This window comes from Lathamus discolor, chromosome 23 (assembly GCF_037157495.1).
Source record: "Lathamus discolor isolate bLatDis1 chromosome 23, bLatDis1.hap1, whole genome shotgun sequence".
Classification (NCBI taxonomy): Eukaryota; Metazoa; Chordata; class Aves; order Psittaciformes; family Psittacidae; genus Lathamus; species Lathamus discolor.
Window position 1 is genome coordinate 1,571,451 of NC_088906.1, and position 53,785 is coordinate 1,625,235.

The 53,785-nt window shown below is 57.9% G+C and overlaps 5 protein-coding genes across 6 annotated transcripts in view; all 5 read right to left on the reverse strand.

Annotated features, from left to right (window-relative positions):
* Positions 1-5,792: 5,792 nt before the first annotated feature.
* Positions 5,793-9,531, reverse strand: LOC136003792 (keratin, type II cytoskeletal 6A-like). Its single transcript, XM_065659723.1, has 9 exons — positions 9,022-9,531; positions 7,941-8,155; positions 7,634-7,694; positions 7,424-7,519; positions 7,093-7,257; positions 6,858-6,983; positions 6,452-6,672; positions 6,162-6,196; positions 5,793-6,064 (listed from the first exon to the last, which is right to left on the reverse strand). The coding sequence occupies exons 1-9, from the start codon at positions 9,529-9,531 to the stop codon at positions 5,793-5,795; spliced, it is 1,701 nt and encodes a 566-aa protein (XP_065515795.1).
* Positions 9,532-13,899: 4,368 nt separating this feature from the next.
* LOC136003787 (keratin, type II cytoskeletal 6C-like) lies at positions 13,900-18,078 on the reverse strand. The gene is made up of 9 exons (XM_065659719.1): positions 17,512-18,078; positions 16,576-16,790; positions 16,360-16,420; positions 16,115-16,210; positions 15,816-15,980; positions 15,581-15,706; positions 15,170-15,390; positions 14,859-14,893; positions 13,900-14,778 (listed from the first exon to the last, which is right to left on the reverse strand). The coding sequence occupies exons 1-9, from the start codon at positions 18,076-18,078 to the stop codon at positions 14,441-14,443; spliced, it is 1,824 nt and encodes a 607-aa protein (XP_065515791.1). The 3' UTR covers positions 13,900-14,440.
* Positions 18,079-22,257: 4,179 nt separating this feature from the next.
* LOC136003785 (keratin, type II cytoskeletal 6C-like) lies at positions 22,258-26,942 on the reverse strand. 2 transcript variants are annotated; one of them, XM_065659717.1, is made up of 10 exons: positions 26,334-26,942; positions 25,540-25,754; positions 25,310-25,370; positions 24,976-25,071; positions 24,645-24,809; positions 24,057-24,182; positions 23,636-23,856; positions 23,141-23,233; positions 23,038-23,105; positions 22,258-22,989 (listed from the first exon to the last, which is right to left on the reverse strand). In XM_065659717.1, the coding sequence occupies exons 1-10, from the start codon at positions 26,940-26,942 to the stop codon at positions 22,781-22,783; spliced, it is 1,863 nt and encodes a 620-aa protein (XP_065515789.1). In that variant the 3' UTR covers positions 22,258-22,780. The 2 variants fall into 2 exon arrangements, with proteins under 2 accessions (XP_065515789.1, XP_065515788.1); XM_065659716.1 differs by having other exon boundaries at positions 22,258-23,118; positions 23,199-23,233.
* Positions 26,943-32,476: 5,534 nt separating this feature from the next.
* On the reverse strand, positions 32,477-37,620 carry LOC136003789 (keratin, type II cytoskeletal 4-like). Its single transcript, XM_065659721.1, has 9 exons — positions 37,111-37,620; positions 36,351-36,568; positions 35,416-35,476; positions 35,202-35,297; positions 34,862-35,026; positions 34,621-34,746; positions 33,683-33,903; positions 33,489-33,523; positions 32,477-33,387 (listed from the first exon to the last, which is right to left on the reverse strand). Exons 1-9 carry the CDS (start codon positions 37,618-37,620, stop codon positions 33,107-33,109), a joined length of 1,713 nt encoding a protein of 570 aa, XP_065515793.1. The 3' UTR covers positions 32,477-33,106.
* Positions 37,621-48,891: 11,271 nt separating this feature from the next.
* LOC136003647 (keratin, type II cytoskeletal 8-like) overlaps positions 48,892-53,785 on the reverse strand; it is a 73,360-nt gene continuing 68,466 nt past the window's right edge. The window contains exons 2-5 of the mRNA XM_065659454.1: positions 52,732-52,900; positions 50,643-50,863; positions 49,665-49,720; positions 48,892-49,542 (exon numbers count right to left, since the gene is read on the reverse strand). Coding sequence (XP_065515526.1) covers positions 49,247-49,542; positions 49,665-49,720; positions 50,643-50,863; positions 52,732-52,900 — 742 coding nt within the window. The 3' untranslated portion in view covers positions 48,892-49,246. The remainder of the gene's footprint in view (positions 49,543-49,664; positions 49,721-50,642; positions 50,864-52,731; positions 52,901-53,785) is intronic.

Sequence of the window (53,785 nt, forward strand, 5' to 3'; positions counted from 1 at the left end):
GGAGCTGGAGGTGCACCCGTCCCCAGTGCTCCCATGCATCCAGGTCACCCCTCAGATGTCCTGTTCAGAGACACCTAACATGGGAGCAGCGTGGGGTTTGAGCACTCGCAGAGGAGCAGGGCTGGCACCAAAGAAGGAGAAGGCTGGGGTGAAAGGCGCTTGACTTGGCTCCTTCTTCACAATCAAGGCTGGGGTGAATATTAGCTTGGGTGAAGGGCCCGAATTCCAGCCCTAGATGATGTAAAGATGATGTAAATCCCCAAATGATGTTCTTGGACATAGACTTCTTTGGCCCCCAGGAAGCTAATCAGCAAGATTCACCTTTGCTAGCACAAGGCATCCATGGAGAAGGACAGCAGAACCTCTCATGGTGAATCCAAGGGAAGAGTGGCCAGGATGTGAAGAGGAAAGAAAGGAAGGACTTCAGCATCCAGAGCAGCAGCAAAGCCCATGGAGGAGCCCAGCTCTGCTCCTTCGCTGGGTTTCTTTGGTAGCTTTAGGCACGGTTGTCGATGTGTTTGCTTAAAGCTCTTAGGTCTCTGTTGAGCTTTAAAGCTGCTTCCAAGCCCAGATGGTTGTGGTTGTGGCTGCTTCCAGGAGATGCTGATTCCAGTCTCTCTCTTGAGGTCAGTGGGTTTTCTTGTGAGCTTTGAACTTAGGCAAGTCAAGTTGGAGACGAATGAGCCGGGGGTGTTGCTGTTGCTGTTTGAAGTGTAAATAAGGGACTGAAGGATGCTGATTTCCACATTTAACCTCCCATAACCTCTCTGCACCTCACTTCCATCGCCCTGAACGTATCCTTCAGGACCACGAAGGCTCCAGCTGCTCAGGAGGTGTGTGCCATGTAAAGAGCAGTGTCCAGGATGCAGATGACCTCTCGGGAGACAACGTTCCATCCTCTCAGCAGAGCCTTACCCCTGGCAACAGCAAATGGTCCCTGCTCAACACAGGGACCCGACACAGCTACAGAGTGGGTGAGACTCCTCCATATTTGCACAGTGATCAGCTAAAGGGAAGCAATCTTGGTAGCTCCCGAGGCCCTCCCATAAATAAACATGATTAGTAACAATTAAAACCCCATTACAGCTCTAATTAGAGCCAATAGAATGCCACCCGGATTCATTCCCCAATAAGCTCATAAAATATCGCACCTATTATGTTGCTTTCTGTGTTCTAACGCAAAGAATATTGCACCACTCACACCCCGAACCAGGTTAAGTGATAGACACCTACCTGCTCTCCCTCGCTTCCAGCAGCATCCTGCACATGCAACCTCAACATCCAGGGCTATCTTCACACTCAATGAGTCCTGCTATTCCTGCAGTGCATGGCCAAGCCCCTCTTCGGCTCTCAAAGGGCTCTGCAGAATTCACCCAGGTTTGCTTTCGGCTTTTGAGATCTTTGTGTTCCACCTCAACAAGGCTTGGTGGAACACGGAGTGGCCCGTCAGTGGGACCCAACTGCCCTCTAAGCCACAGGGCATGTGGGTCTTGCGCTAGACCCACACTTGGTGGCTGAGCAGATCCACCACCCCAGCCTGCACCTCACAACCCCACGTTACTCAGACCCAGTGATGGAGGCTCAGTGGTAGAACCAGGAGTGAGACGTCTGCCACCTCGCTGTGAACTCCAATCTCAGCAAGCCAAAACTGATGAGAGGACACAGGCAGGTTCCCAGAGCACCCACCCCCTGGGGCAGGTTTTGTATCAGCACAGATCGTGCCTTTTGCTGTGGAAAACAAGAACTTACAAACCAACAAAACCCACAATAATTCATTACTTTTTATCCTTTATGTCCAAAATGGCAACAGCTCTACCTAGAAACACTGAGGAAGTGTCATCACTCGGTCACACTGAAGCTGTTTCACAAGGAAATTCACTCATTCGAAGCAAAACAGGCCTCTTGCTGCAAATATGGATCTACTGGTCCACAGGAGCAAGCAGCCACCCCAGTGCCAAGTGGAGCAGATGAAAGGCAGCCTTCATGGGCTGCTGTGATCCTCCATTCAAGCGTGAGGCACTCGGGCAATTAATGTTACTGCCTTTTTCATGAGCGCAGCAGATGGGAAAGATAAACTCCGTGTTAGAGCCTGGAAAAACTCCAGGAAAAGCTCCAGGAACTTCTAAAAGCCTGTGGTTTCCTGTGGGATGCAGCCTGCATCCGTGGCCGCCCCGGGTTCAGCGCACTGGAGACCTTCACCCTCTCTGCCATCATCCCAAAGAAGTCCTCAGGGATGCGCGAGGGCTTTGCACCACCTTGGTCTGCCCTTGGGGTCCTTGCTGGGATGAGGAAGGAGGAGATGCCTTCTTGGTGTCTCCCATCCCAATCCATAAACTTGAGAATCAGAAGTGTCATTGTTCAGGCAAGCAAGAGAATGAGGCACTTTGCAGCCTGTTACAAACACCAGAGGAGGAAGTCAGCTGAAAGAATATGCAGGGGAAAAGAAGACCCGCATGAGCGTAACCTTGGAACCATAGAATCCCAGACTGGTTTGGGTTGGAAGGGACCTTAAAGCTCATCCAGTTCCAACCCCCTGCCATGGATCTTCCACTAGACCCATTTGCTCGAAGCCCTCTCCAACCTGGCCTTGAACACTGCCCGGGATGGGGCAATAGCTCAAATAAGAACCGTCATTTCTTCCTCATTTCACTTCAACGGGCAGGCCCCTGTGAGATGGATCTTCTCCACTTCCATGTCTGCATCTGACCAGCACCGGGACTGCACCAGGACAAGGTCCAGGGCTCAGTGCAGCCGGGGTTGATTCACCCACCAGCCTGGCTCTCGCTCCTCCCAGCGCTGCAGCAGAGCCCAGCCAAGCGTTAATCACATTAATCCGGTTGCAATGGGGTGTTATTTATGAGGTCTAATGACTAACCTGGAGCTGTAATAGCAGGTTCCAGGTTGTCTCGTACTTTCACACTGCTTTTCTTCATGAGTAATTTGTGTCCACGTAGCATCTTCAGGTGCTGGTGTCCATGTAAGAGCCCGGCTCGTCAGGTAGATGGTGCTGCTTGCCCTTGTGCCAGCCAAGGCTGGAGGACTCTTCCCACTGCAGACCTCTGGTTGGTGTCCTCCAACCATCACATCCCGGTGGCCACATTCAAACTGACACCATCCAACTGCCACATCCCAATGGCCATGTTCAAACCAGGCCTAATGCAGCTGCCACATCCCAGTGGCCACATCCCAATGGCCACATCCCAATGGCCATGTTCAAACCAGGCCTAATGCAGCTGCCACATCCCAGTGGCCACATCCCAATGGCCACATCCCAATGGCCACATCCCAATGGCCATGTTCAAACCTGGCCTAATGCAGGTGCCACATCCCAATGGCCACATCCCAATGGCTATGTTCAAACCAGGCCTAATGCAGCTGCCACATCCCAGTGGCCACATCCCAATGGCCATGTCTAAACCACCCCAGTCTAACCACCACATCCCAACAGCCATGTTCAAACCAGGCCTAATGCAGCTGCCACATCCCAATGGCCACATCCCAATGGCCATGTCTAAACTACCCCAGTCTAACCACCGCATCCCAACAGCCATGTTCAAACTGCCACATCACAATGCCCATGTTCAAACCATCACATCCCAAAAGCCACATTCAAACCAGCACATCCCAATGGCCATGTTCAAACCACCCCAGTCCAACCACCACATCCCAACAGCCATGTTCAAACCACCCCAGTCCAACCACCACATCCCAATGGCCATGATCAAACCACCCCAGTCCAACCACCACATCCCAATGGCCATGTTCAAACCACCCCAGTCCAACCACCATATCCCAATGGCCATGTTCAAACCATCCCAATCCAACCACCACATCCCAATGGCCATGTTCAAACCACCCCAGTCCAACCACCACATCCCAATGGCCATGTTCAAACCACCCCAGTCCAACCACCATATCCCAATGGCCATGTTCAAACCACCCCAGTCCAACCACCACATCCCAATGGCCACGTTCAAACCACCCCAGTCCAACCACCACATCCCAGTGCCCATGTTCAAACCACCGCATCTGAACTGCGATGTTCAAACCATCACATCCCAACAGCCCCATTCAAACCAATACCAGTCCAGCTGTTGCATCCTAATGGCCATGTTGAAACCACCACATCCCAACAGCCATGTTCAGACTACCCCAGTCCAGCTGCCACAAGGACCTTGTTCAGACCACCGTGTTCAAACCATCACATTCAGACCATCATGAGCAAACTGCTCTCATTCATTGCCACATCCCAACCACAATGTCATAGAATTGTGAAATGGTTTGGGTTGGAAGGGACCTTGAGATCATCCAATTCCAGCTCCCTGCCACGGGCAGGGACCCCTTCCACTGGAGCAGGGTGCTCCGAGCCCCTGTGTCCAACCTGGCCTTGAGCACTGCCAGGGATGAGGCAGCCACAGCTTCTCTGGGCACCCTGTGCCAGCGCCTCAGCACCCTCACAGGGAAGAACTTCTTTATCTCCAGCCTGAGCTTCCCCTGTTCCAGTCTGAACCCATCACCCATCACTCCAGTCCCTGATGCAGGTCCCTCTCCAGCATCCTTGTAGCTCCCTTCAGATACTGGAGTGTCCCCACTGGTGGCCCTGCCTGCCTTGCTTGTGTGGTACCCATCAGCTGAGGGCTGGATACTTCATCCTGCTCCGTGTGGAATGAGCCCAATCCCCTCACCTCATGGCCAGCCCACTGACATCCCATGTCGCCATCCTGTGCCACATTGCTCAGAGCCACGGCTCTCCTGCCCCACAGGGAGATGGGGAGTCTACTGGGGAGGAGCAGGAAGGGGCAGGAGAGCCATCTTCCTCCTCCTCACCTCAGCCGGGCAGTGCATGGTGCTCAGTGATTTGAACCATGGGACAGGGCACCATTGCCATTCCTTATGGTGGAGACACCATCGCCATTCCTTATGGTGGAGACACCATTGCCATTCCTTGTGGTGAAGACACCATCGCCATTCCTTATGGTGGAGACACCATTGCCATTCCTTGTGGTGAAGACACCATGGCCATTCCTTATGGTGAAGGCACCATGGCCATTCCTTATGGTGAAGCGCAAAGGGTGTTTCCCCCCCCCCCCGGGGACCATTAAGTGATGAGACAACACAAAGAGATCTTTTCATCTCTCTGCAGTTTATTGGTAATGAAGAACTCGGAGGAGAGGGGCGCTGGTAGGAAGCAGCCGTGCAGCAGGGTTCACGCAACAGAAGGGCTGCAATAAGGCCATGCATACGTCAGGTGTGAAGAAGAGGGAAAGGGACCTATAAAACACTAAAGCTGCCAAATCACCCCACCAAGGCAAGGTGGACGTCTCAGAGACCTGTTTCTCACCCCCAACTCTGACTATGAGACATTATCACGTTTCTTCTGCTTACATGAGCGCCTGATAGAGCTGAAACAAGCATGTGGGTGACATGCAGGACACGCGCAGGCGCAAGGGGACATTGAAAAAGAGACCTTGAAAAGTGACAGGAAAGAGCCATTTTCGACACGCTCCTCCTCAGCCACAGCAGCAGCCGGGGCGGGGGGGGGCAGCAGCAAGAAGCGCAGCGAGGGATGCTCAGACGGGCGCTGGAACGCACAGGGGAGATCTTGCACCCCTGGAGCTGGTGGGGCTCCGAGAGGAGCTGGGTTCCACTGCAGACCCCCCCTCCTTGGGCAGGGTGACCTCTGAGCTATAAGGGAACAGTTCATTTCGTTGCTGGGCACCGGTGAGGCTGGCAGGGGCTGTGCTGGAGGGAGGGGACGGCGCTGCTCTCCTTGGTGGGACTGAGGGCAGGGCTCAGTATTTTACACCCGAGGATTTGACCGTTGTGGTGGTGACGCATCTCCGCACCGAGGAGGATCCGGCCCCGGGCATGAAGTTGCCACCTCCAGGGTTGCAAATCCTCCCGCTTCCAGAGGAGAAGCCGCTGGTGAGGATGGCTCCCCCCAAGCCACAGTTGCCTCCGATGATGTTGGGTGCTCCAACCACGCACACCCCTCCTCCCAGGCCATTGCTGGGGCCAAAGCCGCAGGGTCTGCCTCCAACCACGGAGCCTTTGCCTACCACAGCTGCAAGACAAGGGCAAGGCTCAGTGAGCATCGAGTGACCCCTCATGAAACCCAGGGAAAAGCCGTTCTGCAGAGGGGAAGGTGGGCAGATACTTACAGACATTGACGTTGGACGGGTTATCGAAACAGAGCCTGTGTAGGGAAAGGAGCACAGGTTGTAAATCTGATCTAATAGACAGCAGCTCAGCCCCATGCAACCTCCAAGTGCTCCTCTTATCTCCTGTTGTATTTAACATAACCAAAACCACTGAGGAACATTCCCTGTGGGGACCTCCTTGCTATTTTAGGCTTAAAAACTTGAGGAAGACCTGGAAGATTCCAAGATTAAATGGGCTCAACCTGTCCCAGGGAATACCTCAGCCAGGACAACAGGACAGGAGCTCTTACCTGTTCTCCTCTCCCTCCAGCAGCTTCCTGTACATGGCAATCTCAACGTCCAGGGCAATCTTGATGTTGAGCAGCTCCTGGTACTCCTTCAGCAAGCGAGCCAGCTCCTCCTTGTCTTTGCTCAGGGCACATTCCAGCTCTTCCAGTTTCCTCCTGGCATCCTTCAGGGCCATCTCACCCCGCTCCTCGGCCTCAGCAATTGCTGATTGCAGCTGATGGTTCTGGGGGAAAGAGAAGCAGTTCTTAAGTGCCCTCCTGCACAGCCTCCATTGGAGAAGCCTCAGGGCACAAACTGGATGGAAACAGGCAGGAGCCATCAATCTGCTCCAAAGGACCTGAATTCCAATGGCTGTTTCCCTCACACGTTCCTCCCTGCTTCACCACGATGATGCTGAGGAGCCCCTACCTGCTTCTTGACGTTCTCAATCTCAGCCCGCAGCCTCTGCACGTTCCTGGTCAGCTCCTGGATCTCAATCTTGGTGTTGCGGAGGCTGTCCCCGTGCCTTCCAGCAGTGTTCTGCAGCTCTTCATACTGATGGCACAGAGCAACCCATCAGTGACACCAAGACCTCAGCTGGTTCCTCTGGTCTACATCCAATAGCAGAGACTCTTCCAGAAGCCTTTACTACATCCCAACTCACCCTGCTCTGGTACCAAGCCTCAGCTTCAGCTCTGCTGTTCTGGGCGATCTGCTCGTACTGGCGCCTGACCTCCTCGATGATGCTGTCCAGGTCCAGGTGCCGGTTGTTGTCCATGGACACCACCACGGACAGGTCCCGGCTGATGGTCTGCATCTGAGCCAGCTCCTACAACCAAGACAGGAGTCAGCCTGAGCGTCTGAGGAGGGCACAGAGGAGCAGCAGCTCCAAGCAGCCTCTGCAGACCAACCTCAAGGGACACCCCATCCCACCCCAGTGTCTTTGCCCACCACATTGCAACTGCAGCGAGCTCATGGGGAGGGAAGGCTCTTACCTCCTCATAGATGCACCTCAGGAAGCTGATTTCATCGGTCAGAGCTCCCACCTTGGCTTCCAACTCTACTTTAGTCATGTAGGCACAGTCCACATCCTAAAGGAAAGATTCACAGAGACAGACATCAGCTTCCTCCCACCCCAGCACCATCCCATTGCTTCCCTCTTCCAACACCTTAGCAGCCTCCTCTACTCTGTCTCTGTTACTCACCTTCTTGAGCACCACGAACTCATTCTCAGCAGCAGTGCGCCTATTGATTTCTTCTTCATACCTATTGAAGAGGACAAGACCATATGAGCAACCTGCTCTAGTGGAAGGTGCCCCTGCCCATGGCAGAGGCTTGAAACTGGATGAGCTTTGGTCCCTTCCAACCCAAACCAGGCTATAAGTCTCTTGGACTCATCTGTCAACCCCCCTTTCCCCTGTCCCATTTCTCCAGAGCTCCTCAGCAAGGGGAAGCCCAAGCTCTGCTCTCCAGGCTGCTTGAGCTCCTTCCTGAGCCTGCCCCGGCACTTACTTGCTCTTGTACTCCTCCACGTACTGCCGCATGCTCTGCAGCTCCGACTCGAGCTGCCCCCTCTGTCCCAGGAGAGACTCCAGCCTCCTCCTCAGGTTCTGGATGTAGTTTTCGAAGATGACATCGAGGTTCTTCCTCGGCCCTGTTGGTCCTTGCTGCTGGAGCAGCTCCCATTTGGTGGCCAGGACCTTGTTCTGTTGCTCCAGGAAGCGGACCTGAAAGCCCACCGAGGGATGTGTGAGATTCATATGGGGAACATCACACAACCCAAACCTCCTCTTGCTGATGTGGGAGACCAAGGGAATCACTTCCCAGATCCCCACTATGACTATGGCTGGTTAAAAACCACTTTCCAAGAGGAAGATTCCTCCTTTCTTTCTCCCTTTTTTTCAACTATCCTTGAATTTCTCCTCTTTTCTCCTTCATTTCTGCTGTACTTTGGTTCTTTGTTGGAACATCACATTCCAGTTTTGCAGTTTTGTCCTTTCCAGTTGCCAATTCTGATCTGGAATTCATTTCCAGAAGCATCAGATCATCGTTTTTACCTTCCAGTGAATGAAATCCCACATTGGGATCTCAAGAGTGGAAAACATTCCTCTTAGCAGATACGAGAGGAATTCGGTATTCACGTCATGCATTTAAACAACTCTGAAGCACATTTGCAGACAGCGTTCTCCCAGTGCAGGAACTCTAAAGAGTACCCAACTGTACTTGAGCTGAAGTAAAGAACAGCCAGGAATGAACTCAAAGCTCTTCCTGACATTCCAAGTCCCTCAAGAAGAACAAACCCTTGAAAAGCACGGACTTAAAGGATAACTGAGTGTATCGCGACCGCTTTTGGCCTCAAAGAGCACAAGAGAAAAGCAAAGCAAGAAGTTGGATCAACCAAACCCAGAGAAAGTCCTTTGGTTTCTCTGTGGATGGAAGGTTATTACATTGCCTTAGGAGGACTCAGTACAAGCACCGCCAGCCCTCCAGAGCTGCCCACACAGAGCTGTGAAGGGCAGTTTTCCCCTCTCCACAGCACAGGAAAGCTCCTCAGAGTCCCCATTCCCAAGCAAACACAGTTCCAGCCTCTCACCTTGTCAATGAAAGAGGCAAACTGATTGTTAAGAGTCTTGATCTGCTCCTTCTCCTGGCACTTCACTTGTTGGATCTGAGGGTCAATGTCAACATGGACCGGCCGCAGGAGGGTTGGGTCAACCTGCACCGGTTGGATGCCTCCAGGGAACCCAGGACCACCTCTCACAGGACCACCAAAGCCACCTATTCCTCCACCAATGATACCTCCTCCAATGCCGCCAAATCCTCCTCCAAAGCCTCCACCAAAGCCACCAATTCTACATCCATATCCACCGCCAAAAGAGCCACCCATGGAAATCCTTCCGTTGCCACCCATGTTATGGAGGCTCCTGCTGCTAAAACCTGCACAACGTCCATTGCCTCCAAATCCCCTGGATGTGGAGAACGAGCTATAGCTGATCCTGCTTCTGCCCCCACATCCTCCAAAGCCACCACCGACGGCAGAGCAAGAGCTGAATCCCCTTTTGCTTCCGCCTCCAAAGCTTCTGCAGATTGACTGCCGAGACATGGCCGGTTCTTCCAAGCGGAGTCGAGGCGAGCAGAAGGACCAAGGGAGCTGTGCTGCTGCGGGATGAGTGCGGAGAGAAGTGCGCACAGTCTTCTCTGGCTCCACAGCTCCAGGCATTCCCTTTTATCTGTTCCTGGAGGTGGGCTGGGTCTGCAAGGGCGTGAAGAGGAAACAAATTTACTGTCTTCATCAGCTTGGTGCGGTTAACAGATTTTTGCCAAATTGTTGACTCCACCCAGAAATACGCTTTGCAATGCAGAAGAGGATAAAAGAGCAAGAGCATTGGAACAGGTCTCAGTGAGTAAGTGGACTCTTATATCTTTATGGCATCAGGAAAACTCTGTTTTACAGGGATGTAGTCATGTTCTTCCCTCCTCCCACCTTCCTACCTGCTCTTAATGATTTTGCAGTTTGTCTGGAGCTGCATCGTTTGCCCTGACGCTTAGTGTCAGACCAGCTTTTTGGTGCAAACCAACCGGGATGAGGCTTTCACAACTCCCCCAAGCACACCCCAAATCTCCTGCTTAAGTGGAAAATTGCCGATGGCTTTCCAAGAGGCAGTTTCCCTGTGCCGAGCAAAACCACCACACATTAACATTTAACAACGGTCAGCATTTCTCTTTTATCCAGAAAGGAGGTGCTTGGTTCCTTTCCTAAGAGCATCAGTTGGGATGGGAGTGCCTGCTTCCAGGGCACGTTCCTGCAGAATGTGTCTCCCAGAGTCTGAGCTACCCAAGTACTGAGACTCGGAGCACCAGAGTGGAATGAGCAGGAGAACCAGGATATCCAAGCTCCTTCCTTGTGCGTTTCTGATGGCCACAGGGATTGCTGAACCTGCAGAGGATGGAAAGGACGCTTCGGGCGCTACACGGGGTAATGATGACTGAAGGCAAACAGCAGAGAACTGCAGGCAGAGGTGGCAGTGGCTTCTTAAAATGATGTCTTTTTACTTGATTTGGTAGGCAAATGATGCAGCTGAGTTCATCATATTGATCAGCTAGGAATAAGGGGCAGCCGTGACACAGAACTCTCAACACTTTCATAAGCAGTAACTGAGTTCTCAAGAGTGGAGCTACTCTTTCCCAAGTGGTAGCAGTTCAGGTGTTGCTGTTTATCATTGCTTTGGGAGGAACGGCATCATTGCCCCCAGCTTCGACCACAGCAGATTTAGGTGGGGTTGGAAGGGTGATGCTTGTATTCACTTCAGCAAACCGGGGGGTTAAAACAGCCGTGGTGGCTTCAAACTACATAAGAACAATGTTGAATCTCGAGCACAAGCGCTGTGGCGCTGAAGTGGGAGGTTTACCTGCAGGGCATCTTGCAGAAATCTTCTGGGTCTCATTAATCAAATAGACGTGATAGATGCAGTCATGAAACTCAACAAAAAAACCCAATATATTCCTAGTGCTTCGTTCCATAAATCATCAACAGAAGTCAAAGGGAAGAGATTTTAAAGCCTTCCACCCGTTTCAGCTCCCCACTCTCATGCCGCCTGTTGGCTTCCAAAGCACGAGACTCATCCGAGTATGAATTTTAACCGTCACATGTTAGACTTTGTGCACCTAAACGCTGCTTGCAAGTATCCCGAGGGGCCACCCAGCAGCCTCAGACACTTCAGAGCCTTTCAACACCAGCCCAGAGAATCACTCCCAAAAGCCACAAGAGGAACAGAAATGCCGTTGGCTTTCACTGAGGCCAAGGCTGCCGAGCACCACAGCCCAGGCACAGCATTGGGGTGGGATAGGGGAGAACGTGACCCTTGGGGGGGCCTCAGGTCATGGTTGACCAAGGGTGACCCTACCCTTGAGGGGGACTCAACTCATGGTTGGCCAAGGGTGAACCTACCCTTGAGGGGGCCTCAGGTCATGGTTGACCAAGGGTGACCCTACCCTTGAGGGGGACTCAACTCATGGCTGACCAAGGGTGAACCTACACATAAGGGGCACACAGACTAAGGGTTATCCAGATGTGTGGCTGCAGCTGGACCATGGGCAGTGATTCCTACAGCAGGGAACTGGGGAACCTTCCCTTCCTAAAGCAGCTGGAATTAGAACAGCGTGCCCAGGGAAGCTGGGGCTGCCCCATCCCTGGCAGTGCTCAAGGCCAGGTTGGACACAGGGGCTTGGAGCAAGCTGCTCCAGTGGAAGGGGTCCCTGCCCGTGGCAGGGGTTGGAACTGGATGAGCTTTAAGGTCCCTTCCAACCCAACCCATTCCATTCTTCTATGATTTTATGGAATGAAGGGGATCTTATATCCCGGTTGCTCTCCAAAGACACAGAGTCAAGTTCTCCAGACCCCTCTGCAGCCCAGTGCACTTGCTCATGGCGAGCACTCCCGGGGAGGCGTGGGGTGTAGGGTAGCTCCGTTTTTGCTCACAATAAACCAGGTCATCTCTTCCCATGGCCTCCCTCCAGATTGCCACACACACGGTAGCTGCCTCTCTCAGCAGGCAGCATGGCTTGGTCGGAACATCCCACATGGAGGCTCCACCACGAAGGGGAAGATCTGTTAAGTCAGCCAAATGCCTGGCTGCTGACCACAGCGAGCACGTACAGATAAGACGCCCAGATTGAGTCACTCTGACGTCTTCAGACGAGATGGGGAGATTACACCAAACCTGGAGTCACTGCAGCCTCCTCCAGGTAAAACTCGACAGACGGCCCGGGCTCTCGCCGTGCCTTCAGATCTCTTTCGCAAGGAGCTGTGCACAGCACAATCATCCCCGCCGCGCAAAGAGTGAGCACTGCAGAAAGCGTGGAGGGAGCCCAAGCCAGGCTGCAGCTTCGGCTCTCACACAGCAAAGAGCTGCAGGCGGCAGAGACGAGGGTGTCGCAATGATTCCTCACAACAATACCTACAACGCCGTGCTTCAGATTATAAAGCGGAGAAGAAACAGAGTCTTAAACTTAAGAACAAAAATAGGTGACTCTTGCCCCAAGCCAAACCCTAAAGTGCTCCTGGCTCAGCCCCAGCTTCTCAAAGGCATCGCCTTCTGTTTCGGCCAAACCCAGGCACGTTCCCAGCTCCAGCCTCTTGTGATGGGCTTCCAAGGGAGGAGAAGTGCCTCTTCCAAGAGGCCTCACACCGTTCCCCAACCGCCTTGCCTGCACCTCTGCTGGGTCTGCAGCTTCCTGACCCGCTGTGGGGCCACCAGCAGCTCCCAGTGGGTGGCTGTGGGGCTCCTGAAGCATCACTGAAAGCGGTTTCTGCCTCTTTGATCTCTTCTTGTGGTGGAGGAGCGGGAGCCCGGCGCAGATCAAACACACCGGCTCTCTTCTCCCGTTCCCCTCCTCGAGCTACACCAGATCCCTCCCACCTGTGAAGAAGAGACACTGGGGGATGAACGGGCCCTTGAGGGAGCTGATGGAAACCCAAGCCCACGCTGTGGGTGAGTCACGTCTGTGGAGCTCTTCATTCCCCTGCTGCTGGTCAGTGAAGGGGAGGGTGAGGTGATGCTTCCCAAGCCTATGGAACCAGATCTGTGCCGCAGCCACAGCCCCTTGTTCACCAGCGGGAGGTGCTTGGCCAACGCTCCTACCCCTGCTCCCAGGCAGCTCCGAACCTGCCCCACCAACACTGACCACAAGACTCCTTCCATTGCCACCTTCCCCTACCACAAAGCGAAGTCCACTCGGAGGCAGGAAACTCAGATGAGCTGACAACAGTGTGTTATTGATCTGATTCCTGCCCCCACCCCGCTGCTGATCTCCATCATCAATCAACGCGTTTGGGTTTCTATTGGTTTTGCCAGCCTGCACTGGCTGCATTCCTGCACCAGTCCCATAACTTTGCGGTGGTGATTCCATCACTGGTTCTTCCCATGCTAAAAGCCTGGAATCCAAGAGGGAGATGGATCAAGCCCCTTTCCCAGAGCAGCAGCAGGGTCTGAACACACCACTCTGGTAGGAGTCGACACGGGGAAAAGGGCCTTGAGGGGATTAGTCTGGATAAAGGCTGATCCCTAAATATTGGCTCATTGCTCCAGTGGGTGTTGGACCCCGCAGTGCTGGAGGTTTCCAGGCACTACAGATGGGGACATCCCCTGTGGAAACGACTACACAGGATTCCAAGGACGCGGCTCTATCAGGACCTGCCCAAACCTTTAACAGCGTCTTTAATTCCCCCACTTTGGGCTCCCATTGCCCTGGCCTGCTCACATTTACTGACGTTGTGTGACCTGAGCACCCGGAACCCACCATTGCAGGTAAGGACTTGTGCTCCCAGGCACTGTAATGACTGACCAGAGTCAAGAGGCATCACTCATGCTTAAACACTTGCCTGGCTCCATTCCCACACCCTCAAAGCACAGCCACGCCGCATTGAACGGAACAACCCAAACCTTCCCAATGCAACGACACAAAAGCGTAGTGAATGTTCTATGCAATTTATTGGGAATGGCAACATCCCGAGGAAGTAGGGCTGATCGCAGACAGGAGAGGAAGGGAGGTGGGGACAGCACATCCCGTTCCATGTCACAAGGCATCGGGAACAAGCTTTGTTCTCCTGCGGAAGAGTCCATGTGTGTGAGAGAGCTGTGACCCGGTCAGCAAGGACAAGGGGAAGGGAAGCCACAGCTTGTCCCGAGGGCTGGTGAATGGAAGCGGTGGATGCACCACATGCAGAAGCACCCGGGGGGCACGGCCACGGAGCAAGAGCAGCAAAGAGGAGCTTTATACACGCTCGCACAGGCAGAGCCCCCGCTCCTCCGGGCCGGGTGCCCAGCGGGGACCTTCCTTTGCCCGGCGCGGGGCTCCCCGCAGGGCCCGGCTGCAGGAGCCGGGTGGCGGTGGCACAGGCGAGGGACACAGTCCGTGTGGCTGCCGGAGCCCGGGGCTGGCTGCGGGGAGGCTGGGCTGCTGCCGGGGGAGCGGGGGAGACGCCGCTTTCCTCTGCCGGCGCGGCGCGGGGCTCAGAACCTCACTGCTGACGACTTGACGGCGGTGGTGGTGACACATCTCCGCACGGAGGACGAGCCCCCCCCGGAGCTGAAGCTGCCCCCGCCGGAGCCGCACATCCTCCCGCTGCCGGAGGAGAAGCCGCCGCCGAGCATCCCTCCTCCCAGCCCGCAGCTGCCGCCGCCGAAGCTGCCTCCGGCGCCGCCTCCCATTCCCATCCCTCCTCCCATTCCCATTCCCCCTCCCAAGCCGCAGCTGCCGCCGCCGAAGCCTCCTCCCATGCCGCTGCCTCCTCCGAAGCCGCCTCCCATTCCTCCTCTGCCGCCGGTGACGGTGGTCCTGCCTACCACGGCTGCAAGGGAAGCGCAGGTTACACGCACGTCCGTCGTATCTCCAAAGGAGGAGGGCAAGCAAAGCAGGGCAGATACTTACAGACGTTGACGTTGGACATGCCGTCGTTGCACAGCCTGTGAGGGAGAACAGGAGCAGTTATTCCGCTGGGAAATGCACGTTTCTTTAGCTGAGGATTTCCCACTTTCTACCAGGTCGATATTCCCGACTTGTCTAAATTTCCCAGTTATTCTTCAAAGCAAGTGAGCAAGTTCGAACTGAGCACTCCCATGAGCAATATGTAGAACATGCTTCAGACTAAGGATTAGAGCACCAGCGGTATGGAATTCACCTTCAGATAAAGGTTTTAACACAGCCAAGGGTTTAGTCAAATGGGCACAAGGGAGAGGTACCTGTTCTCCTCTCCCTCCAGCAGCTTCCTGTACATGGCAATCTCAACGTCCAGGGCAATCTTGATGTTGAGCAGCTCCTGGTACTCCTTCAGCAAGCGAGCCAGCTCCTCCTTGTCTTTGCCCAGGGCAGCTTCCAGCTCTTCCAGTTTCCTCCTGGCATCCTTCAGGGCCATCTCACCCCGCTCCTCGGCCTCAGCAATTGCTGCCTGAAGCTGCTGGTTCTGATTAAGCAAAGAGAGGAGCGGTTTCTCTGTGCCCTCCTGCACACCCTCCACTGGAGAAGCCTCAGGGCACAAACTGGATGGAAACAGGCAGGAGCCATCAATCTGCTCCAAAGGACCTGAATTCCAATGGCTGTTTCCCTCACACGTTCCTCCCTGCTTCACCACGATGATGCTGAGGAGCCCCTACCTGCTTCTTGACGCTCTCAATCTCAGCCCGCAGCCTCTGCACGTTCCTGGTCAGCTCCTGGATCTCAATCTTGGTGTTGCGGAGGCTGTCCCCGTGCCTTCCAGCAGTGTTCTGCAGCTCTTCATACTGATGGCACAGAGCAACCCATCAGTGACACCAAGACCTCAGCTGGTTCCTCTGCTCTGCATCCAATAGCAGAGACTCTTCCAGAAGCCTTGAACTGCTCCCAACTCACCCTGCTCTGGTACCAAGCCTCAGCTTCAGCTCTGCTGCTCTGCGCGATCTGCTCGTACTGGCGCCTGACCTCCTCGATGATGCTGTCCATGTCCAGGTTCCTGCTGTTGTCCATGGACACCACCACGGACAGGTCCCGGCTGATGGTCTGCATCTGAGACAGTTCCTGCAACCAAAACAGGCAGCCCAAGTGACTCTCAAGACCAAATCCTCATGGACACCCAGTCCCACCCCAGTGTCTTTGCCCACCACACACCTTATTGCATCTCCAGCCAGCCCAGGAGATGAGAGAGCTCTTACCTCCTCATAGACGTATCTCAGGAAGTTTATTTCATCGGTCAGAGCTCCCACCTTGGCTTCCAACTCTACTTTAGTCATGTAGGCATTGTCCACATCCTAAAGGAACGACCACACAGGCACACATCAGCTTCATCCCACCCCAGAAGAGCTGTTGACACCAATGCTCCTGTTGGGAGCTATTTATCTTGTTGCTTCCCCCTCCCAACATCTTTGCAGCCTCCTCTCCTGTTGCCCCTGTATCTCACCTTCTTGAGCACCACGAACTCATTCTCAGCAGCAGTGCGCCTGTTGATTTCTTCTTCATATCTGTAGAAGGGGACAGGGCCAGATCAATCTCTTGGGTCAACCACAGAACCCCCCTTTCCCCAGTCCCATTTCTCCAGAGCTCCTCAGCAAGGGGAAGCCCAAGCTCTGCTCTCCAGGCTGCTTGAGCTCCTTCCTGAGCCTGCCCCGGCACTTACTTGCTCTTGTACTCCTCCACGTACTGCCGCATGCTCTGCAGCTCCGACTCGAGCTGCCCCCTCTCTCCCAGGATGGAATCCAGCCTCCTCCTCAGGTTCTGGATGTAGTTTTCGAAGATGACATCGAGATTCTTCCTCGGCCCTGTTGATCCTTGCTGCTGGAGCAGCTCCCATTTGGTGGCCAGGACCTTGTTCTGTTGCTCCAGGAAGCGGACCTGAAAGCCCACCGAGGGATGTGTGAGGAACACCACACAACCCAAACCTCCTGCTGACGCTGGAGGCCGAGGGAATCACTTCCCAAAGCCCCAGTTGTGCCTTATTGACACACTCAGCTCCTAAGGCCATGACAAACGTTACTAAACTCTGAGTCATTCTGAACTCTGGGACAAAATGTTGTTGCGAATGGAAGCATCCCTATTTCCCATAGCATCCATTTGGGCATCGCTGTCATCTCCGACTTGTCAAGAAAACCAGTGCATCTTTGATCTAACTATTCATTTACAGGGAATTTTGCATTTCTTGGGCTCCTTTTTGGAATGAGAACAGTCCAGGAGCGTTGGAAAGGTGCCTGGGACTCTGAAGGTCATAGAATCTGATCCCCGAAAAGAAAGCTTCATCAGAAGGAGAAGCCCAATAATGACAGCTCTTTGGACAACTGAATGTGCGCGGATGACTTTACCCTGAATCACTAGAAATTAGGCTGAAGAGATGACAAGGCAAGAGAATCACACAATGTCCTACAGATGTTCCCTGTCATCCTCTATGAACGTGCAAACCTTGCCCATTGTTCCCTACTCCTTAGTAAGACGTTACTAACAACTCGTTGCTAAGGCCAACTCCAATAAGCCCTTGTTGGGAAGAAACAGCAGATCCATTTCCACACCTGAAGTCGTTCAGAATTCCCACCTCTGACCAAGCCCGGTCCTACGCTCTCACCTTGTCAATGAAGGAGGCAAACTGATTGTTAAGAGTCTTGATCTGCTCCTTCTCCTGGTTTTTCACTTGCTGGATTTGGGGGTCGATCTCAACATGGACCGGCCGCAGGAGGCTTGAGTCAACTTGCACCGGCTGGATGCCTCCAGGAAAGCCAGGGCCACCAAAGCCACCCATTCCTCCACCACCAAAGCCGCCCATTCCTCCACCACCAAAGCCACCCATTCCTCCACCACCCATTCCACCACCAAAGCCACCCATGCCTCCACCAAAGCCACCCATTCCTCCTCCGCAGGGTCCACCAAAGCCACCCATTCTGCCTCCGTATCCTCCACCACCGTAGCAGCCACCCACAGCAATTCTTCTGCTGCCACCCATGTTATGGAGGCTCCTGCTGCTATACCCTCCGCATTGTCCGCCTCCTCCACCTCCCCTGGATGAGGAGTACGAGCTGTAGCTGATCCTGCTTCTGCCACCACCTCCTCCAAAGCCACCACCAACGGCAGAGCAAGAGCTGTAGCCCCTTCTGCTCCCTCCTCCGAAGCTTCTGCAGACAGACTGCCGAGACATGGCCGGCTCTTCCAAGCGGAGTCAAAACCAAGAGGAGCAGAAGATCCAATGGAGCTGTGCTGCTGTGGGATGAGCACAGGGAGAAGTGTGCCCAGTCTTCTCTGGCTCCGCAGCTCCAGGCTTTCCCTTTTATCCGCTCCTGGAGGTGGGCTGGGGCCGCATGGGCGTGAAGGTGGAACCCGATTTATTATGTTCATCAGCACGGGGCTGTTGACAGATTCCCAGTTGAGCTTTGCCATATTTGGGCCTGCCTGGAAACACACCCTGCAATAGAGAAGGGAATAAAAGCACAAGAACATTGGAACCGGTCGCAGTGACTAAGTGGACTCCCCTATCTTTATAACATCTTGACAATCACCTTGTACAATAACGCGCTTCTCTGCAGCCCCTTCTTGGCCTTCCAGCCTTTATTAGTAGCTCCCAATCATTCCAGATACAGATCTTCCCAATCAAAGCTCCATGGAAAGCAGCCGTTTTTGATGACATCCCAGCTATAATATTAGCTTTCACAATTCCTCACACACACCCTAAATCCCCTTTTTATATGTCAAGTTGCCTTTGGCATTTCAGACGTTTCCCAATCGCGAATGGGAACTCATGACACCGAATTTTGAAGAGACTCAGCAGATTCTCCTGCTGCGAAGGGAAAACATCGCCTCGGTCGCACTCGGAATGGGAGTGTCTTCAACCCAGGGATTAAATTCCCTCCACGGGTATTTCCCCAGGTCTATGACAACTCACCAGGACCTCGGATGATGCTGGGGCAGAGCGAACACAACAGCTTGGGTCATTGTGTTCCTTCTCTAAGCTCTTCTAAGTGACAGGGCATGATGACCTGTGCAAGAACAAGGGACATTGGGCAGCTGCTTCAGTGACTGGGGACAGACAGACAAGTCCTTTAGAAGTGATGGTGAACACTTGATGATGAACCCTTGGAGATGGTGAGGGGATCCTGCAGCTCGGATCAGTGTTGTGACCTCTTCTTTACCCGGTTATCTCCAAAGATGAGACAGCAGAAGTGGGAAAACCCGGTGAGAAACAGAGCTGTTACAACTCTAAGGCACAGTATAACCTCTTGATTGCAAATATGGAGTTGGGAAAGGAATGTGTTGTAGAAACGGGTTTCTGGGATGCCTCTGAAATAAAGAAACCTGGTTTCTGATTGCATGTAATTGGTATTTTAAGTAATTGCTCATAAGGTTCCAGATTATGAGAGCAAATAAAAGCTGACAGTGATGGGCATGTTCCGAAGAACTGAGGTTATAGGTGCTGGTTAAAAGGAAACTGGGATCTGTAAATGCTACCTAAAAGGCACCTACAAGGTCTTACCTCTCTGGATCCTGTCAATCAAATATATGTATAGGTTTTCTCTAGATAATACCCAGCACACACAGAGAAAATAGACACTAGAGCCCTTCCAGAGACTTAAAACAGCAATGACCATGGATTTGGAATCATGAAAGCACAGCTTGGTTTGTGTTGGAAGGGACCTCAAAGCTCCTCCAGCTCCAATCCAGCCCCAGGGACCCCTTCCACTGGAGCAGGGTGCTCCGAGCCCCTGTGTCCAACCTGGCCTTGAGCACTGCCAGGGATGGGGCAGCCACAGCTTCTCTGGGCACCCTGTGCCAGCGCCTCAGCACCCTCCCAGGGAAGAGCTTCTGCCTAAGAGCTCAGCTCAGTCTCCCCTTGGGCAGGTTATGAGTGAAATACCTACGTTCCTTCCAAAGACCTGTGGACAGACGGATGAATGCGTGCATCCGCACTGAATGTTCGCAATCACACACGAGACTTTGTGCACCTTAGCACCGTCTGCAAGCACCACGAGGGGCCACCCGGCAGCCTCAGACACTTCAGAGCCTTTCAACACCAGCCCAGAGAATCACTCCCAAAAGCCACAAGAGGAACAGAAATGCCGTTGGCTTTCACTGAGGCCAAGGCTGCCGAGCACCACAGCCCAGGCACAGCATTGGGGTGGGATAGGGGAGAACGTGACCCTTGGGGGGGACTCAACTCATGGTTGGCCAAGGGTGAACCTACCCTTGAGGGGGACACAAGCCAAGGGTTATCCAGATGTGTGGCTGCAGCTGGAGCATGGGCAGTGTTTCCTACAGCAGGGAACTGGGGAACCTTCCTTTGCTAAAGCAGCTGGAATTAGAACAGCGTGCCCAGGGAAGCTGGGGCTGCCCCATCCCTGGCAGTGCTCAAGGCCAGGTTGGACACAGGGGCTTGGAGCAAGCTGCTCCAGTGGAAAGGATCCCTGTCTGTGGCAGGGGTTGGAGCTGGATGAGCTTTAAGGTCCCTTCCAACCCAACCCATTCCATTCTTCTATGATTCTATGGAATGAAGGGGGTCTTATATCCCGGTTGCTCTCCAAAGACACAGAGTCAAGTTCTCCAGACCCCTCTGCAGCCCAGTGCACTTGCTCATGGCGAGCACTCCCGGGGAGGCGTGGGGTGTAGGGTAGCTCCGTTTTTGCTCACAATAAACCAGGTCATCTCTTCCCATGGCCTCCCTCCAGATTGCCACACACACGGTAGCTGCCTCTCTCAGCAGGCAGCATGGCTTGGTCGGAACATCCCACATGGAGGCTCCACCACGAGGGGGAAGATCTGTTAAGTCAGCCAAATGCCTGGCTGCTGACCACAGCGAGCACGTACAGATAAGACGCCCAGATTGAGTCACTCTGACGTCTTCAGACGAGATGGGGAGATTACACCAAACCTGGAGTCACTGCAGCCTCCTCCTGCAGACTGAACACCCAGCCGGGCTCCAGCCGGGCCTTCACATCTCTTACACAAGGGGCTGTACAGAGTAAAATCATCAACACAGACAAAGAGTGAGCACTGCAGAAAGCGTGGAGGGAGCCCAAGCCAGGCTGCAGCTTCGGCTCTCACACAGCAAACAGCTGCTGGCAGCGGAGACGAGGGTGTCGCAACGATTCCTCACAGCAATACCTACAACGCCGTGCTTCAGAGAAGGAGCGTATTTATGGAATCATAGAACCATGGAATGGGTTGGGTTGGAAGGGACCTTAAAGCTCATCCAGTTCCAACCCCTGCCACGGGCAGGGACCCCTTCCACTGGAGCAGCTTGCTCCAAGCCCCTGTGTCCAACCTGGCCTTGGGCACTGCCAGGGATGGGGCAGCCACAGCCTCTCCATTCAACTCATCCCAGTGTCCCAGCACCCTCACAGGGAAGAACTCCCTTATCTCCAACCTGAACCTCCCCTGTTCCAGTCTGACCCCATCACCCCTTGTCCCATCGCTCCAGTCCCTGATGCAGGTCCCTCCCCAGCATCCCTATAGCCCCCTTCAGCCACTGGAAGCTGCTCTGAGGTCTCCACACAGCTTCTCTGCCCCAGGCCGAGCACCCCCAATGCTCTCAGCCTGGCTTCATACTGAGCTGCTCCAGCCCCTGAGCATCCTCGTGGCCTCCTCTGGACCGGCAGCTCCCGGTGGGTGGCTGTGGGGCTCCTGAAGCATCACTGAAAGCGGTTTCTGCCTCTTTGATCTCTTCTTGTGGTGGAGGAGCGGGAGCCCAGCGCAGATCAAACACACCGGCTCTCTTCTCCCGTTCCCCTCCTCGAGCTACACCAGATCCCTCCCACCTGTGAAGAAGAGACACTGGGGGATGAACGGGCCCTTGAGGGAGCTGATGGAAACCCGAGCCCACGCTGTGGGTGAGTCACGTCTGTGGAGCTCTTCATTCCCCTGCTGCTGGTCAGTGAAGGGGAGGGTGAGGTGATGCTTCCCAAGCCTATGGAACCAGATCTGTGCCGCAGCCACAGCCCCTTGTTCACCAGCGGCAGATGACCATGACCGTTGTCCTGCCACAACACGCCTCAGAATCTAACCCTCCTGGAGACGGTCAGAAGGGATGTCATGAGGGTGCTCAATTGGGTTGGGTTGGGACAATGAATTCCAGGGCCTCAGCTCTTGCCTCAGCTGAATTGTGGCACATTGTGTGACCTGAGTGCCCAGAAACCATCATTCCAGGTATGGGCACTGCAATGACCAGCAAGAGTCAAGAGGAGCCCATGCTTGGTCGCTTGCCTGGCTCCATTCCCACACCCATTCCCTTCCCTCAATGCACAGTCACAACACATCAACCCAACCGTCCCCAACAGCAAACGCCACCCTGCCTAGAAGAGGCTTCCAATGCAACAACACGAAGACATCATGAATGTTCTATGCAATTTATTGGGAAGTAGGGCTGATCGCAGACAGGAGAGGAAGGGAGGTGGGGACAGCACATCCCGTTCCATGTCACAAGGCATCGGGAACAAGCTTTGTTCTCCTGAGGAAAAGTCCATGTGTGTGAGAGAGCTGTGACCCGGTCAGCAAGGACAAGGGGAAGGGAAGCCACAGCTTGTCCCGAGGGCTGGTGAATGGAAGCGGTGGACGCACCACATGCAGAAGCACCCGGGGGGCACGGCCACGGAGCAAGAGCAGCAAAGAGGAGCTTTATACACGCTCGCACAGGCAGAGCCCCCGCTCCTCCGGGCCGGGTGCCCAGCGGGGACCTTCCTTTGCCCGGCGCGGGGCTCCCCGCAGGGCCCGGCTGCAGGAGCCGGGTGGCGGTGGCACAGGCGAGGGACACAGTCCGTGTGGCTGCCGGAGCCCGGGGCTGGCTGCGGGGAGGCTGGGCTGCTGCCGGGGGAGCGGGGGAGACGCCGCTTTCCTCTGCCGGCGCGGCGCGGGGCTCAGAACCTCACTGCTGACGACTTGACGGCGGTGGTGGTGACACATCTCCGCACGGAGGACGAGCCCCCCCCGGAGCTGAAGCTGCCCCCGCCGGAGCCGCACATCCTCCCGCTGCCGGAGGAGAAGCCGCCGCCGAGCATCCCTCCTCCCAGCCCGCAGCTGCCGCCGCCGAAGCTGCCTCCGGCGCCGCCTCCCATTCCCATCCCTCCTCCCATTCCCATTCCCCCTCCCAAGCCGCAGCTGCCGCCGCCGAAGCCTCCTCCCATGCCGCTGCCTCCTCCGAAGCCGCCTCCCATTCCTCCTCTGCCGCCGGTGACGGTGGTCCTGCCTACCACGGCTGCAAGGGAAGCGCAGGTTACACGCATGGTGCCCATGGACGGGCTCTATCCCCAGAAGGAAAGCAGGGCAGATACTTACAGACGTTGACGTTGGACATGCCGTCGTTGCACAGCCTGGGAGGGAAAGAGGTAAAAGAGGCATTGTTAAAGCGAGAGCTCTCTTTTCACCTTCGAACCATTTTGCTGTTTCATCCTTAGCAGCAACGTTGGTGTCACCGCAGGGTTTGGGGAGGGAATGATTGGAAAGTTCCTCTTTATAACAAGGTTATTCCAGATTTGAGGTTCATGTTACAGAGATGAAACGGCAGCTTCGCCCCCTGCAGTGAGCAGGGTATGGCTATGATAGGTCCTGACCACCCAAAATAGCAACCAGTGCCATTGCCCCATCTACCCGTTCTCACATAAAGGGCTCATTTGAGATGACACCGTTAACGTCAAAGCTCAAGGTGTCCAGCACAGACATCAACTACAGGTCCTAGGCACTGTCCTAACACCCCTCAGAGGCCATGGGTTTACCTGTTCTCCTCTCCCTCCAGCAGCTTCCTGTACATGGCAATCTCAACGTCCAGGGCAATCTTGATGTTGAGCAGCTCCTGGTACTCCTTCAGCAAGCGAGCCAGCTCCTCCTTGTCCTTCTGCAGAGCAGATTCCAGCTCCTCCAGTTTTATCCTGGCATCTTTCAGGGCCATCTCACCCCTCTCCTCGGCCTCAGCAATTGCTGCCTGAAGATGCTGGTTCTGAGGAAGGAAACAGGCACTTTCTCAGTGGGTTGTGATCAAGCCTCAAACCCAAGAAGAGAAATCAAGGGAATACAAAGAAAGGAGACATCTACATGAAGGGAACAAGGGGTGCTTGAAGAAGCCGTTTCTACCCCACACATGGTCCTTTGTGGTCCAACCTGATGCCGTCACCCACGATGATGCTGAGGAGCCCCTACCTGCTTCTTGACGCTCTCAATCTCAGCCCGCAGCCTCTGCACGTTCCTGGTCAGCTCCTGGATCTCAATCTTGGTGTTGCGGAGGCTGTCCCCGTGCCTTCCAGCAGTGTTCTGCAACTGCTCGTACTGGTGGCAGAGAGACAAAGCAACCCGTCAGTGGCACAGGAATGATGCCTAGACAAGGTCTGTCAACAGTTCCATAACGCTTGTGCTGCTACAAGGACCTATCGCATTGGGCATGGATGCCCAGATTGATGTTGAAGATGCTTCTGAGACTCAGTTCTGGGGTTTGAACTATGAAGTAGATCTTAGTGACACTAAGGAGCATCCCTTGGCTTATGAAGAGCTGCTTTGGACACACGTTTTCTAGCTAAGGTACATTTTTGGCCATCTTTATTGAGAGCCTTGTACCGTGCACGAAAGTGGGGTTGAAAACAGTGAGTCACATCCCTCAAGAGCAACACGGTTCCTCTTGAGGCTTCTTTGCATGAGCTCCAGCACCATGAGCTTGAGGAGATGTCTCCCATCGCCATCAATTACCTGCCAGCCCTCACCATCACCCAGGCTCCTGACCTGCTCCCATCTCACCTGGCTCTGGTACCAAGCCTCAGCTTCAGCTCTGCTGCTCTGGGCGATCTGCTCGTACTGGCGCCTGACCTCCTCGATGATGCTGTCCAGGTCCAGGTGCCGGTTGTTGTCCATGGACACCACCACGGACAGGTCCCGGCTGATGGTCTGCATCTGAGCCAGCTCCTACAACCAAGACAGGAGTCAGCCTGAGCGTCTGAGGAGGGCACAGAGGAGCAGCAGCTCCAAGCAGCCTCTGCAGACCAACCCCAATGGACACCCCATCCCACCCCAGTGTCTTTGCCCACCACATTGCAACTGCAGCCAGCTCATGGGGAGAGAAAGCTCTTACCTCCTCATAGATGCACCTCAGGAAGCTGATTTCATCGGTCAGAGCTCCCACCTTGGCTTCCAACTCTACTTTAGTCATGTAGGCACTGTCCACATCCTAAAGGAAAGATCACAGACAATAGTTTCATTTCCTCTTGGAAATCCTTTGGGATCATGGAAATTACAGCCTGTGCTGAGGGTGAGAGCTGCGATGCTGTTACTCAGCCATGCAAATTAAAAACAAAGACTTCAGACATCAGCCCACGGCTCCTGCAGCTCCACAGGCTCGGGATGGAGCCCATCCAAGCACCGCGAAGCCCCATGTCCAAACCATCCCTTTGTAGTGTGTGATTCACCTTCTTAAGCACCACAAACTCGTTCTCAGCACTGGTGCGCCGGTTGATCTCTTCCTCATACCTACGGAGAGGAAAAACACAAGTTGAGTTTCCTGAATTCTCCTGCCCGAGGCCACGCTAAACAAGGCGCAGGAAGAAACAACAGAACAGACCGAACGCCCCGCAAGAGCCGTAAGGAGGACCTGAGTGAAGGAAAGGGGCTGCCAAGCTGCTTGTGCCCCGGCACTTACTTGCTCTTGTACTCCTCCACGTACTGCTGCATGTTCTGCAGCTCCGACTCGAGCTGCCCCCTCTGTGCCAGGATGGAATCCAGCTGCCTCCTCAGGTTCTGGATGTAGTTTTCGAAGATGACATCGAGGTTCTTCCTCGGCCCTGTTGGTCCTTGCTGCTGGAGCAGCTCCCATTTGGTGGCCAGGACCTTGTTCTGTTGCTCCAGGAAGCGGACCTGAAAGCCAAGACATGGAGCATCCACCATCACGTGGGGAGCAGCGGCTGAGGCACCTCTTTCACCTTCAAGTGGTGATGGGGCAACGTGGGCTAGTTTGTACTCTGAGAGTCTGTCATTGCCTAAACGTTGGGGAAAGGAGGGAATTCCCAAGTCATGTGCAAGTCAAAGGAGCTGGGCCGAGACATTGGAGTTCCAGGCTAGACAGAAAAGCCTGGACATTTGCAAACAAGGAGGGGAAAAGTGGTATCACTGGAGGCTTCCATGGGAGGGTGTTTGGGAAGGGAACGTTGCAGAAGGGAGAAGTTGTGCCTGAAACCTGCAGATGTTTGGAGGCGTTGAGCCTGCTTGCGAGAGCAGCCTATTAGTGGAGCCTGGTGCAACAGGCTAGATTAAAGCCCTGCAGACACAGCTTTGATCTCCTATGGAAGAGAGATGCAGAGATTCTCATCTCTTCCCCAGCAGAACTTCATAAAAAGCCTCTGCCCGAGCCTCTCAGCCCGCTGGGATTCAGTTCTGCAGGATTCAGGGATCCTCCCAGCCCTTGGTGCTTCGTTGGGCCCGATCCCACCCTCTCACCTTGTCAATGAAGGAGGCAAACTGATTGTTAAGAGTCTTGATCTGCTCCTTCTCCTGGTTTTTCACTTGCTGGATTTGGGGGTCGATCTCAACGTGGACCGGCTGCAGGAGGCTTGAGTCAACCTGCACCGGCTGGATCCCAGGGCCGCCTCTACCGGGGCCACCAAAGCCTGGCATGCCGAAGCCTGGGCCACCAAAGCCACCCATGCCTCCACCTCCCATTCCTCCACCATAGCCACCCATTCCTCCGCCATAGCCACCCATTCCTCCGCCACCACACACTCCTCCGAAGCCACCCATGCCTCCACCAAAGCTGCCTAGGCTTCCTCCATAGCCTCCACCAAAGCCACCCATTCTGCCTCCGTATCCTCCACCACCGTAGCATCCACCCATGGAGATCCTTCCACTGCCACCTATGTTGTGGAGGCTCCTGCTGCTAAACCCTCCACAACGGCCACCACCTCCGTATCCCCTGGACATAGAGAAGGAGCTGTAGCTGCTCCTGCTTCTGCTGCCACCTCCTCCGAAGCCACCACCGATGGCAGAGCAAGAGCTGTAGCCCCTTCTGCTCCCTCCTCCGAAGCTTCTGCAGACAGACTGCCGAGACATGGCCGGCTCTTCCAAGCGGATCCAAAACCAAGCAGGTGGGAAGATGAACGGAGTCGCGGTGCGAGGAGGCGAGTGCAAGGAGAAGGGAAGTCGGTCCCTCTGGCTGGAGGGCAGTGGGTGCTCTCTTTTATCTGTTCCCGGCGGTGGGCTGGGTTTGCATGGGCGTGAAGGAGGAGACAGGTCCTGTCTTCATCAGCGTGGCGTGGTTCGCAGATTTCCATCTTCCATTTGCCCAACATTGACCCTACCCAGGAACACGCCCTGTGGTGCAGGGCGAAATTAGAGGAGATAGAACCGTGCCTCCCGGATGGGAGCTCTCCGTGGCCGGCACTCGCGGTGCCACACCAGGCTCCATAGGGCACAGGGCTCTCTCGCTTCGCCTTTCATCCGCTGTGGTTGTCTCTCTGCTTGTGTTTGCCTCTCCCTCCAAAGCCCCGTGGCAGCGCGCGCTGCAGCTCCATGCCAAGCCGGAGCCCGGCTTTCACAATTCCCAAAACACGCCTGTGTCACACCCTTCGTCTTCTCTTTACATGGAAAATTGCCTTTGGCTTGGAGAAGCAGTTTCTCAATCCAGAGCCGGGGTTTAGCAAATTGCATTTTGATGAGGCTCCGCGTCCTCCCGATAAATAAAACCTGACCAGAAAGGAGGCACTGGAGCGATGGTTGGCACTGGGGATAATGGCTGACACTGGGAGCAATGGTTGGCATTGGGAGCAGTGGTTGGCATTGGGAGCAATGGCTGACACTGGGAGCAATGGTTAGCACTGAGGGCAATGGTTAGCACTGGGAGCAATGGCTGGCACTGGGAGCGATGGCTGACACTGGGAGCAATGGTTGGCACTGGGAGCAATGGCTGGCACTGGGAGCAATGGTTGGCACTGGGAGCAATGGCTGGCACTGGGAGCAATGGCTGACAGTGGGAGCAATGGTTAGCACTGAGGGCAATGGTTAGCACTGGGAGCAATGGCTGGCACTGGGAGCAATGGCTGGCCCTGGGAGCAATGGTTGGCATTGGGAGCAATGGTTAGCACTGAGAGCAATGGCTGGCACTGGGAATAATGGCTGACAGTGGGAGCAATGGCTGGCACTGAGAGCAATGGCTGGCACTGGGAGCAATGGTTGGCACTGGGAGCAATGGCTGGCACTGGGAGCAATGGCTGGCACTGGGAATTCATTCACTCTTGGACCAAACTCTGATCGAGAGCCCCGGAGTCCTCCTGCCAAGCCATTCCCAGCACCATGGGAAATCCCTTTAGGACTTTCCAAAGGCTTCAATGCCAAGAGAAGAGCCGGGGAAGACACCGGGAATCCCGCTGCTCCAGTGGGAAGTGTGGACGGACGCACGGCTCCGAGAGCAGACGTTGAGGAGGAGGCATGCCAAAGCCAGAGGGAAGCCTTTAGCTATTTGAATGCGATTGTGTAGGCAGAGGGTGGAGGAGAGCTCAACCCGTCTGTAGGCACACGGAGAGGAGGAGAGCGGAGGCCACAAGCCCTGGCGCTGCAGGACACGGGTGCTCTGGGGCTCCCGGCTCTCTTTGGGGGGGATGCGCAGATGCCTCCTTGGAGAGCACACACGTGTCTGTGCTGAGCCCTCAGGGGCAGGGGCAGGTTTCCCTTTGTGAGCACAGTCGAAAGCAGGCACCAGGCTTCAGGGCTTCGAGCACTCCGGGTTTGCTGCTGTCCTGCTCCCGAGCTGAACCGAACCGAGCCTCTGAGCCCTCCTGCGCTCACCCGTGCAGCTGGGGAAGGCTGTTCACCAAAGGGCGCTTTGGGTCCTGCTTTCAGACTGAGGGATTCCTTTCGTTTGTGAGTTTTCGACCTTTTAAAGGCCTTCAAACAGGCTCCCAGTGCCTAAAGGGGCTGCAGGGAGCCTGGAGAGGGGCTTGGGACAAGGGATGCAGGGGTGGGATGAGGAGTTTGGGCTTCCAGCAGGAAGAGGGAAGAGTTAAATGGGATATGGGGAAGTTCTTCCCCATGAGGGTGGTGGGATGCTGGAATGGAGAAGCTGTGGCTGCCCCATCCCTGGCAGTGCTCAAGGCCAGGTTGGACACAGGGGCTCGGAGCACCCTGCTCCAGTGGAAGGGGTCCCTGGGGCTGGATTGGAGCTGGAGGAGCTTTCAGGTCCCTTCCACCCAAAGCATTCCATGGCTCCATGATCTTTATGGCTGTTGAGGCACCCAACTGCCCTGGCAGCTCTCTAGCAACGCTCTCAGGAGTTCCCATCCGACACCAGCAATTAAACACAGCTTGAAAATCCACACCAGCGACTCTGCTATCTTCTGATGTTTAAATACCTCTAAAAATACCACCCAGACACCCAACTGCAGCAGCGCTGAGGGACCCGGAACGTGCGGATAAACCGGCATCTCCATTGGAAAACAGCCTCCCCCGTACCCCTGCTCATCCCACCACCTTCCCCAGCACCAGTGTGGGTCCGTGAGCACACAGGGGAGCAGAACAAGGGGATAAATAGGGATAAATACATATATATATATAATAAGATGTCGATGTGGGACCGAAGGGATGGGGTGGGCAGGGGTTCAGTGCTTGCACATTGTGGTTTGTAGACAATAAATACACCCATGGACAATGACCATGGTGGCTGAGGAGGTCCCATAGAGCTCGTTGGTGCCCAACAAGACCCTTAAGTGCTGCAGTCGCCTGCCCAGCCTGCGAGGTCCTGAAGCACAACCTCAAACAACACCCAACAAGAGTCTGGTCCCAACTTGGGGGTGAAAGCCAGAGGGGCCCATCCAGGTCCTCTCCCATCCGGAGGCAAATCACTGGGGCTGGACCTCAGGGTGCAGGAGGGTGCTGTGGGGTTGTAGCTGCTGTAGGTACAGCCGTGGATGTGGGCACACACACATTGGACAATTCTTGCTTCCTTCAGTGTTACCAAGCACAAAGTTGTGTTTTTCTAGGGGGGTTTTGGTGGTTTTTAACTTTTCTGGTGGTTTTTAAGTGTTTTTTAACTTTTCTGAGGGTTTTTTGCTTGTTTGTTTGGTTTTTTTTTACGTGGGTTTTAACTTTTTTTGGGTGTTTTCTGTTGGTTTTTATCTTTCCCGGGGGTGGGAAGAGCTGCTGAGGACGGTTCCACGGCCCTGGTTGGGAGGAGCAGGGTGAAGCCGTGGCGATGCCGGAGCCCCGCGGTGTGAGATAACGCGCTCGTGTTCGTTGAGTCACGGCTGCGTCTCCAGCCAAGTTTGGGAAATCAAGGTGGGATTTGGCTATCGACAGCATCGCCCGGTGCAAACGCAAGAGGCAGCTTTAGGCTGCCGGGATCTCGTACCCAGAGCCCCAGTGGAGCAAAATGACCCTTAAAGGCTTTTGTAACCCAAATTAGTCCGTGAGTCTATGAAAAAGGGGCTGCAGGGAACCTGGAGAGGGGCTGGGACAAGGGATGCAGGGATGGGACAAGGGGAATGGCTTGAACCTGCCCGAGGGGAGACTGAGCTGAGCTCTGAGGCAGAAGCTCTTCCCTGGGAGGGTGCTGAGGCGCTGGCACAGGGTGCCCAGAGAAGCTGCGGCTGCCCCATCCCTGGCAGTGCTCAAGGCCAGGTTGGACACAGGGGCTCGGAGCACCCTGCTCCAGTGGGAGGGGTCCCTGGGGCTGGATTGGTGCTGGAGGAGCTTTGAGGTCCCTTCAAGTCAACCCAATCCATGGTTCTGTGCAAATAAACAGGCAGGAGCACAGGAAAAGCTGCTCAAGCCTTGAAAATGAAGTGGAAAAGGCCCCTTTCAGCAGCCTCGGTGCTGATCAACGCGCGCTGAACTTGAACCATGGAAAGGAGGATTTGGGGGGGAAAAAGAGCAAAGCCAAGCATTAATTCCCACACTTCCCATAAGCCACTTTGCCATCCAAGCGCTTCCATTGTGCTTTAGAAGAAGCCTTTAAAACATGGGCAGACGAAACCAAACCTATTCCAGGTCACGTTTTCCCTCTTCCCAGGCAGGATCCTGGCCCATTCCCATTCAGCCCAGCAGAATTCCCCCGCATTGCCGGCGCAGCCATAGGAACAGACAGCAAAGAGGGGCTCGGTGTCTGGGTTCGTTTGCAGCCATCCAGAAGCCTTTGGCCTCCTCATCCTCCTGCCCTGCTCTCAGGAGCCCTTGGCTGGAGGTGAGTTTATGCAGCAGCAGCAGCGTCGGGGTGGCTCTGCGGGAAGGAGCAGTCTCTTCAGTCAACACCATCTCAGGTCCCTTTCCAACCCTCTGGAACACTCAACCATTGCCCAAACCCCGTCCAAGTAGGGACTCGCCTTTGCTGGCAGCGTTGTGACATTCCGCAGTCTCCAGCGCTTACCGGCAGGGAACGGAGCTTGGGATAAGTGGAGTGAGTCACCCGGATCGCGGAGCGAGTCTGCGGTTGACCAGGGATGTGACTCAAGGTCTCCTGAGCAAGAGGTCAAACCACACCAAGAGGTTTTGGGGCTCTAAATGTGCAGATCATCACCCATAGTCTATGCTTGTGCAGAGGTGGGGGGGGGTTGAGGTCTTGTTCTTCCCGTGGTCCCAGTTACCTTTGGAGATGCTTTAAAAGCAACCCGTGCATCACCGGCCTGTCCAGACAGCAGCAAAAGCTGCAGGGCTGGCTCCAGCATCATGGACACTGAGGAAATAGCTTGGAATTAGCTGGAGAGGGGAGGATCACCCTGCCCTCTCCCACACCATCCCTTATAGGATGCTTCAAAAGCACTTCAGGCTGTGCAAGCTGCATGGGTACCACATGGGACCGCCTTGTAGGACAGGGAAGTCAATGGTGTGCTTGCAGGATGGGATAAACTGGCTTGGGAATACCCAGAGGTGGCCAACACCAACCAGAAAAGGGCATAAGGAGGGAAAGGGGAAGGGAATGGTCTCCTGACACCAAATGAGTCCCAAAGTCTGCTCTGAGGGAAACAGCCTCTGTCCTGCAGGAGGCCCAGCAGGAGGATGGAGAGGAGCATCCGGGTTCAACCAGGACATAGAATCAAGGAACCATGGAATGGTTGGGGTTGGAAAGGACCTCAAAGCTCATCCAGTTCCCACAGGCAGGGACAACTTCTACTGGAGCAGGGGGCTCCAAGCCCCTGGGTCCAACCTGGCCTTGATGGGATGGGGCATCCAAACCTTCTCCATTGAACCCATCCCCGTGTCCCAGCACCCTCACAGGGAAGAACTCCCTTATCTCCAACCTGAACTCCCCCTGTTCCACCCTGAACCCATCGCCCCTTGTCCCATCGCTCCAGTCCCTGCTGCAGGTCCCTCTCCAGCATCCCTATAGCCCCCTTCAGCCACTGGAAGCTGCTCTGAGGTCTCCACGCACCCCTTCTCTGCTCCAGCCACCCCAGCCCCATTCACCCCTGCGAGACCCCCTTCACCCTCCTGCCCATGGCACAAACTGCCTGTGGGTTTGGGGCTACGCGCTCGCTTCGGCTCCTTTAAATGCACTCCTCAAAGGGCAAGAGAAAGGCAGGTTTCAGTGTCAGGGCTGAGCAGGAGAGGAGTCTTGTTGCAACACGAAACTCCTTGGTCAGAGAGAAAACCACACAGGGTGACTGCCTCTGGTGTTTATTGGGGTGGGCCACATGCCAGAGGAGAAAGGCTTAAACAAGCAAGCACGATGGTTCCCATGAGCGCAGAGAGAAGGCAAAACCCTGCTCAAACCCCAGCGTTTTCCAACAGCTCCTGAAGACCACGGAGGGGAAGAGCCGGGATCTCGCTGAGGAAAAGCCAAGCGCGAGCGTTCAGGTGGGAGCAGTCCCTACGAGGAAGCCGCTGCGGTGATGAGCAGCACCGGTTCCCATTGCACCACGTCTGGATCCGACGCAAGACCTTGACACGAGTCAAGTCCGAGCAGCGCACGGGCCGGTCCCTCCACCCATCGCTGGTTGGTGCCTCACAGCCTTACCCCAATGGGGCTGGTGAACGGGTTCTGCTCCTCAGCACCCCACAAGCAGCAGCTTCGCGGTGTCTCGAGGGGAGCAATGAGATGCTCCCAAGCCCCCCAAGACCCTGGTCATCAGCTGGATGCATCCCACTGCCCGTGCAGCCCCGTGCCGGTGGCGTGCACTGAAGGAGGTGGCCACCACCTTGGCCACGAAGGGAAGGGGTGATGGGCATCGTGCCGTTTGCTTCCTTTCTCCTTTGGGTGCTGGGGACGGGGTTTGGGGGAAGCTGTTTTCCTAAAGCCTCCGGTTGACGGACACGGAGCTGGTGTTCTTCTTCAGGATGGTGGTCCCAGACCCCACCACCACCGAGTTAGCTCCTCCTCCCATAGAGCAGAATCCTGCCCCCCCTCCGCATCCAAAGCCACCCCCAGCACCGAATCCCCCCCCGAAGCCAACGTTGCAGCCGCCTCTCCCGCTTCCAGCCCCGAATCCCATTCCTCCTCCTCCTCCTCCAAGGCACATTCCGCTGCTGCCGAATCCACCTCCCATGGAGGTGCTGCCGCCTCCCACCACGGCTGCAGAGAGGAACAGAAGGCACGAGGTTACCTCTGATGCCACCATGAGGGTTCGGAGCATCGATCCCAGCCCATTGCGCTCCCATGGGAATGCTACTTACAGATGCTCACGTTGCTCTGGCACTCTCCAGACATCCTGCAAGGAAAAGAGATGGAGCCTCAGCTTCAGTCCAGCTCCATGGAGCCAGGCTCCATCTGCCCATGGCCAATGGCTTCCTGCAGGAGATGGGATGTGCCGCGCTCTTCCCATTGACTCAGCAGGATACAGGCAAGCTCCGGCTGCGTCCCCACTCACCTGCACTCTTCTCCCTCCAGCAGCTTCCTGTAGGTCGCGATCTCCACATCCAGGGCCAGTTTGACGTTCATGAGCTCCTGGTAATCGCGGAGCTGCCGGGCCAGGTCTGCCTTGGCCTTCTGCAGGGCTGTCTCCAGGTCGGTCATCTTGGTCCTGGCGTCCTTGAGGGCCACCTCCCCGCGCTGCTCAGCATCCGCGATGGAGCTCTGCAGGGTCTCACACTGCAGGGAGAGACGTGGATGTGGGACAGGGGCAGGAACATGGATGTGGGGATGAGAGGGGCAGGAACTTGGATGTGGGGATGAGAGGGGCAGGAACATGGATGTGGGGATGAGAGGGGCAGGAACGTGGATGTGAGGATGAGAGGGGCAGGAACATGGACGTGGGGATGAGAGGGGCAGGACATGGAAGTGAGGATGAGAGGGGCAGGAACATGGATGTGAGGATGAGAGGGGCAGGAACATGGATGTGAGGATGAGAGGCGCAGGAACATGGATGTGAGGATGAGAGGGGCAGGAACATGGATGTGAGGATGAGAGGGGCAGGACATGGATGTGAGGATGAGAGGGGCAGGACATGGATGTGGGGATGAGAGGGGCAGGAACATGGATGTGAGGATGAGAGGGGCAGGAACATGGATGTGAGGATGAGAGGGGCAGGACATGGATGTGAGGATGAGAGGGGCAGGAACGTGGACGTGGGGATGAGAGGGGCAGGAACATGGATGTGAGGATGAGAGGGGCAGGACATGGATGTGAGGACGTGAGGAGCCTGGGAACTGGCTGGAGACGAAGGCGCAGATGCCTTGTGCTCAGCTGGGCACAGGCTCAGCAGGTTCCTCCCTGCTTGCGATGACTCTTTCAGCCTGTTTGCTTTCAGGGCAGCTCTGCAGGGCAGGACCAGGCGCTCACACCCACTCAACCCAGTGCAACCCTGACCTGTTTCTTCACGCTCTCGATCTCGGCACGGATCCTCTGGATGACGCGGTTGAGCTCGGAGATCTCGGCCTTGGAGTCCTTCAGGCTGTCCCCGTGTTTGCCTGCGGTGGCCTGAAGCTCTTCGTACTGGTGGGGACATGGAGAGGAGCACATGAGCCCCAGGCAGCACCATTAAACCCCCATGGTCTGAGTGACCACCTCCCGGGGCAGGGGCATCACAAGCAATGCGTGGCACGTTCACCTTGCTCTGGTACCAGGACTCGGCCTCCATTCGGCTTCTGTTGGCAATCTCCTCATACTGTGCTTTGACCTCTGCGATGATGCTGTCCAGGTCCAGGTTGCGGTTGTTGTCCATGGTGAGAACCACGGAGGTGTCGGAAACGGTCTTCTGCACCTCAGACAGCTCCTGCCGTTCACACCAGACCCGGCTTCAGCCCATCGATCCCTTATGGTGCCACAGCTCCGCTCCATCCCAGCATCCCCATCCAGTGACCCAACCCCGCTCCATCCCAGCATCCCCATCCAGTGACCCAACCCCGCTCCATCCCAGCATCCCCCTGCAGTGCCTCTGCACCACGCACCACGTCGTAGAGGTACTTCAAGAAGCTGATCTCATCTGCCAGAGAATCCAACTTCGCCTGGAGCTCCACCTTGGTCATGTAGACTGTGTCCACGTCCTGCAGCAGAGATGGGACGTGAAAACCTGCCCTATGGCACCCATCTCATGGTCCTGGGGGAAGCAAGACACCCCATGGCCCAGGCTGTGTCTGGGTGTGCAGAACTAAAGGACTTCACCTTTTTGAGGACCACGAAGTCGTTCTCGGCCGCTGTCCTCTTGTTTATCTCCTCCTCGTACCTGTTGGTTGGGAGGAAGGAGATGGGATCTCGGGTGCTTCGGCCCTGCCCGCTGCTGGCACCCGGATGCTCTTGGCCTCAGACTAAGGAACGCAGCAGGAATGGACCTGCCACGAGGAGATTGATGGCCTTCGCCTTCCTCCCAGCTCCTGCCACCTCCAGTGCCCGAACTGAGTCACTGCAGCTCCTTCCACAAGACCCAAGGACCTTGAGGTCCTCAGCATGGGCCGTTCCCAACTGCTCGCTGGGGCAGGTCATTGCTGCGGGGTGTTGAGTGGTGGAGATGCTCCAAAACAGGCAAAGACCAACCTGCAACCTCGATGGAGCCAAGGATCTGCTTGATCCTGGTGGGTCCCGGACCTGCTTCCCCCCCCCTGCTCTGTAACCCCTTTGGTGGGAGCATCTCTCCAGGCTTTGTTCTTGCTTTTCCAATACAGAAATAAGAGCAGGGAAAATCATCTTTGTCTGTCCTTGAACCCCGCAGCATCCTCCCAAGGAAAGCTCTAAGCTTCCAACCGTGAGGGATATTATGGGAAGCAATCCCTGAGGAAATCCGGGAGGAAATTACAGCCGGATTTAGCAACTGATCTCATTCATTCATTAAACCATAATAGCGTGGATTCTGCAGTGGGGAGGGCAAGGAGCAGAGGACTCTGCTCGAGCGCGAAGCAACAACAGGCATTGAGAAATACCTGGAGAAGCCTCCACCCATTGCCAAAACCGGGTTGGGGAAGACTCCCCCGGCCCTTTGATGCCTTCCAGCCATTGAAACCGGGGAGGAGTTGCCAATTCTCCTCATTCCGACTGCTTCAAGCCAGGTTTTAGCTCTACCTCACCCCCCCCAAGCAGCCCAACCGTGACCCATGGGGACGCACTTGGTCTTGTAGTCTTCCACCATGTCCTGGAAGCTCTTCAGCTCTAACTCGAGCTGGCTCCGCTCGCTGGACAGGGTGTCCAGCTGCCTCCTCAACCCATTGATGTAGGTCTCAAAGTAGGGGTCGAGGTTCTTGCTCCCTGTTCCCGGGCTGCCCTGCTCCTGCAGGAGCTTCCACTTGGTGTCCAGGACCCGGTTCTGCTGCTCGAGGAACCGGACCTAATCGATTGCGGGGTGGAAAAAGGGTCAGGCTGTTCCCAAAAGCATCTTTTTATCACCTTTTTTCCCTATGTTTTCCATATTTCCTTCCCATTTAATAAGCTTGACCCAGTGGGAGGTGTCCCTGCCCATGGCCATGAACTAGACGACCCCAAGGTCCTTCCCAACCCAAGCTATGATTCCATTCCCCCTAAGCTCCAAGGTAGGACCACAGCTCCACGGATGAAGGTGGGTCACCTTCCCTCCCCTATCTCATAGTGCCTAAACTCAACGAGCTCCATCATGTTGGCATCTCCTCCTTCAGAACAGGCCAAAACCCTCCAAGTCCTTCACCCCACGATGGACAGAGCCCATCAGCAGAGACCCCTCCGAGGATGCTCCACATGGCCCCAGCACTTAGCACCAAGGATGCCATCCCTGGGGTCAGGAAAGCCACTTCTCCAGCGCCCGGCTCTGCCTGCCGGGGCTCTATGGGGTGGTCGGAGCAAGGCTCCCGGTGCGGTTGGACGGGCGCATCCCCATGGCGAGCCCCCAGCTCTCACCTTGTCGATGAAGGAAGCGAATTTGTTGTTGAGCTTCTTGATCTCCTCGCGCTCCTGCGTCCGCACCTTCTGGATCTCGGGGTCGATCTCGAGGTTGAGCGGGGCCAGCAGGCTCTGGTTGACCGTCACCTCCCTGATGCCTCCCGGCGGGCAGGCGGGGAAGCCTTGGCCCCCCATCCCGCTGTCGAACCCTCCACCGAAGCCACCGAAGCCGCCACCGAAGCCTCCTCCAGCCCCACCACCAAACACCGCACCGGCCCCATAGCCATAACCAAAGCCTCCTTGGCCACCGGCCCCAAGCCCTCTGCAGACACCCCCAAACCCTCCTACGGAGGCGCTCCTATTGCCCCCTCCTAACGCAAAGAGGCTCCTGCTGCTGAAGCCGCCGGCGTTGCCGGGCCCCCGGCATCCTCCTCGGGATGCGGAGCTGAACGTGACCTTGGTCCTGCCTCCGAAGCAAGCGGAGCTGGAGCTGAACCCTTTGCCCAGGCCGCAGGACTGGCGAGACATGGCGAGGGGTCCCCGTGCGGAGCCGAGAGCGCAGGGTGGGAGGCGAACGGAGGCGAGTTCTGCGGGTGCAGCGCCCGATCCCCCCTTTTTATGCGCTGCGGGAGTTGGCCCCGTGTCAGGGGAGTGGAGACGTGGCCTTGGGCTCTAATTCCAGCCATTGTTCTAGGGCTCCGAAGGGTTCCCTCCTCCCTTTGCCACCACCGTGCCCTGCCTCAAAACACTCCCTCGAGAGCTAAGAAAACAACGCTCCTGTTGCTGTTGGAGCCTCCGAACCGCGCTCCCATGGCAGAGCTGTCAACCCATCACCGGCCCTCCTTGAGCCGTGACAAAGCACCTCAAGCACCTCGACACGTCCCAGCCTGGAGGAGACCCTTGTTCCGGCAGCTCCCTTCGGGCTGAGCTGATGGCAGAGCCTTGGTTCACCCAATCCCGACCCAAAAGCCGGTTTCCCAATCGCGCTGCTGGGGTTGGGGCTCCGCTGGGCAGCGTTGGCCCTCGGCCGGGCTCTAAAGTCGCGTTTGTGCCCCATGCGAAGGGCTTGGGAAGGCTTTGAAGGAGGTTTCCAATCACTGCAGAGCCCTCGGGGACCTTCACTGCGGGGTCCGGGGGCCATCGCCAGCCTGAGGAGCTCGGCCCCACGGCCCTGAGGGCAGGTCCCGGCACCTGGAAGCGTTCCTGGAATTGCCGGGATCATCCCTGAAGGGGGTCCAGCCGCGAGCTCCCTCCCCAGCACCGGAGGAGCCGCTTGGCAAGAGCACCGCGCTCCATTGCCCCCCTTAGCTCCCGTGTTAGCCATGGGGGTGAGCGGAGCATCCCCCCTCTGCCACCCTTGAAGCCCCAGAGCAGAAGCTGAGGCTGCAGCCACCAACCAGCGCCGTCCGTATCCCTATTGGAGATGCTCCAGGGAGAGGTTGGGGGAACCAGCCCCATTCCCCCCGGATTTGCCTTCTGCAGGCCCACAAACGTGGCCCTGGTGCCTCTCTCCTCCCCCCGAACCTCGGGGGCATCCCCTGAGCGGCAGCATTCCCATTGCAGGGAATGGGAAGCGGGGGGCCCTGCATGGAAACGCGTCGGGGGTCCCCGGCTCCTGGGGGGGCAGGGGCAGCAGCCGGGTGCCAGCGGGGCCGGGAGGGGGAGGCAGCATCGGCCCAGCCTGACGCAACCGGCCCCGGACCGCCGGAACCGGTCGGAGCAGAGCTCCGGGAGCTCCCGTCGGCTCCTGGCACCCATCCCATGCCTGGGTGAGCTGCGGGGCGGGCAAAGGGGCCGCTGCACCCCATGGGGTCCTGCTGCACCCAAAGGGGTCCTGCTGCATCCAATGGGGTCCTGCTGCACCCAATGGGGTCCTGCTGCACCCAATGGGGTCCTGCTGCACTCAAAGGGGTCCTGCTGCATCCAATGGGGTCCTGCTGCACCCAATGGGGTCCTGCTGCACTCAAAGGGGTCCTGCTGCATCCAATGGGGTCCTGCTGCATCCGATGGGGTCCTGCTGCACCCCATGGGGTCCTGCTGCATCCGATGGGGTCCTGCTGCACCCAGTGGGGTCCTGCTGCATCCAATGGGGTCCTGCTGCATCCGATGGGGTCCTGCTGCATCCGATGGGGTCCTGCTGCATCCCATGGGGTCCTGCTGCATCCGATGGGATCCTGCGGCACCCAAAGGGGTCCTGCTGCACCCCATGGGGTCCTGCTGCATCCGATGGGGTCCTGCTGCATCCAATGGGGTCCTGCTGCACCCAAAGGGGTCCTGCTGCATCCGATGGGGTCCTGCTGCACCCAAAGGGGTCCTGCTGCATCCAATGGGGTCCTGCTGCACCCCATGGGGTCCTGCTGCACCCAACGGGGTCCTGCTGCACCCCATGGGGTCCTGCTGCATCCGATGGGGTCCTGCTGCACCCCATGGGGTCCTGCTGCATCCGATGGGGTCCTGCTGCACTCAAAGGGGTCCTGCTGCATCCAATGGGATCCTGCTGCATCCGATGGGGTCCTGCTGCATCCAATGGGGTCCTGCTGCACCCCATGGGGTCCTGCTGCATCCTATGGGGTCCTGCTGCACCCCATGGGGTCCTGCTGCACCCAATGGGGTCCTGCTGCATCCGATGGGGTCCTGCTGCACCCAATGGGGTCCTGCTGCAGTCAAAGGGGTCCTGCTGCATCCAATGGGATCCTGCTGCACCCAGTGGGGTCCTGCTGCACCCCATGGGGTCCTGCTGCATCCAGTGGGGTCCTGCTGCACCCCATGGGGTCCTGCTGCATCCAATGGGGTCCTGCTGCACCCAATGGGGTCCTGCTGCACCCAATGGGGTCCTGCTGCATCCAGTGGGGTCCTGCTGCATCCAATGGGGTCCTGCTGCAAACCCATGGGGTCCTGCTGCATCCCATGGGTTCCTGCTGCACCCAGTGGGGTCCTGCTGCATCCAATGGGGTCCTGCTGCACCCAGTGGGGTCCTGCTGCATCCAATGGGGTCCTGCTGCACCCCATGGGGTCCTGCTGCATCCCATGGGGTCCTGCTGCACCCAGTGGGGTCCTGCTGCATCCAATGGGGTCCTGCTGCACCCAGTGGGGTCCTGCTGCAACCCATGGGGTCCTGCTGCACCCAGTGGGGTCCTGCTGCACCCCATGGGGTCCTGCTGCATCCCATGAGGTCCTGCTGCACCCAGTGGGGTCCTGCTGCATCCAATGGGGTCCTGCTGCACCCAATGGGGTCCTGCTGCATCCGATGGGGTCCTGCTGCACCCCATGGGGTCCTGCTGCACCCAAAGGGGTCCTGCTGCACCCCATGGGGTCCTGCTGCATCCTATGGGGTCCTGCTGCACCCAAAGGGGTCCTGCTGCACCCAGTGGGGTCCTCCTGCATCCAATGGGGTCCTGCTGCATCCGATGGGGTCCTGCTGCACCCAGTGTGGTCCTGCTGCACCCAAAGGGGTCCTGCTGCACCCGATGGGGTCCTGCTGCATCCGATGGGGTCCTGCTGCACCCCATGGGGTCCTGCTGCATCCAATGGGGTCCTGCTGCACCCAATGGGGTCCTGCTGCATCCAATGGGGTCCTGCTGCATCCTATGGGGTCCTGCTGCACCCAAAGGGGTCCTGCTGCACCCAGTGGGGTCCTGCTGCATCCAATGGGGTCCGGCTGCACCCCATGGGGTCCTGCTGCACCCAGTGGGGTCCTGCTGCATCCAATGGGGTCCTGTTGCACCCCATGGGGTCCTGCCGCACCCAATGGGGTCCTGCCGCATCCAATGGGGTCCTGCTGCATCCAATGGGGTCCTGCCGCACCCCATGGGGTCCTGCTGCATCCAATGGGGTCCTGCTGCACCCCATGGGGTCCTGCTGCACCCAAAGTGGTCCTGCTGTACCGCATGGGGTCCTGCTGCATCCAATGGGGTCCTGCTGCACCCAGTGGGGTCCTGCTGCATCCGATGGGGTCCTGCTGCACCCAAAGGGGTCCTGCTGCACCCCATGGGGTCCTGCTGCATCCAATGGGGTCCTGCTGCACCCCATGGGGTCCTGCTGCATCCAATGGGGTCCTGCCGCACCCCATGCGGTCCTGCTGCACCCAAAGGGGTCCTGCTGCACCCAATGGGGTCCTGCTGCACCCCATGGGGTCCTGCTGCATCCCATGGGGTCCTGCTGCACCCAGTGGGGTCCTGCTGCATCCAATGGGGTCCTGCTGCACCCAATGGGGTCCTGCTGCATCCGATGGGGTCCTGCTGCACCCCCTGGGGTCCTGCTGCACCCAAAGGGGTACTGCTGCACCCCATGGGGTCCTGCTGCATCCTATGGGGTCCTGCTGCACCCAGTGGGGTCCTGCTGCACCCCATGGGGTCCTGCTGCATCCAATGGGGTCCTGCTCCACCCAAAGGGGTCCTGCTGCATCCAATGGGGTCCTGCTGCATCCGATGGGGTCCTGCTGCATCCAATGGGGTCCTGCTGCACCCCATGGGGTCCTGCTGCATCCAATGGGGTTCTGCTGCACCCCATGGGGTCCTGTTGCACCCAATGGGGTCCTGTCACACCCAATGGGGTCCTGCTGCATCCAATGGTGTCCTGCTGCTCCCAATGGGGTCCTGCTGCATCCAATGGGGTCCTGCTGCATCCAATGGGATCCTGCTGCACCTTGTGCAGTGGGAAAACCTCACTGGGACCCGGGATCTCCTTCTCAAACCCTGTCCCATGGGATGAGCATCTCCAGCACTCTCCAGGTTGGTGCACCAGGGGTAAAGCACCGGTGGTGGGGATGATCCCAGGGGATCCAGTGTCGGCCACCATCACCCATCAGCACTGGGATGGAAATCCCCGGCCACGGCAACGCCTTGGGAAGAGCATCCCGGAGCGGGATGCGCCCCATGGAGCCGACCTTCCTCCCAGAGCCACGGGCTGGGGATCGGGGGCCGAGCCCATGGGGCGACCCGGACCCACCTTCCCTCCTGCCTCCCCATTGAGGAGAGCTGGGATCCCAGCGGCTCCTCTCTCCTGACGCCGATCCCGTCTTTCCCAACGCTTTCCCAACTTGGGAAGCAGCTCACGGCTCGGGAATGCGGGCCACGGCTCCCATTGGATCGCTCCCAGCTTTCAGGCTCCATCCCTGAGGACACAAACACCCTGAGCAGGCCCAGGAGCTCCCCACACACATCCCAACGGGGAATCTCCTCTCCCTACGGATGAGCTTTAAGGTCCCTTCAACCCATTCCATGATTCCATGGGCCATGGCAGGATGCGACCATCGCCACCGTGCCTGGACACTGGGATTTATCCTACCGGGAGCTGATGGTGCTCAGCACCTCTCCCTTGGGATCACAAGGATCAGCCCCTTGCCTTCAGACCCAGTTTGCGCCGGGAGTATTCCAGAGCCTTGGAAGCTTCTAGAAGCTGGCGACGGGCGCCATGGGCTCCTGGTCCCACAGGCAAAGAGGGAGAGGAAGGAATCTGAGAGCTCCTGGATGGGACGAGGAGGGGTGGGAAGGGGGAACGCGGCCCCGGGGTGTCGGCAGCCCCCGGCATTCCCGGTGCCCGAGGGAGAGGGGACCACCGGGATAGGCCGAGCGCAGAGCCCGGCGCTGGGAATTCCGGGGCAGGGAATTGCAGGGCCGGGAGGGGGGGAGCAGAGGGAACGGGGGGATCCCGGCGGGGTCAAAGCCGGAGCTGCTGGAGCCCGGCGGCTCCCATGGCAGCCACAGCCCACGGAGAGCCGGAGGGAGCAGGGATCGGGGTGACACGGGACACCCAGCCCAGGATCATGGGTGACACGGGACATCCAGTCCTTGGGATCATGGGTGACACGGGACACCCAGCCCCGGATCATGGGTGACACGGGACATCCAGACCCGGATCATGGGTGACACAGGACACCCTGCCCTTGGGATCATGGGTGACACAGGACACCCAGCCCCGGATCATGGGTGACACGGGACACCCAGCCCTTGGGATCATGGGTGACACGGGACATCCAGCCCTTGGGATCATGGGTGACATGGGATACCCAGCCCTTGGGATCATGGGTGACACAGGACACCCAGCCCTTGGGATCATGGGTGACACGGGACATCCAGCCCTGGATCATGGGTGACACGGGACACCCAGCCCCGGATCATGGGTGACACGGGACACCCAGACCTGGATCATGGGTGACACGGGACACCCAGACCTGGATCATGGGTGACACGGGACATCCAGACCCGGATCATGGGTGACACGGGACATCCAGCCCTTGGGATCATGGGTGACACGGGACATCCAGCCCTGGATCATGGGTGACACGGGACATCCAGCCCTGGATCATGGGTGACACGGGACACCCAGCCCCGGATCATGGGTGACACGGGACACCCAGACCTGGATCATGGGTGACACGGGACATCCAGACCCGGATCATGGGTGACACGGGACATCCAGCCCTTGGGATCATGGGTGACACAGGACACCCTGCCCTTGGGATCATGGGTGACACGGGACATCCAGCCCTGGATCATGGGTGACACGGGACACCCAGCCCCAGATCATGGGTGACACGGGACATCCAGACCCGGATCATGGGTGACACGGGACATCCAGCCCTTGGGATCATGGGTGACACGGGACATCCAGCCTTTGGGATCATGGGTGACACAGGACACCCAGCCCTTGGGATCATGGGTGACACAGGACACCCTGCCCTTGGGATCATGGGTGACACGGGACATCCAGCCCTGGATCATGGGTGACACGGGACACCCAGCCCCGGATCATGGGTGACACGGGACATCCAGACCCGGATCATGGGTGACACGGGACATCCAGCCCTTGGGATCATGGGTGACACGGGACACCCAGCCCTTGGGATCATGGGTGACACGGGACATCCAGCCCCGGATCATGGGTGACACGGGACATCCAGCCCCAGATCATGGGTGACACGGGACACCCAGCCCTGGATCATGGGTGACACGGGACACCCAGCCCCGGATCATGGGTGACACGGGATACCCAGCCCTTGGGATCATGGGTGACACGGGACATCCAGCCCCAGATCATGGGTGACACGGGACACCCAGACCTGGATCATGGGTGACACGGGACACCCAGACCTGGATCATGGGTGACACGGGACATCCAGTCCTGGATCATGGGTGACACAGGACACCCAGACCTGGATCATGGGTGACATGGAGGAGGAGGAGGACTTGGGGTGCTGGGTGAGAAGCTCACCCATGCTTCTGAAGCCAGTATTTGTCCGTCTGTCTGTTCATCCATCATCCACCCATCATCTTTCCATCACCCATCCATCACCCATCCATCCATCCGTTATCCATCATCCATCCATCCATCCACCATCCTTCCATCCATCCATCATCCCTCCCTCCCTCCCTCCATCCCTCCCTGCTCCCTCCCTCCACCCCATGGTCCCCCAGCTCCATAACTGCACAGCACCCTCTATAGGGCACCAACGAACCCGGTGCTGATCCAGCCCCCCCCAGCCCCATAGAACCCCCCCAACCCCTCCCCACCGGGGTCACCCCCCCGGGGCCCACCAGCAGGGGGGGGGGGGGCCCAACAGCCCCTTTGGGGGTTCCCAATGACCAATGGACCCCCCCCCCCCCCCCCGATGCCCTCGGTGCGGGGATGCTTCCCCCCGGGCAGGGTCCGGGGGGGGCCCGGTGGGGTTTGGGGGTTCGGGATGTTCCAGTCGGGGTCCGGGGGGGTCCGGGGGGGTCCGGGGGGGTTCGGGTTTCGCCCCCCCCCCCTGGGTGTGATGGGAAACTCCGAGGCGCTGCGCTTGGGGCGGCTCCGGCCCCGCCGCTAATGACGGGCGTTGGACGGGGCAGGTCCGGGCCTGCGGGACCCGCCCGGGGTGGGGCCAACCCCGCTATGGGGCAGGACCCCTTTAAGAACCCCTGTGGGGCAGGGACCCCTTTAACAGCCCCCTATGGGGCAGGACCCCTTTAACAACCCCTATGGGGCAGGGACCCCTTTAACAGCCCCCTATGGGGCAGGACCCCTTTAACAACCCCTATGGGGCAGGACCCCTTTAACAACCCCTGTGGGGTAGGGACCCCCTCAACAACCCCACTATGGGGGAGAGACCCCTTTAACAACCCCGCTATGGGGCAGGGACCCCTTTAACAACCCCTGTGGGGCAGGACCCCTTTAACAACCCCCTATGGGGCAGGGACCCCCTTAACAATCCCGCTATGGGGCAGGGACCCCTTTTAACAACCCCCTATGGGGCAGGACACACGTAAAAACCCCGCTATGGGTAGGGACCCCCATAACAACAACTTCCAGGGCAGTGACCCCTTTAACAACCCCCTCTGAGGCAGGACCCCCGTAACAACCCCTTATAAGGCAGGGACCCCCTTAACAACCCCTTATGGGGCAGGACCCTCATAACAACACCTTATGGGGCAGGGACCCCCTTAACAACCCTTATGGGGCAGGAACTCCCTTAACATCCCCTTATGGGGCAGGACCCCCAAGACACCCCCTACCCGAAGCCCGGGGATTTTGGGTTCCGCCCCCCATTCACTATAAAGGGGACCCCGAAACTTAGGGGGCTGCGGGGAGCAATGGGGGGGGGTTTGTGGGGCAGGAGCCCCTCATGGTGCTGGATGTGGGGGGGTCTCACAGGGGCTGAAAAGGGGGTTCAGGTCCCACCGCTTGGAGGGGGGGGGGGGCACAACGAAGCTCCCACCCTCCCCGAGCCCCCCCTATGGGTCAGGACCCCCAGACCCCATCACCCCACAAGACCCCGGGTGTCCGGATCCCCCCACCCCCCCCCCCACATCCAACCCCGGGACACCCCAAAAGGAGCCGGGACCCCCCCAAACCCTCGCATCCACCTGGGATGGGCTGCGCCAGGTCTCAGCCTGTCCCGGCTCCCCCCCCCACATCCCATAGCCCTGGGGGGGGATTGAACCCCCCCTCCCAGCCCATGGTACAGTGGGGGGGGGGGGGATGATGCCAGAGACCCCCCCATGTTCCCCCCAGAGACCCCCTCATGTTCCCCCCCCCCCCCGGTCCCTATGGGGAAGGCGACAGCGAACCCATGGGTGCCCCCCCATCGGCCAGCCCCACGGGTGCGCTGGTTTGGGGTGCCCTCTGCCGGGGGTGAGCGGAACAGCACCAAATGGGGGGGATGCATTTAAGGGGACCCCTCCAGCCCCCCCCAAACCCTCCCCGTGCTCCTGACCCCCCTCCCCCCATTCTGCTGCATTTGGGGGTTCAGACTCCCCCCCTCCCCCCCCAGCACCCCCCGTGCCTCAGTTTCCCCCCTGGGGGGGGCCGGGAACCCAACACCCCGATCCGCCCCCCCCCCCCCCCCCATCCCGCCCCCCATTCCCGCTCCTCTGCTGCCCCCCAGCGGCCCGAGAGCCCCAAAACTGCCGGGGGGGGACACGGGACCCCCCAAAGCCGAACCCCCGAAGTGGGGGGGGGAGGGGGGCTTGGAAATGGGGGGGAGAGAAAAGGGGCGCAAGGGTGGGAATGGGGCCGGGGACAGGGACCCCCATCGCGGAGCGCGTGAATGGGCGGTAATGGCAGCGGACGCCAGAGGGCGGCCCCGGACCGGGAATGGAGCCGGGAAGCGGGTCGGGAAGGGCTGGAGAGGCTGGAACCGAAGGGAAACTCGGGAACCACCCCCCCCAACACCGCTATGGGGACAGCGGGGGGTGTCCATCACCCATCATCCATCACCCATCATCCGTCATCCATCATCCATCCATCATCCATCCATCATATGTCCATCATCTGTCCATCATCCGTCATCCATCCATCATCTATCATCCATCCATCTATCATCCATCCATCATCCATCATCCATCCATCCATCCATCATCCATCCATCATCCATCCATCCATCCATCCATCATCCATCCATCCATTATCCATCCATCCATCCATCATCCATCCATCATCCATCCATCCATTATCCATCATCCATCATCCATCCATCCATCCATCCATCATCCATCCATCCATCCATCCATCCATCATCCATTCAGCACCCCCAAACCCCCAAATCCCCCCACCCTATCCCATGGGAGCAGGATCCAACCTCTCTGCTGATGGCCACGCGCAACCCAGGGCAAAGTCCCTGTTGGCTTTATCCCTCTTCCTGAATGGGATCACATCCATGGAGCCCCCCAAGGGGAACACCCCGGGTACCCCCATAGACCTTCCCCAACAGGAACCCCTCCTTATCCCCACAAGGGGGTGGAAAATCCCACTGAACACCCCCTCCATTCAGCATTCCAAGGCTGGATCCCAGTGGATCCCCAAACTGGGCGGCTTCACCCCTCCCTGTGCCTCTGGATGAGGGGGTATGGGGGGGGGGGGTGTCCCTCCTCTTGGGGTGGCTCAGGGTCACTGTGGCCCCACTGTTAACACACAGCCCCATGGCCGGAACGATCCCGCGGCATTCCCAGAACATGGAAGTAGAAGGTTCCCAGAGTTTTCCTCCTTGGGCTCAACCCTTGTATGAGACACCAGAGAATCTCCCGGGGCTGAGCCTTGGGCTCCGGGTGGAGGAGGGATGGGTGGGAACGCAGTCTGCATCCCGAAGGGAATCTGGGCTTGGGGGGACGCTGCTGGGTTCAGCCCGTAGACACCCCATAGACACCCCACAGGCATCCCATAGACACCCATACATAACCCATAGACACCCCACAGGCATCCCATAGACACCCATACATAACCCATAGACACCCCACAGGCGCCTCATAGACACCCCACAGACATCCCATAGACACCCCATAGACATCCATAGACACCCCATAGACATCCCATAGACACCCCACAGACATCCCATAGACACCCCCTAGACATCACATAGACACCCATAGGCACCCCATAGACATCCCATTGACACCCCATAGACACCCCATTGACACCCCACAGACACGCCATAGACTCCCCGTGGCAGGGTGGGACAGGTCCTGGTACCCCAGATGGATCCTGGCATCTTGGGATGATGGATGGATCCAGGATGGACACTGGCACCCCAAGAGAGGTGCTGGCACCCAGGGGTGGATGGGTGGATGGATGGATGATGGATGGACAGACAGATGGATGGATGATGAATGGATAGATGGGTGAGTGGATGGATGATGGATGGATGATGGATGGATGGATGGGTGCATTGGATGATGATGGATTGATGAATCCAGGATGGATCCAAGATGGGTCCTGGCACCTCAAGATAGATCCCAGCGCTCCAGGATGGGTCCTGGCAACCAGGTGGGAATCCTGGCATCCCAAGATGGTCCCTGGCACCCTGGGGTGGATCCTAGCATCCAGGGTGGACCTTGGTCCCCAGGGGGGCTCCGGGCACCCGAGGATGGATCCTCAGGATGGGTCCTGGCACCCCAGGAGAGACCCAACTACCCCTGGATGGACCCCAGCACCCTGGATGGATCCCAGCACCCCGGATGGACCCCAGCACTCCGGATGGATCCCAGCACCATGGATGGATCCCAGCACCCCGGATGGATCCCAGCACCATGGATGGATCCCAGCACCCCGGATGGATCCCAGCACTCCGGATGGATCCCAGCACCATGGATGGATCCCAGCACCCCGGATGGATCCCAGCACCATGGATGGATCCCAGCACTCCGGATGGATCCCAGCACCATGGATGGATCCCAGCACCCCGGATGGATCCCAGCACCATGGATGGATCCCAGCACCCCGGATGGATCCCAGCACCACGGATGGATCCCAGTACCATGGACGGACCCCAGCACCCCAAGACAGACCCAGCCCCCAGCAGCGCCCCAGCACCAAACCAGCTCCCTCTTCATCTCCAAGGCTTTATTGCAGCACTCAAGGCCCCCCACTTCCCACCCCACAGCTCCCATGGGGTTGTCAGGACGGATTTGGGGGGTCCATGGGGAGGGGTCCATGGGGGGTTCTAGGGGTGCCTATGTGATATCCATGGGGGTCCATGGGGTGTCCATGGAGGGGCCTATGGGAGTTCCCAGGGGGATTTGGGGCGGGGGGGGGGTGTCCATGGTATCCATGGGGGGACTCCAGGGGGGGTCATGGGGGAGGTCCATAGGGGTCTATGGGGGATCCACAGGGGTCCACGGGGTGGTCCATAGGGGTCGATGGGGGTCCATGGGGGTCCATAGGGGTGGGTCCATGAGAGGGTCTATGGGGGGGGTCCATAAGGGTCCATGGGGGGGGTCCATAGGGTTCTATGAGGGGTTTCATAGGGGTGCATGGGGGTCCATGGGGGGGGTCCATGGGGGGTCCATGGGGGGTGCTCATGCACTGAGCACGTCCGAGCTCTCGGACACCAGTTTCCGTCGCGGGTCTCGATCTTCTTGATGACGATGGCGCGGGCGCGGGGGGGAGTGGCCGGCGGCGCGGGCGCGGGGGGGGGCAGCGGCAGGGACAAGGCCTGGCCCCCCCCCGAGGAACCCGAAAAGCCCCCCCTGGGGCTGCCTGCGGGGAGAGGGACCCCGTGAGCAAGGGGGGGACATGGGGGAGGCATGGGGGGGTTATGGGGGGGGGGGGGCACTGGGACATAGGGGGGGAATGGGGGGGCACTGGAACATGGACCTTACCTGAGTATCCCGAGGGCTTGGTGTGGATGCTGAGGTTCTGCACCCCCACCTCCAGCCTGCGGAAAGCCTGCGGACAAGGGACACATGGGGGGGACATGGGATACATGGGGGGACACTTGGGGGGGCCATGGGATATATGGGGGGGACACATGGGGGGACACTTGGGGGGACACTTGGGGGGGCCATGGGATACATGGGGGGGACATGGGATATATGGGGGGACACATGTGGGGACACTTGGGGGGGACATGGGATACATGGGGGGACAGATGGGACACATTGGGGACATATGGGACACATAGGGGGGACATGGAATGCATGGGGGGGACACGGGACACGTGGGGGGGGCATGGGACACACGTGTGATGGGACACGACACCCCTGTGTGATGGGGGGATATGACACCTACATGTGATGGCCATGGGATGCTCATGGGATGCGGGATACGGGATGTCCATGGGATACCCAAGGGATGAGGAGTGCAGAGTGTGGGATGTGGGATGCCCATGGGACATGGGATGCCCACAGGATGCCTATGGGATGCAGGCTACCGGCTGCCCAGGGGACAGGGAATGCTCATGGGATGCCCATAGGATGCAAGGTGTGGGATGAGGGATGGCCGTGGGATGCGGATACCAATGGGAAATGGGATGCCCACAGGATGCCCGTAGGATACAGGCTGCCCATGGGATGCTCATAAGATGCAGGATGCAGGGTGTGGGAGGGGGGATGCCCACAAGATGTGGATGCCAACGGGACATGGGATGCCAATGGGGTACCCATGGCATGTGGGATACCCACAGGATGCACATGGGATGGGATGCGGATGCCCACGGCACACAGAACACGCATGGGATGTGGGATGTGGGATGCAGGGCGTGCGATGGGGGTTACCCATGGGTACATGGGATGCGCATGGGACACGGGATGCTCGTAGGACGCCCGTGGGATGCAGGACGCGGATCCCTGGTGCCTCACCTGCTCTCCTCTCCCTCCAGCAGCTTCCTGTAGGTCGCGATCTCGATGTCCAGGGCCAGTTTGACGTTCATGAGCTCCTGGTACTCGCGGAGCTGCCGGGCCATGTCCTGCTTGGCCTTCTGCAGAGCTGCCTCCAGCTCCTCCAGCTTGGCCCTGGCATCCTTCAGCGCCAGCTCCCCGCGTTCCTCAGCCTCGGCGATGGCCGAGTCCAGGCTGGATCGCTGGGACACCGGCACCGGCTGGGACCCCTGCGCCCCACAGCCCCCTGCCCCACATCACCCTGCGCCCCACAGCCACATGTCCCAACATCCTCCTGCCCCAGTGTCCCCTGCGCCCCACATCCCCATCCCAGCATCCCCCAGTCCCATAGCCCCATGTCCCAGCATCCCCCTGCCCCAGCATCCCCCTGCCCCAGTGTCCCCATGTCCCATAGCCCCACGTCCCAGCATCCCCCCGTCCCAGTATCCCCATGTCCCAGCCTCTCCCTGCCCCAGTATCCCTGTGTGCCAGTATTTCCATGTCCCAGTATCCCTGTGTCCCAGGCTACCCCCGCCTCAGCATCCCCATGTCCCAGCATCCCCGAGTCCCAGTATCCCTGTATCCCAGCCTCCCACTGCCCCAGCACACCCTTGTTCCAGGGTCCCCATGTCCCAGTGTCCCTCATGTCCCAGCCTCTCCTTGCCCCAGTGTCCCTGTGTCCAAGTATCTCCCTGCCCCAGTATCCCCCTGTCCCGGCATCCCACACCCCACATGCCCCCCAGCACACCCTTGCCCCCTATAATCCTCCATGTCCCAGTATCCCATACACCCCATGCCTCCCCGTATCCTCTGTATTCCCCATTATCCATAGGCCCCCCAGTACTCCCAGGACCCTCCGTACCCCCAGTATCTCCATACCCCCCAGTACCCCATTACCCCCAGTACCGCCCATACCCCCCAGTATCCCCATGTCCCCAGTATCCATACACCCCCAGCATCTCCATACCCCCAGTATCCCCATGCCTTCCTGCATTCCCCTCTCCCCCAGTATCCATGTACTCCCCAGTATCTCCCATATCCCCCATCCCCTGCAGCATCCCCTGTACCCCCATATCCCCCATATCCCCCATTCCCCCCAAGCATCCCCTCTACCCCTGTGTCCCCCATTCACTGCAGCATCCCCAATGTCCTGCAGTATCCCCTGTATCCCTGCATCCCCCATTCCCCCCAGCAACCCCCATGTCCCCTAGCACCCCCTGTACCCCCATATCCCCCATCCCCCTGTATCCTCATCCCCCCACATCCCCCATTCCCCCCTGTACCCCCATGTCCCCCAGCACCCCCTGTACCCTCATATCCCCCATCCCCCCCGCATCCCCCATTCCCCCCCGCATCCCCCATGTCCCCCACACCCCCTCTACCCCCGCATCCCCATCCCCCCCACATCCCCCATGTCCCCCCATCCCCCCCTGTACCCCCACATCCCCCATCCCCCCCGCATCCTCATCCACCTGCATCCCCCATGTCCCCCACACCCCCTCTACCCCCACATCCCCCACCCCCTCACTTCCCCATCCCCCCCACATCTCCCATGTCCCCCAGCACCCCTTGTACCCCCATATCCCCCATCCCCCTCGCATCCCCCATTTCCCCAGCATCCCCCATCCCCCAGCACCCCCTGTACTACCATATTCCCCATACCCCTGCATCCCCCATTCCCCCCTGCATCCCCCATGTCCCCCACACCCCCTCTACCCTCATATCCCCCAGCACCCCAGCACCCCCTCTACCCCCACATCCCCCCTGCATCCCCCATTCCCCCCATATCCCCCATGTCCCCCGCATCCCCCATTCCCCCCTGTACCCCCATGTCCCCCAGCACCCCCTCTACCCTCATATCCCCCATTCCCCCACATCCCTCATTCCCCCCTGCATCCCCCATCCCCTGCAGCAACCCCATCCCCCCCGCATCCCCCATGTCCCCCAGCACCCCCTGTACCCCCATATCCCCCATTCCCCCCATATCCCCCATCCCCCCATCCCCCCTGTACCCCCGCCTCCCCCCCCCGTCCCCAGCCCGAGCCCAGGGCTCCCCTCGGGCCCCCCGGACCTGGGTGCGCAGCGCCTCGAGCTCGGCCTGGCCGCGCTGGACGAGCCGGGAGAGCTCCTGGACGCGGCCGCGGGTGCTGAGCAGGGCGGCCCCGCGCGGCCCGGCCGCCGCCCGCAGCCCCTCGAGCTGCAGCGGGTAATGGGGGCATGGGGTTATGGGGTCACAGGAGCTTGGGGTTATGGGGTAATGGGGTTATGGGGTTATGGGGTTACAGGAGCTTGGGGTTATGGGGTAATGGGGTTATGGGGTTATGGGGTTACAGGAGCTTGGGGTTATGGGGTAATGGGGTTATGGGATCTGATCAGGGATCGATCATGGAGGTACGGGAGCTTGGGGTCATGGGATCAGGGCGGCATGGGGTCAGGGGTTACGGGATAATGGGGTTATGGGATCAGGGGATCGATTGTGGAGTTATGGGAGCTTGGGGTCATGGGATAATAGGGTTATGGGATCATGGGATCAGGGGGTTATGGGAGCTTGGGGTTATGGGATCATGGAGTTATGGGAGCATGGCGAGCATGGAGTTATGCAATAATGGGGTTATGGGATCATGGAGTTAGGGGATAATGGAGTTATGGGATCATGGGGTTATGGGATCAGGGGGTCATGGGAGCATGGGATCAGGTGGTTATGGGATCGGGGGTTATGGGATCAGGGGATCGATCGTGGAGTTATGGGAGCATGGGGTCATGGGAGCATGGAGGTACGGGAGCTTGGGGTTATGGGATAATGGGGCTATGGGATCATGGGGTTATGGGAGCTTGAGGTTATGTGATCATGGAGTTAGGGGATCAGGGTGTCATGGGATAATGGGGTTATGGGATCATGGAGTTACAGGAGCTTGGGGTTATGGGGTAATGGGGTTACGGGATAATGGGGTCATGGGATCAGGGGGTTATGAGAGCTTGGGGTTACGGGAGCTTGGGGTTATAGGGTCATGGAGTTATGGGATCATGAGGTTATGGGATCATGGAGTTATGGGATCAGGGGATCATGGAGTTACAGGAGCTTGGAGTTATGGGATCAGGGGATCATTCATGGAGTTACGGGATCA

Coding starts and splice junctions, on each gene's coding strand:
- LOC136003792 (XM_065659723.1), bottom strand. CDS start 9,531: ATGTCTCGGCAGTCAATCTGCAGAAGCTTTGGAGGCGGAAGCAAAAGG. Junction 7,258..7,423: donor TGAGGTGCATCTATGAGGAG/GTAAGAGCCTTC, acceptor TCTTGGTTGTAG/GAGCTGGCTCAGATGCAGAC. Junction 6,197..6,451: donor CTGGAGGGAGAGGAGAACAG/GTAAGAGCTCCT, acceptor TTCCCTACACAG/GCTCTGTTTCGATAACCCGT.
- LOC136003787 (XM_065659719.1), bottom strand. CDS start 18,078: ATGTCTCGGCAGTCTGTCTGCAGAAGCTTCGGAGGAGGGAGCAGAAGG. Junction 16,211..16,359: donor AGTTCGTGGTGCTCAAGAAG/GTGAGATACAGG, acceptor TCGTTCCTTTAG/GATGTGGACAATGCCTACAT. Junction 15,981..16,114: donor TGAGATACGTCTATGAGGAG/GTAAGAGCTCTC, acceptor TTTTGGTTGCAG/GAACTGTCTCAGATGCAGAC.
- LOC136003785 (XM_065659716.1), bottom strand. CDS start 26,942: ATGTCTCGGCAGTCTGTCTGCAGAAGCTTCGGAGGAGGGAGCAGAAGG. Junction 25,371..25,539: donor GTGGAGGAGTACAAGAGCAA/GTAAGTGCCGGG, acceptor TCCTCTCCGTAG/GTATGAGGAAGAGATCAACC. Junction 23,119..23,198: donor CATGTCCAACGTCAACGTCT/GTAAGTATCTGC, acceptor CTTCCCTTGCAG/CCGTGGTAGGCAGGACCACC.
- LOC136003789 (XM_065659721.1), bottom strand. CDS start 37,620: ATGTCTCGCCAGTCCTGCGGCCTGGGCAAAGGGTTCAGCTCCAGCTCC. Junction 36,569..37,110: donor TCGCTTCCTTCATCGACAAG/GTGAGAGCTGGG, acceptor GCAATCGATTAG/GTCCGGTTCCTCGAGCAGCA. Junction 35,027..35,201: donor TGAAGTACCTCTACGACGTG/GTGCGTGGTGCA, acceptor TGTGAACGGCAG/GAGCTGTCTGAGGTGCAGAA.